The sequence below is a fragment of the Hypanus sabinus genome, unplaced genomic scaffold (genome assembly GCF_030144855.1).
Source record: "Hypanus sabinus isolate sHypSab1 unplaced genomic scaffold, sHypSab1.hap1 scaffold_164, whole genome shotgun sequence".
Classification (NCBI taxonomy): Eukaryota; Metazoa; Chordata; class Chondrichthyes; order Myliobatiformes; family Dasyatidae; genus Hypanus; species Hypanus sabinus.
The window spans coordinates 586974-659062 of NW_026779721.1; the positions used below are offsets into that span (position 1 = coordinate 586974).

At 44.6% G+C, this 72089-nt stretch overlaps 2 protein-coding genes across 3 annotated transcripts; both read left to right on the forward strand.

The window, feature by feature from the left end:
* The first annotated feature begins 7541 nt into the window (after nt 1–7541).
* On the forward strand, nt 7542–35370 carry LOC132387209 (oocyte zinc finger protein XlCOF7.1-like). Its single transcript, XM_059959551.1, has 4 exons — nt 7542–7634; nt 12221–13417; nt 22693–22822; nt 34148–35370. The coding sequence occupies exons 2-4, from the start codon at nt 12667–12669 to the stop codon at nt 35148–35150; spliced, it is 1884 nt and encodes a 627-aa protein (XP_059815534.1). The 5' UTR covers nt 7542–7634; nt 12221–12666; the 3' UTR covers nt 35151–35370.
* Nucleotides 35371–44542: 9172 nt separating this feature from the next.
* Nucleotides 44543–49264, forward strand: LOC132387205 (zinc finger protein 229-like). 2 transcript variants are annotated; one of them, XM_059959547.1, is made up of 2 exons: nt 44543–44589; nt 47471–49264. In XM_059959547.1, the coding sequence occupies exon 2, from the start codon at nt 47878–47880 to the stop codon at nt 49249–49251; it is 1374 nt and encodes a 457-aa protein (XP_059815530.1). In that variant the 5' UTR covers nt 44543–44589; nt 47471–47877; the 3' UTR covers nt 49252–49264. The 2 variants fall into 2 exon arrangements, with proteins under 2 accessions (XP_059815530.1, XP_059815531.1); XM_059959548.1 differs by lacking the exon at nt 44543–44589 and adding an exon at nt 45359–45787.
* Nucleotides 49265–72089: the final 22825 nt, after the last annotated feature.

Consider the following 72089-nt stretch of genomic DNA (forward strand, 5'->3'; position numbering starts at 1 on the left):
ATCTGCAGTAACTGGGATCAGGTGACCGGTGGTGGGTCTCCCAGATCAATATCAGAATCGGGTTTAATAGCACCGGCATTTGTCATGAAATTCGTTGTCTCTGCGGCAGCAATAGAACCTGATTCATAACTATAGATTTTAACAATTATGATTTAATATAAGAATATAAATATTACATAGTTAAATTATATAAATAGTACAAAATGAAAAAAAACGATGTAATAAACTATTTTAATTGTGTGGAACTTTTTGACTGACCGGGTTGTTGCTTTGGAAGTAGTGGAGTGAAGCTTAACTGAACTGTACACATTTATGAGAAGCTCAGAGAAATAGAAAAGGCTAAATTCTCACATAAATGGGTCAGACACCCAGAAACATCGGCTACACTTCAGCAGATAAAAACAGTGGAATGAAACATGCTGAAAATATTGCAGAAAAAAACATACTGTCCACCACAACGAGAGGCCGTGAGAGATCCGGATCTCACTGCCTTGTCTGAACGGGGAAAGATGAAGCTACACGTATAGGTGGAGCAGTGACCCGCAGATGCTGCAGATCTGCGGTAAGACGTGAACAGGAAACGGGATCACGTGACCGCTTTGGTCTCCCACCGCAAGCAGACACTCCAGCTGCCCAATACTCTGTGGAAAGAGGCAAACTTGCCGCTCAGATCTCCTCTCACCTTAAATGTATTAGACATTTCAACCCCCAGGAAAAATATATCGTCTGTCCCGTCTATCTATTCCTCTCGTAATCTTGTAAACGTCCATCCAGTCTCACGCCAGCCTGCGCCGCTCTGGAGAAAACAACACAAGTTTGTCCAGCCTCTCGTTCTCGCTCATGCCCTCTAATCCAGGCAGTGTCCTGGTAAACCTCTTCTGCGCCCTGTCCAAAGCCCCGACATCCTTCCGAGAATGGGGGCGACCAGAACAGTATGAAACACTCCAGATGTGGTCTAACTAGTTCTATAAAACTGTGTTACGAACTGTAACGTTTTAGAAACGAACCAGCAGCAATAGAGTTCACACTGGAGTCTGGTTTTGATGTTAAAACCACTCTCTTTATTAATATCTATTTATAATATAGTAACTTAACGAAATAAAGGAAAGTTAGCAGTGTTATGTGAATATATGTGTAAATATAATTCCCAGACTATCGAGCCTGAGGGAACAAAGCTTAGAGTCTTACAGGGTGAAAATACCGTTACTTCAAAATACCGTTGACGAAGATCTTATCCGCTGAATCCGTCCACATACGATTAACGAAAGTGACCTGTCACAGGAATACCGTCTTCCCGGGGTTACCACACAACATACCCAGGCAAGGGTTAACACAAGACATTCCAAAACCCACTCCTATGGATTATACGAAGTGACAGCCACAAACATTCGTTGTGGTTACGTGTACCGATGATCAACCCACTCTTGTGGGCATAGGAGAGTTCCAAGCCTCAGCTGCGACTAACTGAAGCGATCAGCTTTTCCAGTCTCTCTCTCCCTTTAGACTGACCGACTGCCTGTCTGCAGATCGCTCTCTCTCTCTCTTCTGGTTCAGTCCACAGTCAGCGCTGTCAGCCTGTGACTGACGTCATAGCCCCGCCTCCTCACGCCGGCGCTCTTAAAGAAACAGTTACAGTACGACCGCAGGCTCGTAACAGCCGCAACACACTTCCCGACTTTTGAACTCAATGATTCAAGTAATAAAGACAACCATGCCATTTGCCTTCTTAACCACCCGATCAATCTGTGCAGTCTCTCTCAGGGAGCGATGAACTTGGAGTCTAAGATCCCTCTGATCATCAACACTGTTCAGGGATTTGCATTTAACAGTGTACTGTCTCATACATTCGACCTACCGAGCGGCCAAGATGATCATCACTAATCAAATCTCACTGAGATTTCTCAGGTCCTGTTGAATTTATTGCCAAGTGCACAAGTACGGGAAGGTACAGGTACAGAGAAACACTGACTTGTGGCAGCATCACAGGCAAGTACATTCAGATAACACACGGAACACAAGTTATACGATTCTCTGTCGGTAACAATCTATAAACATGTTTTATGTCATTAACAAAGTATAAAATGCATTGTGTAGTGATCAATATTGAAATGTGCATTTTGTGTCAATAACAGACTTGGAAATGTTGAATGTGCTCCCTGTCTCCATTCCTCCTGTAATCCACAATCAGCTCCTGTGTTTTTGTCACAATGAGGGAGAGGTTGTTTTCTTGACACCACCGTGTCGGAGTGATGACTTCTTCTTCATAAGTTGTCTCGTTGTTATTTGGGATTCGGCCAATCAATGTAGTGCCGTCAGCAAATTTAATTAGCAGATTGGAACCCGCCACTGCAGCCCCACAGTGCACTATGTACTGATTGCAAAGCTACGAAATTGCATGTGAATAGCCTCCCCTCCCCCAACTCCACTCTTTCTGCCTCACCAGCAGACTGGGGCATCTCACATCTCGCTGCCTCTGCCAGGACATTAAATTGTGAACAACTGTGGTCAGGGACTGATCTCTGGGGTACTCCAAACGCTACCTCCTTCCAGTCTGAAAACGACCCACTCATCCAGACACACACTACCGGCAGTTTATCGATCTCCAACGAAAAAGCCTAATCACCTACTCCCGATGTTCAATACCATTGCTGACTCTGAGTTTACCACCGTCAAATGCCGGGAGGGTCATAATAATCAGAAAGTCTCTAGTCACAGCCGTGTAAATACAATGTGATCTCAGTGGGTGTGTGGCGCATGCTCAGAACGCGAAGGAGACAGACAAACTGAGCCAAGTCACAGACTGATGAAGGGGAGGAATGATCCATTTTGACACAGAGAGGGAAGCAGAGAGTTTGATGTTGACCCTGATTCCGGAACTGTGGCCAGTTGGAAGATGAAATCTTGTTCCTCTAAATTGTTTTGAGATGTGACAGTGTTTTAATCAGAAGGCACCATGGAGACTAAAATTATTTCAGTTGAAATGTTGTCCTTCACCCACTGACGTGCTTTGTAAACTTTTAACAGTGTAGAAAATTAAAAGGATTTGTGTATGGGAATCTCGAACAGAACAGCACGTTAGTTCCGCTCTATCTGTCAGTTCACCAGCGCTTGAACACAAAGTACACTGCAGATGCTGTGGTCAAAGCAACACGTACAAGACGCTGGAGGAACTCAGCAGGTCGGGCAGCATCCGTGTAAATGAGCAGTCAACGTTTCGGGTCAAGACCGAGATCCACATCTTCACAGTGGGAAGCGGCCGTTCACCTGCTCCGTGTGTGCGAAGAGACTCATTCAGTTAACCCACCTTGTGATGCTCCGGTGAGTTCACAATAAATAGAGGCCACATTTCTGTCCGGAGTGAGCAAAGAGTTTTACTCAATCATCCCAGCTGCTGCAACACCAGCAGCTTCACATCAGGTAGGAAGTTCAAATCAGCTCCGTGTTAAATGTTTCACCATCACGGTGACTGAAGGCAGCTGCAGGTCCATGAGGGACTGTTGCTGTCAGATTCTGCCGTTCTTGCGGCTGCTCATCGCACCCAGGACTGAACCCTGGTCACTGAGCATTGGAGGAGTCGGTTCTGCTGATGTTAGACTTAAACTAGACTGGTGTTTACTATTGTGGAGCTGTGATATATAAATCACCTCTGTATCAAATTCCGTGTCTCACTGGAGAGGCCACTCGGCCCATCTTGTCCCTGCCCATGTTTCTGTTCCATATCAGTATATGAAAATATATCCCTGCCGTTCCCCTCTTGCTCACCCTGAGATGACAGGTTGCAACTAGTCACCACTGTATGGGATAGGAGATTTGTTACGTACCCCGTAACTGGGTATTTAAACAGCAGAGAAAGAAGAATCTGTTGGAGTCTGGTGGTACCAAACTAAAGGTGTTTATTAATAAAAATAAGCAAAACCATATCAATAATGCGAATATACATATAAAACCAGTCAGAAGTAATAAACCTAAAAGTGTAGGAATAATAACAAGCAATAATAAACAAGCTCTATCGATGTCTAGGGGTAAATGAATTGTCATAGAAAAGTATAAAGTTCAGTTCAGTTCATGAGTGCTGATGTAGTTATGGTTGTTGTATTGTAATCATGAGAGAGAGAGAGAGAGAGAGAGAGAGAGAGAGAGAGAGAGAGAGAGAGAGAGAGAGAGAGAGAGATTGAGAGAGAGAGAGAGAGAGAGAGAGAGAGGGAGAGGGAGAGGGAGAGGGAGAGAGAGAGAGATATGTAAAAGCTACAGCAGCCAAGCAGCCAAACCTTCCTTTGCTTTCTTAATCCGTTGCACCGTTGTGGTCATTCAGTTATGACCCCTCTGGTCTTCAGCCAGACCGTTCTTCTGTGGTGGACTCATCACTCTGGCATGAGGGGACACACACACAAGTCCCCACCGGCCCTGCTTTTACACTGATAGCCTTACTGACCGACCTCCTGGTTTGGCCTTCGAAGCCCCCCCTTTCTTGTGGGTTCCAACACTCAATCAGTGGCCACTGGTGTGTCTGAAGGGTGTCTCTCCAGACCTGTCTTTTATCCCTACTCACGGGGACTCAGCTATCCATCAATCCTGAATGACTGTGTCCACTAAATCAGGCCACTCTTTCAGTCCACTGAGGAATGTTTATGAGCAAAACAGTAGAAGATAAATAACCCTTGCAGAAGTCATAATACAGTAAATCAACAGTCTCTCTCCCTCTCTCTGATCTGTCGCCGATGTTCTTGCCTGTTTTTCGTCTCTTTCTCATGGTCAGCATAGCAACGTAATAGTTCGTGTTTCTCGGGGGTTGGGGGGATGGTTAACTCTTCACCCCATCGTCCATCAGATCATCACTCATAACAGATTTCCCTTGAATTTCATAGAATCATAGAGATCTACAACACATTACAGACCCTTTGGCCCACAATGTTGAACTTACTCTAGAAACTGTTTAGAATTACCCTGCCGCATCGCCCTCTATTTTCCTAAGCTCCATGTACCTATCCAAGAGTCTCTTAAAAGACCCTATTGTATCCGCCTCTATCACTGTTGCTGGCGGTGCATTCCACACACACACCACTCTCTGCTTAAAAGACTTAGCTCTGATATCTCCTCTGTACCTACTTCCAAGCAGCTTAACCCTATTCCCCCTCGTGTTAGCCGTTTCAGCCCTGGGAAAAAGCCTCTGGCTATCCACACGACCAATGCCTCTCATCATCTTATACACCTGCATGAATTTCCTGCATGATTTTCTCCGGGCTGAACAAGACGATGAGCTCACTGTGGTTGTGACGTTGTTCAGGGCTCCAGACGAAGTTGGTTGAACTCCTTCTTCCCTGCTCTTTTCAACGTTTTGGGTCATTTTCACCAATTTTAAAGGACTGTGCCTCAGACAGCTGGGTTGTTGCAATTGTTACATATCAGCAGCAATAGATCACTAACGGAGTCTGGTTTCGATGTTAAAACTACTATCTTCATTAGTATTGTGACGGGGTCCTGAATTACCCCTATGAACTGTGTTTTTGAAAAGAGAGAGGGAGATGTTCAACACCGGACACAGAGAGAGGGAGGGAGGGAAGGTGGAGAGAGAGAGATAGAGTGTTACGGTTTCTCTGCAAGCTTGTTTCCACTTTTACAAGGACACTGTCAGCTTCTGTGTTCTTACAGAGAGAGAAGGGAGGAACTGTTTGATGGACAGCTGGGGCTCAGCACGGTGAGATAAGTAGGAGGTCCGCTGATAGACCTCCAGACACATGGTGTTGGACACTGAATGAGCTTTGTTGTGTCCACAGAAAAAGTTGGGCTTTGGAAGATCGATCAGGAGCATCGATCAGTGGCTCTCGCAGTGTGAAAAGGCTGTGACTGGTGGGGAGTTATTCGTGTGTCCATCCCTCGCCTGGGTTAATAACTCCACCACAGAAGAACGGTATCGTTTGTAGTGTCACAGTCGGTGACTTCCAAAGGATTTCGGAGGACGAAGGGACTATCGACGGCGTCAGCTTACCTGAAGACTCAAAACTCTCCCTCTCTCTCTCTCCATCACTACCCGACTCAATCCCACAAACTGAACCGAACTTCACTCATCACCGTCAGACGGCATCCATTCACCCCGAGGCGTGAAGAAGCTTGGCTTTCCTATTTCCACACACACACACACACACACACACACACACACACATATATATATATATAATCATTAATAACCTGTTTGATATATCTGCATTTATATTGCTGTAGTTACTAATAAATAGCATTAGTTTATAGCAATACCCGACTACACGGTGTTTTCTGTTTCTGCTGGATCTTTGACCCGTCACGGGGTACGTAACAGTAGCTACTCCAAATATAAAAGATTAAATGAAATAAACAGAAGTTAACAGTGTTATGCGTATATATAGCTCCCAAACTATCAAGCTTGGGAAACAATGCTTAAAGTCTTCAGATGGTAAATTGGAAAAGTTCAGTAATCCACGGAGTAAGTCAGTGAGAGGAGAGATTTGTAAATCCACACGAAAATGTAGAGAGAAGGCAATTATGAAGAACTCCACACACATTCCACGCTGGGTAAACGAAATAACAGTCGCCGAAGATTAGAAATATCACCAGGTGACAGTCACAGGAACATCGTCTTCAAGTGGTTACCACAGAACACCCCGATTCCAGGTAAGGGACAACAAAAGTGATACCACAGGATACTCCAGCAAATCCACACATATGGATGATACGAAGTGACAGTCACACATCCGTTGTGCACTGCGTGCCGATGATCGGATCAACCGTACCTTTTGGGCATGGAAGAGTTTCAGCCTATAGCAGTCACACGCTGAATTTCCAACAACTTGTCTCCCTCTCCCGCTCCCGCTCCCGCTCCCGCTCCCTCAGGCTGCCGCAGCTTGTGTCTGACGTCACAGCCCCGCCTCACTCAGGCACTTAAAGCGACACTCACAGTAAACGAACCTGCGGTCTCGTAACACAATGCACCTCTAAAGTTTGACAGCAGACTAGCGAGTGAATCTTCGGTGATGCAGAGTCAGAAACAAAAGAGTTGCCAGCTTGAATCAGGGGCTCCAGAGAGAAATGGGGCCCAGAGGAGGAGGACGAATAAGACCAGCAGGATGTGGTTAAAAGTGAAAGATTAGAAGCATTTGGAAACTGGTTGATCGAAAAAAAAGGGGGTTAATTTCTGCAAAACACAGGTGGAAATCAACAGATCAGGCAGAAATTTTGGAGAGGAATAAATAGAAAACGTTTAGGCAGAGCCCCTTCCGCATCCCTGGCCTGTGTACTCCGCTGCTTAGTTGATCTCTGAATTGTTTTGTGTGTGTGCGTCTCTGTATTTCCAGCAACTGCAGAATCTCCTGTGTTTTATATCTGCATTTTACTTTGGCATTAGATACACGTTGATATTGAGTATATTGGTTATGGGAGCCGCTTTCTGCGTTAAAACAGCTGCAGATTTTTTCTATACCCAAGATAAAAAAAAATGAGATATGGACATTGAACCGGTGCTTGCAGAAATCTTTAATGGCACCGTGATTACCCATAGGGCCATGCTGAAGCGCCGATGAAATGCGCAGGCGTCAGGCTGAGGCCGTCCCTGAGTTTCACGCATGCGCGCAGTACACAGAAGCCTTTGAAAACGTCGGTTGCAGGTAAGAGCGATTAACCGTGTTTTTATCTTAAATACCGATTTCGGGATAATTCCTCTGAATTTCGGACACCGTGATCCGCAATCCCGGGACAGTCCTGCCCTCTTCCCTCTCTCTCAGCCCCACGATCCGTACACGGGCCCCGGGGAGCTTCCGGTTGATGAGGAAATGGGAACCGATGGATCTCTCAGACAGAGCTGAGCTCCAGCTATCTAAATGCAAGGATTAGGAACTCGGAGAAAGGGAACAAAATCTTTTACATCTCCAGTTGAGAAAATCGGCATTAGGACACTTTTCCGTAGATGCTGTCTGGCCTGCTGAGCTCCTCCAGTATTTTGTGTGTGTTGCTTCCTCTACCTCCTCTTGCTCTGGACTTTTCTACCGGTGAGAACATGTTTCATCCCATATTCTCTGGGTACGTAATGACATCAAACACCTTTGCCCTGGGCAACAAGTAGCTTTCACATCACAAATGTGCCAGACTCCAGTGAGACAGACTACTGCCCTTCCCGTCATATTCATTGGGATTTCATTCACTGAGTTCACCACCGTCAGTCATTGGGGGAGGGTTCAGGGGGAATATTTATGTGGAATACAGAAACTGGGGATGCCTGTTTCCATTTTGGTGATGTAAAACTTGCTGGAGAACTTGCAAGTGGGAAGAAGTGGAGTGATATTCGGAAATCTGACTTTTTAAAGCATAATTTAGCAAGCAAACCACATATGGACAATGTGAAAAAGTTTTGGTGAGAAAATCCTCCATTTCCTGTTACAGGCCTGCTGCATAGGTTGGGTGAGAGTGCAGATGAACTCGATCAAACCCAGACGAGATCAAAGCTCCTATTGACAGTGATTTGCTAGCCGTGATAATGAATACCTCTCTATATAAAATTCACTGTGCCCATCTTGTCACTGGGTTAAAAATGCACAGCACAAGATTTATCTGCACACTGGTTATTACAAATTAGAGGGGAGATTATTACAAATTAGAGGGGTATTGGAGGAAAGAAGGGGAGACCTCCAGTGTCCCTGATGCCCTCACCTACAAGATGTGCATCCAGCTGCAGCTTGTAACCCTGCACTTCAATGAGCTGCTTGAAATGGGTGAATTCCATATCATCCAGCAGTTGGAGGGGGGTGATAGATATGACATGAAGAGAGGTGAGCTACTCCCAAGGTGCAGGACACAGGAAACTGGGTGAGAGTCAGGAAGGGGAATGAGGTTAAATAGGCATCGCAGAGTACTCTTGTGGCCATTTCACACAACAACAAGTGGACCACTTTAGAAACTGTTGGGGGGAATTACCTGGCAGAGGAAAGTCAAAAGGCTGATAGGGGATTTGTTAGTTAGAGGAACAGAACAAGAGGGGATGAATATCCTAGTGGTAATATCCTCATGCCATCTTTTAGCCATCCTGATTGATTTCTTATGTGTTCTCTTGCATTTCTTATACTCCATAAGAAAGTGACTGCCTATCCCTGTTATGCAATTCCATTTTGTGCTTTACCAGGGTCTCAATATCTCGTGCAATTCAAGTTTCCCTACAGTTTCTATCTTTACCTTTTATTCTGACATACCCGCTTACTACTTTCAAAATTTTGCTTTGAAGGCCTCCCATTTACCAAGCACATCTTTGCCATAAAGCAGCCTGTCCCAATCCACAGTTGCCAGATCCTAGTGTTGATTCCAGGTGTTGATCCATGCCCTGAACACATCCACCTTTCCTACGCTGCTCCTTGTATTGAAATATACAGGGCTCAGCATATTCACTGTACCATGCTCAGCTTTTTCATTCCTGACTTTGTCTGAGGCCTGAACAACATCTTTCTCCACAACCCCACCACCATCTGTGCTGTTATTCAGGCTCCCATTCCCCCTGCAACTTTAGGTTAACCCTCTTTAACCCCACCTCCCACCATGCAGATCTATCACCCCTTTGGCTTTCCTCACCCAGATCAATAAAAAGGAGGTGCATACCAGGTACAGGCAGATAGGAGCAAATGGGGTACTTATGAAATACAGGAAATTCAAGTGAACACTTATGAAAGAAATAAAAGAAGGCATGAGGTTTCCCCAGCAGACAAGTTGAAGGAGAATCCTCAGGGATTCTGCAGATATGTTAAGAGCAAAAATATTGCAAGGGAAAAAATTAATTCTCTGGAAGATCAGAATGGTAATCCATATGAAGGGATAACATAGACTTGGGGAGATTTTTTTTGCATCCGTATTTACTCAAGAGATGAACACAGAGTCTATAGAAGTGAGGCAAAGCCGCATCAACTTCATGGACCCTGTACAGATTACAGAGGTGGAGGCGTTTGAGGCAAATTAGTGTGGATCAATCCCCAGGGCCTGACAAGTTGTTTACTAGGACCCTGCGGAAGACAAGTGCAGAAATTATCGGGGCCTTAGCACAGATATTTAATTCACCCTCAGTGACAGGTGAGGTACTGGAGGATTGGAGGACAGACAATGTTGTTCTGATGTTCAAGAAAGGCTGCAAAAATAAACTAGGAAATTATACGTTGGTGAGCTTGACATCAGAACTGGGAAAGTTATTGGAATGTGTGTGCAGGAACCAGGTATATACTGTAAGTATTTGGATAGGTGTGGACTGATAAAGGATAGACAGCATGGCTCTCGCCAATCTTATAGTCTCTTGCAGATGTTCTCAGGAAAGTGGATGAAGGCAAGGCAGTATATGTTGTCGACATGAACGTTAGCAAGGCACTTGACAAAGTCTTATATGGGAGGTTGATCAAGAAGATTCAGTCACTCAGCATTCAAGATGAGACAGTAAATTGGATGAGACACTGTCTTTGGCAGAAGCCAGAGTGTGGTAGCAGATCGTTGCCTCTCTGACTGGAAGCCTGTGACTAGTGGTTGCCACAGGGATCAGTGCTGGATCTGTTGTTGTTTGTCATCTATATCAGTAATCTGGATGATAGTGTGGTTAACTGGATCAGCAAATTTATGGGTGACACCAAGACTGGTGGTGTAGCGGACAGTGAGGAAGACTATCATGGCTTGCAGTGCGATCTGGACCAGGTGGCAAAATGGTTTGAGAAATGGAAAATGGAGTTTAATTCAGACCAGTGTGAGTTGTTGCACTTTGGTCTGACCTACCAAGGGAGGTCTTTCACAGTGACTGGTCGGGCACGGAGGAGTGTTGTAGAAGAAACGGACCTGGGAATACCTTAATTCACTGAAAGTTGTGTCACAGTTAGATAGAGATGGAAAAAAAGATTTCAGCCCAATGGCCTTCATGAACCAAAGTACTGATAACAATAGATGGATGTTATCTTGATTTCTAGAAGACATTGGTGAGGCCTAATTTGGAGTATTGTGTGCAGTTTTGGTCAACTACCTACAGTAATGATATAAAAGAGGTTCAGAGAGTTCAGAGAAAATTCACAAGGATGTTGCCAGGTCTGGAGAACTTGGGTTGTAAGGAGAGATTGAACAGGTCAGGACTTTATTCCTTGGAATATAGAAGATTGAGGGGAGATTTGATGGAGGTATACCCCAACTATGAGGGTTATAGATAGGGTAAATGCAAGCTGGCTTTTTCCGCTGAGATTGGGTGGGACTACAACCAGATGCCATGGATTAAGGGTGAAAGGTGAAATGTTAAGGGGAACATGAGGGGAACTTCTTCACACAGACGGTTATCCGGCTGTGGAATGAGCAGCCAGCACAAGTGGTGCATGCGAGCTCGATTTCAACATTTAAGAGGTTTCTGTTGGTACCTGGATGGTAGAGGTGTGCGAGTGGGCTGTTTTAATAGTTCAGCACAGACCAGTTGGCCCAAAGGGCCTGTTCTGTGTTGTAATTTTCTATGACTGTTACAAAAACCTGAAATAATGTTACTATTCACTTTAATTCTTTTTAACAGCTGTATGGACCAACGATTCATCTGGGCAGGAAATTTTTACATGGCTCTAGAGCTGTGGCACTTTAAATTAACAGTGCATAAAAGAAAATCCTAGCTGCACATCAACAAAGGCTATTTGTGTGAGAGTGTTTCAGTTACTGTGGAGCCAAGAACCCATGCAGCTCAGGGGGAACAGGGAATAATACCAATGGAGAGAGTCAAACTGAGCCAAGTCACAGATTGGAGATGGCAGAAACATGGAAACAAAAACCTACAGCACAATGCAGTTTCTTTGGTCACAAAACTGTGCCAAAGATGCCCTTCCCTGAGAAATTACCAAGGGTTACCCATAGGCCTCTAATTTTCTGAGCTCCATATATCTGTCCAGGGGTCTCTTAAAAGACCCTATTGTATTCGCTTCCACCACTGTCACCAGCAGCCCAATCCACGCACTCACCACGCTCTGCATTAAAAAAAATCTTACCCCGATACCTCCTCTGTACCCATTCTTATAGAGACAGAAAGAACATCAGAGAATTTGATAGTTATTACAGATACCAGCTTTGTGCCCAGTTAGAAGATGATTTCTCTCTCCAACTTGGGTTGAACTTCACTGTAACAGTGTGATGTCAGATCACACCTTGGCAACTCAAGTGATCTGATTTGAAATAATGACGTATTCCCACTGATGGAATTTGTAAATCTTTTTTTCAGGTTAAAAATGACAAGGAATTTCTCTACGGGAATCTCGAACACAACACGCCAGATTTGCTGTCTTTGTCCAGATATTTAAGAAGCGGAGCAAGGGAATCACTCGATCATCCTTCCTGCTCAGACTGTGGGGAGGGATTCACTCGATCATCCTTCCTGCTCAGACTGTGGGGAGGGATTCACTCAATTGTCCGACCGACTGGCACGCCTGTCATTTTACAAAGGGGGAGCCCATTCCCCTGCTCAGACAGTGGGAATGGATTCAGTCGGTCTTCTCAACTAAAGGTACATCAGCAAGTTCACACTGGGCAAGGCCACTCACCTGTTCTGTGATTGAGAAGCGATTCAGTTGGTCAACCCACACGTGGACACACCAGTCAGTTCACACTGGGCAGAGGCTGGTCATCCACTGAATTTGTGGGGAAGGATTCACTCGGTCATCTGTCCTAATGGCTCACCAGAGAGTTCACACTGGGAAGCGGCCATTCACCTGCTCGGACTGTGGGAAGGGATTCACATACTCATCTAAACTGAAGGTACATCAGCGAGTTCACACTGGGTATAAGCCATTCACCTGCTCAGAATGTGGGAAAGGATTCGCTCAGTCATCCGAACTACGGAGTCATGAACGAGTTCACACTGGGGAGAAGCCGTTCAGCTGCTCAGTCTGTGGGAAGAGTTTCACTTTGTCATCTCTCCTACTGAGGCACCAGTCAGTTCACACTGGGGAGAGGCCATTCACCTGCTCAGACTGTGGGAAGGGATTCACTCGATCATTCTCCCTACAGAGACACCAGTCAGTTCACACTGGGGAGAAGCCATTCAGCTGCTCAGACTGTGGGAAGGTATTCACTGAGTCATCCCACCTACTGGTACACCAGTCAGTTCACACTGGAGAGAGGCCATTCACCTGCTCAATCTGTGGGAAGGGATTCATTCAGTCATCTCATCTACAGATACACCAGCGAGTTCACACTGGGGAGAGGCCGTTCACCTGCTCAGTCTGTGGGAAGGGATTCACCCGGTCATCCCACCTACAAGCACACCAGTCAGTTCACACTGGGGAGAAGCCATTCACCTGCTCTGTCTGTGGGAAGGGATTCACTCGGTCATCCACCCTACAGAGTCACCTGCAAGTTCACCCTGGAGAGAGGCCATTCACCTGCTCAGACATTGGGAAAAGATTCAGCCAAATCCAATGAATGTGCATCGTTGAGTTCACACTGGGGAGAAAGTTTCGATAAGCTGCATGCTGGATAATTGTCCATCTCTGTTGCTGAATGCAATTTCAAGAGTGACTGTTGGTGCTGAACTCTGCAATTATTGCTGCTGCTCACCACACCCAGTTCTGCACCCTGGTCACTGGACATGGGAGGAGTTTCTTCTGCTGCACATTCACCTTTAATGGGACTGGTGTTTAGTACTCTGGATCTGAGAGAAATAAATCCGTTAATTTTAAACTCTGTCTTTGGTAATTAATTGAACTTATAACACACCTAGTATACAGTAGAGAGTCAACGTAGGCCAGCTTACCCTGCCAGTGATTCATTTCTATGACAGTCCTAATAAATCTTCCCCTGTTGTTCATCTCTCACTCTCCCTGTGGTGATGGGTTCCAAACAGTCACAACTCTGTGGGTGAAGAGGTTTCCCTTGAATTTTCTGCAGACTGAAGAAGTGGAGCTGACTGCAGCTCTGTCTGAGATGTTCTTCACCCCTCCAATCTCTGGGCTGAGGAAGAATGACATTGTTAGTTAACCTCCTTTATCACGATTCATTTCCACATTATTGGTCACTTTCCCTGCTTCTGAAGTGTTGTTGAAAGCACCACTGTCCTCTAAAATTGACAATAGACAATAGGTGCAGAATTAGACCATTCAGCCCCTCGAGTCTGCACCGCCATTCTGAGGTCATGGCTGATCATTCACTATCAATACCCAGTCCCTGCCTTGTCCCCATATCCCTTGATTCCCCTATCCATCAATACCTATCTAGCTCCTTCTTGAAAGCATCCAGAGAATTGGCCTCCACCGTCTTCCGAGGCAGTGCATTCCACACCTCCACGACTCTCTGGGAGAAGAAGCTCTTCCTCAACTCTGTTTTAAATAACTGACCTCTTATTCTCAATCCATGCCCTCTGGTACTGGACTCTCCCAACATCTGGAACATATTTCCTGCCTCAATCCTATCAAATCCTTTAATTATCTTAAACGTTTCAATCAGATCCCCTCTCAATCTCCTCAGTTCCAGTGTGTACAAGCCAAATCACTCCAATCTCTCTGCGTAAGACAGCCCTGCCATCCCAGGAATCAACGCTGCACTTCCTTAATTGCCAGAATGTCCTTCCTTAAACCTGGAGACCAAAACTGTACACAATATTCCAGGTGTGGTCTCACCAGGGCCCTGTACAAATGCAAAAGGACATCCTTGCTCTTGTACTCAATTCCCCTTGTAATAAAGGCCAACATTCAATTTGCCCTCTTCACTGCCTGTTGCACTTGCTCATTCACCTTCATTGACAGATCAACTAGGACTCCTAGGTCACTTTGCATTTCTCCCTTACCTAACTCTACACCGTTCAGACAATACTCTGCCCTCTTGTTCCTGCTTCCAAAATGGATAACTTAAGATTTATTCACATTGGATGACATCTGCCAAGTATCTGCCCACTCACCCAGCCTATCCAAGTCTCCCTGTATTCTCCTAATGTCCTCTTCGCATGTCACACTGCCACCCAGTTTAGTATCATCAGCAAACTTGCTGATATAGTTTTCAATGCCCTCATCTAAATTCTTGACATAAATCGTAAGGAGCTGTGGTCCCAATACAGAGCCCTGTGGTACCCCACTAGTCACCTCCAGCCAGTCCGAGAAACACCCATTCACTGCTACCCTTTGCTTTCTATCTGCCATCCAGTTTTCTATCCATGTTGAAACCCTGCCCCCAATGCCATGAGCTCTGATTTTACTCACCAATCTCCTATGTGGCACCTTATCGAATGCCTTCTGAAAATCTAGGTACACTACATCCACTGGCTTACCCTCGTCCAACATCCTTGTTACACCCTCAAAAAACTCCAACAGATTAGTCAAGCATGATTTGCCCGTTTTCTCCTTCCCTTCTTGAAAAGAGATTGAAAGCAGAATGGGAAACCATTAGTTGGATGTTCAACGAAGCTGGGTCAGAAACCAGAGGTGGGTCTGCACAGGCAGAGTTTGAGGCTCTAGACGATGGTCCAGGTAAGAACGTGTGATGAGGAGAAGGGAATCAGCAGTGGGGCATGGTAACAATTGACAGAGTAGCAACATTTGGAATCTGATGACAGAGAAAATATTTTGTTTGTCTGACTGATGACACAAACAACGCCTGTGGTGAGGTGCTCCACTGGTCGAGGAATATGTGTGTGTTGGGAATGGTTTTATCTATTGAGAGAGTTGTTTCTGCTTGTTTATCCTGTAATATTATATCCGGATGGTTATTGTGGATTGTCCTATCTGAAATAATGTATTGATTATCATATAATCTGTAAGATTTTGACTCTAAAACTGTATCAGGCTTCAATTTATGCTGCCTTTATGAAGTGATGGAGGACATTCATGTGTTTGTATTTCTAAGCAATATTTTTGTGAATGATATCTGCCACTTGTTTGTACCTTTGTAAGTAATCAGATTGAGTTAAACTCTTGCAGGATCCTGGAGTGCGTTGGACTGTGTCTGGTTTCTCTTGGCATTTTCTGCACTTACTGCCTTGTTTGTTCGTATTTCAAGTATTTCTCATTTTTTTTTCTCTCTTTCTTTTGTTAACAACATTGTCCTGTATTTCTGCAAGGAACCCCTCTGTTTCTGGGAAGAAGTCGCCAACTCTCAGTCAGGCGCTCGATGCTTCCTTGTCACCATCTAGTCTGCTCAGATTGTTGGGATGTCTCCCATGGAGGGTCATTCTCTTTCCGTTTGTTAATGTTTTCTTCCATAGTGATGACTCATTTTTCTGAGTTGGCCTCTCATTGAAGTTTTCTGGTCTGTATTTCTATTCACGATTGCATGTACACACATGGAGTGCTGTATCCTGTTCATTTTTGATGAAAATATATACTTAGAGGTTTTATCTGACTACTGTGTGATTTATTTTTATCATGTTCATTATTTCTCTTTCTCCTTATCTCCAAGGTAATGTTAATCGAAGTGCATTTGAGTGTAAATAGTCTTTTCTAATGTTTTCTAAAGTTCTTATTAAACTTTGTAAATTTATTGATTGAAATGAGACCAAGATATTTTTATCCAAAAAAGTCATTGTCAGTATTGGTGTAAGTGTTTATTGCCTTTGTTAAATTTGGAAACTATTGAAATCTGTTTGGCAGGTTGTTTTAAGCCTTGAACTAAATTTTGTCAAAAGTTTTCCCTATTCCGCATACTTTCTATTTACTTTGCGTGTTGCTATTCCAGATACGTGTGTATCTAGAGTCACGATGAAGGGTCTTGGCCCAAATTGTATTTTTGAGGTGGTGGAATACAGACTGGACAGAGGCTGAACAAGATGTTTAATATATATCATTGAGGTGATGGAATACAGACTGGACAGCGGTTGAACAAGATGGTTGATATATATCATTGAGTTGGTGGAATACAGGCTGGACAGAGGCTGAACAAGATGTTTAATATATATGATTGAAGTGGTGGGAAACAGGATGGACAGAGATTGAACAAGATGTTTGATATATATCATTGAGGTGGTGGGATACAGACTGGAGAGAGATTGAACAAGATGGTTGATATATATCATTGAGGTGGTGGGATACAGACTGGACAGAGATTGAACAAGATGGTTGATATATATCATTGAGGTGGTGGGATACAGACTGGACAGTGGTTGAACAAGATGGTTGGTATATATGATTGAGGTGGTGGGATACAGATTATTCCAGATGGGCAGGGAATTGAGTTGACTATTATTTACATCCTTCATATACATGAGTAATAATCCTTACGTCTCCGTCTAAATATGTGTAAAGGGGGTTTCTTCTTTTTCTTTGTTACTGGTATGTTAATCAAAATGGCCTCTTTGTTTGTTAAAAGTAGGAATGCTTCTTTGTTGCAAGAGTGCTGGAAGCTTGTTTGGGTTCAAATTTACTGATACGGAGAATTGTATTCCTTTGTAAACCAATTGGGATTAATGTAGTTCTTTCTTCTGAGTCTGTAAGCTATTGTTGGCGGGCATTTTGGGGGACTTGTCACGAGGGAGTGAGGGAGAGAGGACGTGATGCTGCAAACTGGGTGAGGAACGGACCCCAAGCAGTGGGGGGGGGAGGGGGTTCTGAGGCCAGGAGGTATCCCGAGGAGAGCAGATGAAGATAGGTGTGCTTGGTTGACCACTTCGGGTGGTCCTGAGCTGCGAGTCGAGGAGTTCGGAGGGGATGAAATGGTGGCCAGAAGACTTCAGTAATAGAGCTCCAACAGTCGTGCATGAAGTGGTTTGGACTTTGATAAGTTTGGCGTCTTTTCTTTATTTTCTTTTCCTTCATATATACAGTATCGTTATTAATCACTTAGTTATAGTAACCTTTATAAATTGTACTCACTTAATCACATATGGTGTACTCTCTGTTTTTGGGCGAGGCGGGGACATCACACAGCATCCACACCGGCTGATTACCCAGTTTGGCGGGCCGAAGGCTGCTACCCCTGGACGAGAACGAGCTGAGCGAGCCTGAGGTGACCCACGGGGTTACATATGCAACGTACAAATAATAGTAATTTATAGTAAATAGTATGTACAGCAATATAACATTGAAATACTGTGGTGTCAGCATGAATTAATCAATCTGATGGCCCGGTGGAAGAAGCTGTTCCAGAGCCTGCTGGTCCTGGCTTTTATGCTGCGGTACCATTTCTCAGATGGTAGCAGCTAGAACAGTTTTTGTTTGGGGGTGACTCGGGTCCCCAGTGGCCTAAGGTGAAAGGGGTGCTGTTGTGCCTTTTCCACCACACAGCTGGTATGTACACACCACGTGAGATCCTCAGTGATGCTTACGCCAAGGAACTTAAAGCTATATACCCCGCTAAACCTAGATCCATTGATGTCAATAGGGGGTAGCCTGTCTCCTGTCATCCACAACCAGCTCCTTTCTTTTTGTGACATTAAGGGAGAGATTGTTTTGTTCACACCACTGTGTCAGGGTGATGACTTCTTCCTTGTTGACAGCCTCGTTGTTATTTGAGATCAGGTCAGTCAGTGTAGAGTCATCAGCAAATTTAATTAACAGATTTGTGGGTGGCAACACAGTCATTGGTGTACAGAGAGTAAAGGAGAGGGCGAAGGTGGACAGCCCTAAGTGGCACCTGTGTTGACGGTCGGAGTGGCAGAAGAGATGGAGCCCACTCTTACCACCTGCCGGTGACCTGACAGGAAGCCCAGGATCCAGCTACACAAGTCAGGGTGAAGGCCGAGGTCCCTGAGCTTCTTGTCGATACTTCACGCCTTCGTATGGCTACGGCTCTGCCCATGACTGCAAGGAACTGCAGAGAACTTTGGAGAGCAGAGAACATCAGAGAAACAAGCCTCCACTCCATGGCCTCTTCCTACACTTACCCTCCCTTGGAGAACCAGGCCATGTAGTCAAAGAACCTCATTACCTGGACATTTTTGCTGCAAAACCCTCTCCTCCATCGGGGAAGAGCCTTAAAGCGCATAACACACGGCTCAAGGACGGTTTCCTGTCTGTGTTTATAAGCCAAATGAATGATAAAATGGACGACCTCACAATGTAACTCGAAGTGACCCTGCACCATATGTCTATCTGCACTGCACTTTCTCTGCAGCCATAATGCTTTGTTAGAGTTATTGTTCTGTTGTATATCAGCTCAATGTACTGTTGCAATGTATCGATCTGTGTGGATGGTACGTCAGGCAAGATTTTCACTGCAGCTCAGTACGTGATCATAATAAACAAATTCCCCATTTTAATTGTGTGGAAATATTAGACAGACTGAGCTTCTGCTCTGGAACTTCAGAGCGAAACCTAACTGAACTGTGTTCATTTCGGAGGAATGCAAATGATTGAAAAAGGCTTCAATCTCGCATTAAGATCTGAGGCAACGGGGACCACGTGACCGGTGTTGGGTCTCCCATACCAATTATCAGAATCAGAATATGTCCTGAAATTTGTTGTCTCTGCAGCAACAGTACAACCTAATTCATCACTATAGATTTTAACAACTGCGAATTGCAATAAGAATATACATAGTAAATTGTTAAATTATAGAAGCAGTGCAACAATATGAAAAATAATTAATGTAATGAACTGTTTCAATTCTGTGGAAATATTTGACTGACTTGGTTGTTGAACTTAATTGAACTGTGCACATCTATGAGAAGGTCAGGTGCATTGTGAAAGTTAAATTCTCACATAAGTAGGTAATATACCCGGAATATTGTGTGTAGTCTGGCAGGGCACAACAGTGGAATAAAACATACTTCCATGTTGCAGAAAAAAAACATACTGTCCACCCACAACGAGAGGACGTGACTAATCCGGATCTCACTAACTTGTCTGAACGGGTGAAACATGAAGTTACACGGACACGTAGAGCGGTGACCCGCAAATGCTGCAGATCTGCTGAAAAACGTGAACAGGAAACTGGATCACGTGACGGGTGGAGGGACTCCCTCCTGAACCGGTGACTCTGCTCCTCGCCCCTCACACGCTGCCCGACCCATCCGCCGCATTGCCCACATTATTTTATATTTACACCAGATACGTGTCTACTTTTCCACACCATATCTACCCCGATCCCTTTCCCTCCACCCCCAGGTCACAGTGTCACGGGCTCAGTTCCCATCCAGGTCCGAAACATAATTCAAGCCCAAACACGTTTCATTTAAATCAGTTCTGTGTTTATAAACACTAATTTCTATTCACATTCCTCCGGCTTCAGTGGACAGGAACACTGAAACATCAAGTGAGAAACAGCAGGAGGTGGCTATTCGGCCCCTCTAACCATCAACAAGATGGCGGCTGCTCTCCCATCTTAACCACATGTTTCTGTCCGATCCTCATTTCCTCGATCCCTTCGGTCTCCACACATCTGCCGATCTCTGTTTTACGCGAGGATGATCACCGAGTCTTCACCGCCCTCTGTGGTGGGGATTCATAGACATTCACCACACTTGGAGTGGAGACATTTCCCCTCATCTCAGTCCCGGACAGACCACTCCTTTTTTCAGAGACTGGGATCCCTGGTTCAACCGGTAATGATGTTGTGAATTTCAATGTGTTCACTTCTCAGTTCTCGATTCTCTAAATGAAAGGGTTACCACATTTGATCTGTCTTCATGTGATAACCCCGCCACTCCAGGGATCAGTCTGGTGAATCTTCATTGCACTCTCTATAACAAATACTCTCTAAACTCTTTGTTAATCCTCTATGGAATTCATTTCTATCATCTGCAGCCCCGTGTTGCCCCAACCACTCACCTCCCACCCCTGTCACTATTTCCTTCCCACCTCCCCCTCACCTGTATCCACCTCTCACTCCCCAGCTCTTGCCCCATCCCCACACCTCACCTCTTTTCTCTGACTATTTCCCGTCCGCTCTCAGTCCAGAGGGAGGGTCTCGGCCCGAAATGTTGACGGTCCATTTCCCTCCACAGATGCTGCACTGAGTTTCTCCGGCAGTTTGTTCTTTGGTCTGTATAACCCGTGTTAGTGTGGGGAGCGGGATTTTACACCATATTCCAGGTACAATCTCAACAAAGCCCAAACAATTGTCACTTTGCCCGGACCATTGGCCCCGCTTGCAGGGCAACGGTCTGCCGGTGTTTGCCCCCAATGTGGTGAATCCCTCTGCTCGACACCACCGAGGGCCCAGGTATTTCCACAGATCAGCCCCTCCTGTCCCCACCGGGACAAACATCCTGTCCGCCCCCTCTCTCACAACATCTTCATCCTTTCAATAAAATCCCTCCCCGGGAAACCGGCATCAAACCGACGGGCCGAGCGGTCTCCTCCTACCGCTCAGCGATACATCAGACTCCGGTCGCAGGAGACGCTTCACAAACGCCCCAACTGCCCTCGGAGGGAAATGGAAATCAATCAGAAAGCGGACATTTACTTTGAGGTTTTCTCCGCTCTGAGGAGGAGGTCGGCGCCTGAGCGGGAGACGAACTCAGCGGCGTAACGCCCACTCGGCTTGCCCACCTCCGGGACTGGTTGTAACCCGTGATTGACATCACTTCGCACCAATGGGAGTAGCGCAGCTCCTGAATCCGCTGCTGACAGCGGTGGGGGAGAGGCTGGTCACGTGATTATTAGCCCAGCCGTTCAATCGATAAAGCTCGAGCACAGCAGCGCGTGGGTGACGTAAGACACCGCGCACGTGAGGGCAGATCCCGGTGTGGGGAGTCCATGTGTGACGTCAGGCAAGTGGGGGGTGTCTGACGTCACCTGTGGCGGAGCGCTCGTATTTAAACGCACCAAAATGGGCGTTTCTTATTATTTCGGTGGGACAACAACATTAATCACGGGTTTCATCACTGGATCCAGTGTTGTGGGATGTAAAGTCCCCTGTTATGTGTCCGGCTGTGTCGTGTTGTTGGTGGAGTGGGCAGCGTGGTGTTTGTCTCGATTCGGGTCACAACACCAGAATTGCCAGCGGGGTCCACACACAATGTATTAGTCAACAGAAAACCTCTCGTCCCTGCAGCCTTTGTCTCCTGCAAAACTCAACACCCTGACAGTGTGGACCATAGATGCCCCTTCCTCTCAGAGTCAGGGAATCATTCAGACAGCTGATCGCTGAGAGGAATTATATTTATTGGTCATTAAAGTTCACACAGATTCGTTTGGACGGATTTGATGTGGAGTTCGGGGTGTCACAGTGAAAGGGCCGGACGGCCGAACTCTCTCCGTTGTCCAAACATCCTTCCAGGTGAGGCGACACTTCACCTGTGAATCTTCCGGGGTCGCCCGTTGTGTCCGCTGCTCCCGATGCGGCCGCCTCGACAGTGATGACACCGGCTCCTCCGCAGTTGTGCGGGGTACGAGTATTTTTTTTTTATCGGGGGTCGTTATTATTGTTCCCTATTGTCCGGAGGGGTGGTTTTTGAGGTTTGATGATTGGGATCCTGCTCTTCTTGATCCGGGGGGTGGGGTAGAAGTTTGATTTTTCTCTGTGAACGACTTTCTTGCTCTCTCTTTGTTTCGTGGTTCTATGGAGAAACAAAAACGCAGTGTTATTTATGGACACCTGCTTTAATAATAAACTAACCTTTGAACTATCCGCTCCGAGCGGGAGTTCCCGGTGTCCAAACATTTTCATTCCGATTCCCATTCCCGTTGCTACCCGGCCTGCTGTGTTCGGCCAGCATTTTGTTTGTGTTGCTTTGGATTTCCAGCATCTGCAGACTTTGTCGCGTTTGTGATTTACCTCTCCGTTGTCCGTCCCGCCTCCGGCCACTTGTGGCGCTGCATGGATGTTCAGCTGTGCGGGTCTCCGGCCGTCGGCGACGATGTGCAGACATCCGGCCACTGGTGGCGCTGTGGAGGAACGCTGCTGAACGCATGCGCGGTGCCGAGAGCCGCTGTTTGGCGGTTCTCCGATTCGAGCAGGGGTGAGTAGGGAATGATCCCGGTGTTGTGCACCTCGGGGGCCGGTTGCATTGGGAAAGGGCCGGGCCCGAGCTCTGCTGGACGGCTGGAGCAGGGGTGCAGTGACAATTTTTTAGCTGCCAGAGCTGTAAGGGGGTGGGGGTCGGTCGGTTTGATCGATAAGTTCGTGGCCTAAGTTAGAAGGCCTGAAGTTATACAGCGCTTGGTACCTGCACGTGTAGTTCAACTCTTTGAGTGATTATGCAGAAAGTTTGAAGTTAATAACTTTTGTGGTATTTCTGTTTCAGATAATTGAAAATTGCTAAGTTTTGTAAAATTGAATCCTTCCACCTTAGGCCACGAACTTATTAATCACCTCTAGTTTGTGACACCCAATTTGTGTACCTGCTCATTTCATGTACTGGGCAACTTCTTTGCCCCATTCGTGTAATGAGCAGGTACACAAATTGGGTGTCACATATATAGGGCTTCTTGTAACGTCAAGCAATAAACCAGATGAAAGGAATATATGAATTTCAGAGCACAGAAGTATAGTGATAGCTAAGACATTAACAAGATTACAGCCTCTCACTACATTTCAGTGTATAACTGGTACAATTAAACATATAATAATTAATTTAATAATATGACAAAGTATTACACAGTTGCACTTAACTGATTATCATAGAATATAATTATCAAGCAAGTAAAATATCTTTGCTTCGAAGACACAGTGTTGTAAGTGAGAAAAATGTACTTTAGGATTAGCGAGTAATCCACGGACCCCCACAGATGTAGCCTTACTAATACGACTGAGTCAGAGCAGACGGCTGCAGCACTTAGCAGTGTTCCTCAGAGGTATAAAAATAACAACAATAAAGCAATTCATGTTTTACACTTTTAGCCCCTAAATTGGAACCAAGTAATCAAGTATGAAAAAAGAAACTCTGATGAACTATTGCTAAAGCCACGAACATTGCTGAATATTAGTCTCAAAAGCTGTAGGTTGGCAACTGTGCCTCCTACTGTTTCTCTCGGAGAAGTGGTTGGACTGGAAGTGTACCTGTGAGTGTCGATACTCACAATATCCTCACACGACGGGTGTTACATGGTTAGACCGATACAGACACTGTTTAGTCTTTAAATATATAAAAAGTTAAATAAGCTTGAATCTTTATTATTATCACATCTATACGAATGGAAAAGATTGTATTTTGAAAGACATAAATGTTAACAGGGGAGGAGAGCAACCATTTGGGAGGTTTGGAAATGTGTTTTGTCTCGTCATTGCCTCACTAAATTATTCTTCTTCCTATCATCACAATGAGAAAAAGAGCCTCTTTCCAATCAGCTACAGTTGGTGGAGCGAGGCCAAGGGGTTGATCTGCTATTAATCATAGTTCAAATGACGTAAAACTAGTTTAAAGCCTAGAAATGTCTTTTTTTCCATTTGGCTTGGAAAACAAATCTAAATTTATCCAGGTGTAGAAGAGGATTTTGGATGATTAGCTTGTGTATTTGATCAAAATCAGATGGAAGATAAGCAAGCAGTGAATTTTTCTTTCATTGTTTTCAACTTTTAAACTTGGGTTTCCATCATGTTCATTCCTTGCTGAATATAGCTCCTTCCTGGTATCCAATGGTACCCATTGGAAAGAGCAGAAGAATGCTCACATTTATGTACAGGGATTTCCCAGCTTCCTGGGACAATGGGTCGAGGGAGAAGGAATTCCACAAATACCTAAATAAAAAACTGTCACAGCTCCAGGATTTCACCAAAAATGATCAAATATCCTAATGTTATTAGTGGTATTTTTCCCCACCAGCCAACACTTTCCAACCCCAGCTTCTGTAAAATTCCCTCTGTTTAATATGCAGCTGCTGTTAAATTCCGTACTTGTTTATTTTGACTTTTTTACAGAGGTGTCGGAGCGGCTCTCCAGTGAGCTCTGGTAGCACTGCACCCCTGAATGAATGAGACAGTACAGTGTTAAATGCAAAACCCTGAGCAGTGTCGATGATCAGAGGGATCTTAGACTCCAAGTTCATCACTCCTTGAAAGAGACTGCACAGATTGATCGGGTCGATAAGAAGGCAAATGGCGTGGTTGTCTTTATTAGTTGAAACACTGAGTTCAAAAGTCATGAAGTTGTGCTGCAGATTTGTAAAACTTGTTAGCCCACATCTGGAGAGTTTCATACAGTTCTGGTCGCCCCCATTCTCGGAAGGATGTTGGGGCTTTGGAGAGGGCGCAGAAGAGGTTTACCAGGACCCTGCCTGGAGCTATAGCAAGGGGTTGCAGAAACGTGTTTTTTTCTCCAGAGTGGCACAGGCTGGGGTGAGACTGGATGGACGTTTATAATATTACAAGAGGAATACAGAGTGGACAGAGGGTATGTTTTTCCTGAGGGTTGAAATGTCTGACACATTTAAGCTGAGAGGAGATGTGAGGGGCAAGTTTGTTTATTTCCACAGAATGCTGGGAAGCTGGAGACTGTGCCTGGGATGTTAGACCTCACCGGTCACGTGATCCCATTTGCCCCTCCCATTTAACCACAGATGTAACGATCTCTTTGTGCATGTTCACAATCTCCAGATGGGCGGTCACTCGTCCTCCAACTTGCCCGAACTCGTCTCGCTTCCTGAGGCTCCTCACATTTGTCCTGGAGCTTTATGGCTGTTGTGTCTTCTCCCGGATTGGGGTGGGTGAGGAAGCAGAACGACCCAGGTTGTGGGGATCTTTGATTTCACTGCCTGCTTTACCGAGGGGCTGGGAAGTCTCGGGGGAGAATGGTTTCTGTGATGTGCTGATCTGTATCCAAAGGTCTCTGCCGTTCCTCGCAGTCACGGATGGAGCAGTTACCATGCAAAGCGTGAAGTGTCCGGATGGGAAACTTTCTATGGTGTGTTGATAAAAATCTGGTGCGGGTCAAAGTATATCTGGCAAAGTTCTTGTTATTTTTGCTAATTCTGTCATTTTAGAATCTTTTGGACAATAGTATGTACTATTCATTCAGTACCTATGTGTTGCTGGAGGACCATCAGTGATCGTCCTTGATCCCTTCTCCCACCTGGTTCCATCTGCTCATCTTGTTCAACCTCTGTCCAGTCTCCTCACAACCCCAACCCCACTTCAGTGATATACATCAACCATCTGGGTCATCCTCAGTCCGCCTTGTATCCCACCTCCTCAATATTATATATCAACAAACTTTCTTCCAACCCTTGTCTTCATCGTGAAATGTTCTTTTGTCCCTTTGGCCTCGCTGATCATTTCCAGAATCAGTTATTGTTAGCTGGAATGCCGGAGGGTCATCAGGTCCCAGTTCTGTTGTGCATTGGTGTGGAGGTGCTAGTTTATGAACAGTGATGGGCTGACACACTGCAGCATTTTACTGGCAGCAAAGAGTACTGGGAGAGTTGGTGCTTGGGCTCTAGTCCTGTGATCAGCATTCCAGGCAAATGGAACTGTTGGTGTTTTGGCTTTGACTTTGGTTTGAGCTTCTACAGATGAGGCTGGATGGATGTCCTTCTTCGAGCAGCTGGACATTGGTTGTATGGAAATCCCAGATTGCACTACCCAGTGAGAGATGGGAGGACAATGTGTGAGACTCTCAGGGTCGGTGAGTGGCAGATTAAGCTGTGTGACTCTGTGAGGTTGGGTCCTGGGATATCATAGTTTTTCATCCAGGTAAAATGGACCTGGGGATCGAGCTGCTTGGGCTTGTGAGGTGTTGAGTGAGTATTTCTGGTCTTGGTTCAGATGTTTGTTTCTGGAGTTCCTTTGGAAGCTATGACTGCCAGTCTGAGGAGAGGATGATTCCCACTTCCATCCTCAGAGGGAGAGGCTGTGAGTAAATGAGCTGTTCCGTGTTTACAACAGGATATAGACCCTGAGTTTGGTGTTCAAACTGTGTTTGGAAATTCCCCCGCACCCCCCCCCCCCCCCCCCCCCGCCTCACTGTCACACAGTGGAAATCAGGCAGCTGTGCTGGAGATCTACACTAAAAACTGAAAATATTTGAAGTCATTCTGATGAAGTGTTATTAATTGAATTGTATTGTAAGCTATTCCTAAACCTGCTGAGTGTTTCTGGTATTTATGACAGAAATTAATATATTCATGATTGCTAAGTACCTTCAGGCTAACAGGAGGAAGACAGGAATATGGTGTTGGAATGAAAATCAGCCGTGGCTGAATGGTGGGCAGACCATATGGATCGAATCACCTAATTCTCTTCCTGTGTCTTATGTCTTACCATGACTGAATGATGGCTCCTTCTTATCCCATGTTGTCTGTGTCATGTGAGGGACAATAAAAGATTGTTCACTGAGATCATTATATTTGCCTTCAATGTTTAAATTTCAGTGAGTTTTGTTTCTAGTAACATTAAGCAGAAATGTTTGGTCCTCCTTTTCATTGTGAACGTGCTTCATTATCTTTCACGTTAAAGTTAGACCTGCAGTGAGAGATTTATTGGAAGAAAAACCACGACTGAAGTCGAGGGAACAGCAACAAGTGAACCAGCCCGAGGATTGAGAGCACCGACTGGAGAGAACCCATCTGACTCGGAGATTCCAGTGATTCAGGAGAAAGTTTGGTGTGTCTCATTTACTCAAACACTGGTCCTTTAGACATTACATACCTGCACAAAGGAAGGTAGGAAATAGTTGGGAGTGAGACAGAATGTGCCCAGAAGAACCAGTTATGCTTCTATCAGACCCAGTTGTGAAGAAGCCCCCCCCCCCCCAATATTCCCTTTAAATGTTTCGCCCTTCACCCTTAACCCATGTCTTCTGTTCTTTTTCTCCCCTAGCCTCAGTGGAAAAAGCCTGTTTGCTTTCACTCCATCTATACCCATCATAATTTTATATACCTCTATCAAGTCCCTGCTCATTCTTCTACTCTCCAAGGAATGAAGTCCAAAACTATTGATCCTTTCTCTGTAACTCATGTCCTCAACTCCCGGCAACATCCTTGTAAACCTTCTCTGCACTCTTTCAACCTTATTAATATCCTTCCTGTAATTAAGTGACTAAAACTGCACACAATACTCCAAATTCACCCTCACCAATGCCTTATACCGCCTTACCATAACATTCCAACTCGTATACTCAAAACTTTGATTTATGAAGGCCAATGTACCAAAAGCTTTCTTTACTACCCTATCTACCCATGACGCCACTTTTAGGGAATTTTGTATCTGTATTCAAAGATCCATCTGTTCTACTGCACTCCTCAGTGCCCTACCATTTACCTTGTATGTTCTACCTTAATTTTTCCTTCCAAAGTGCAATACCTCACACTTGCCTGTATTAAACTCCTTCTGCCATGTTTCAGCCCATTTTTCTAGCTGGTCCAGATCCCTCTGCAAGCTTTGAAAACCTTCCTCACTGTCTACTACACCTCCAATTTATGTATCATCAGCAAATTTGCTGATCCAATTTACCAAATTATTATCCAGATCATTGACAAATAACAATGGACCCAGCACTGATCCCTGTGGCACACCACTAGTCACAGGCCTCCACTCAGAGAAGCAATCCTCCACTACCACTCTCTGGCTTCTTCCATTGAGCCAATTTCTAATCCAGTTTACTACCTCTCCATGTATACCTAGCAACTGAATCTTCCTAAATAACCTCCCATGCAGGACCTTGTCAAAGGCCTTACTGAAGTCCATACAGACAACATCCACTGCCTTGCCTTCATCCATTTTCCTGTAACCTCCTTGAAACACTCTTGTTAATCATGCCCTACCATACGCAAAGCCATGTTGACTCACCCTAATAAGTCCCTTTCTATCTAAATACTTGTAGATCCTATCGCTTAGCACCCCTTCCAATAATTTACCCATGACCGACGTCAAAGTTACCCTATAATTTCCTGAATTACTTTTTGAGTCTTTTTTACCCAACAGAACAACATGAGCTATCCTTGAATTCTCTAGCACCTCACCCGCAGATAACAACATTTAAATATACCTGCCAGGGCCCCTGCAATTTCAACACTAGTCTCCTTCAAAGTCCGAGGGAATACCCTGTCAGGTCCAAGAGATTTATCTACTCTGACTTGCCTCTAGATAGCAAGCACCTCCTCTTCTTCTTTCTGTATAGATTCCATGAACTTAATTCTTGTTTGCCTTACTTCCATTGACTTCATGCCAATTTCCTTAGTAAATACAGGAGCAAAAAAATACATTTAAGATCCCCCCAATTTCTTTTGGTTCCATTCATAGGTGACCACTCTGATCTTCAAGAGGACCAATTTTGACAGTCTCCGTCAGTGCTGGAGGCTGTTTCGTCAGGGTGTGGGCAAGGAGCCCTCGGCTCTTTGGCTTGAACACAGGGCAAACCCTGAAGGTGGTATGGGGAACCACCAGTCCTGTCTGTCGCCAAAAGAAATTTGGAACTTTGGCCAGAAATGCAATGCCGTCTCTTCCTTTATCCTCTCCAATCACCATGACTGGGAATTTCTGTCCCTCGAGGGGTGCAAAATATTAGTTTTCCTCAGTTGAGCACCACGTAGGGTCATAACACAGAGTCACATGAGAGCTGGCCCCTGGCAGAAGGGGTTCAAATGTGGTGGAGTCCAGATAAAGTGCCCACCACTGGGTGGTCAGAGGAAGCTATCAGTTGTTCGCAGTAACAGCATGATATCCTTGTCCGTGCATAGAATCTCGACGTCCAACAGACAGAGCAAGTCTCTCGCTACGAGATTACACCCCCGTCTGGTGGTGACAGTAAATGAAACCTCACACTGCTTCCCCTGGAATTCCACCTGCTGTGGCTGGGTATGTGAATACGTACGTTCCGTGCCTTCGAACCCAGACAGTGATTGTAGCGTCTGATAGCTGGAATCCCTTTTCCGATCCTATTTCCTGATCGAGACTGGTTGTGGTTGCCCCATATCAATCATAAACGGAATTGAAATTCCAGCACCTGTCAATATTACACTGGGCTCTTCCTGAGGGATGATACTCAGAGTAGGAGGCATCCTTGCTTGTCCATTTCTAAACGGGTTGTTGTCCCCATTTTTCCCCTTGGTAGGTTTTTGATCCCATTTCTGATCCCCAGATGTAGCCCGCTCGCATCCTTCCTGCTGAACATGTTCATTTTAAATATTAGTTCCCTTTGGGGTTGATCGGGATTCAAAAGCCGGGTCCCAATAATATGTCAAAGCTCGTCGCATTCTATTTCAGTCATTGTCAGGCCAGTCCATATTATTTGTTTTAATCCTGTTTGCTAACTTAGTTGGTAAGCATTGGAGCAGTAGGGCATTGAACAGGGGGGACAGATTCCCATCATTAAATGTTTGGTCTCCTGTGAAAGTGCCGTAGCAGGCCACAAATCACTCCCAATAGTCTGGTCCTGATTTCCCCAGGGTTATGTTTGCATCCAGGTACTTTAGTGATGCTACAGTTTGCTGGAGAGCCCTTTCCAATGCTTGAATGATCTGGTCTGTCTGTTCATTCTCATTATGGTTTTCTGCCTGTAACTCCTGATAGGTTTGGTATCTCAATTCTGCCTTCCATTTCCGCCCCTCATCAGCTGACAGAATCATGCAGCAGAGAGCGAATAAATCTTACAGAGTCGCATTAAACATTTGTGTAGTACTCTGGACACACTGAGCAAACTGTGCTGGATTTTCTTTTCTATCTGGGGCCTGATTCATGATCATTATCGTTTCTTGAGGCTTCCAGGGTGCAGACACAGGAATCACCATAAGACAAAGGAGCAGCAGTCGACCATTCAGTCCATCGAGTCTGCTCCTCCATTTCAACATGAGCTGATCCAATCTCCCCTTGAGTCCCATTCCACCGCCTTCTCAGCATAACCTTTGATGCCCTGACTACTCAGATGCCTATCAATCTCTGCCTTAAATACACCCAATGACTTGGCCTGCACTGCCGCTGGTGGCAACAAATTCCACAGATTCACCACCCTCTGGCTGAAAAAATGTTTTCGCATCTCCGTACTGCATGGGCGCCCTGCAATCCTCAAGTCATGTCCTCTCGTACTGGACTCCCCCACCATGGGAAACAACTTTGCCACATCCACTCTGTCCATGTCTTTCAACATTCAAAATATTTCTGTGATGTCCCCCCGCATTCTTCTAAACACCAAGGAGTACAGTCCAAGAGTGGTCAAACGTTCCTCATATGTTAACCCTCTCATTCCTGGAATAATTCCAGTGGATCTTCTCTGAACCCTCTCCAATGTCAGCACATCCTTTCTTAAATAAGGAGCCCAAAACTGCACACAAGTGACATCTTACCAGAGCCTTATAGAGCCTCAACATCACATCCCTGCTCCTATACTCTATATTCCTCTAGAAATGAATGCCAACATTGCATTTGCCTTTTTCACCACCAACTCAGTGTGGAGGTTAATCTTAAGGATATCCTTCACAAGGACTCCCAAGTGCTGTTGCATCTCAGAACTCTGAATTTTCTCCCCATTTAAATAATAGTCTGCCCATTTATTTCTTCTACCAAAGTGCATGACCATACACTTTCTGACAATGTAATTCAATTGCCACTTCTTTGCCCATTCCCCCAATCTATCCAAGCCTCTCTGCAGACTCTCTGTTTCCTCAGTACTACGAGCCCCTCCACCTATCTTTGTATCATCAGCAAACTTAGCCACAAAGCCATCTATTCCATAATCCAAATCGTTGATACACAACGTAAAAAGAAACGGACCCCTGTGGAACACCACTGGTAACCGGCAGCCAACCAGCATGGGATGCCTTTATAAAACAACACACACAAAATGCTGGTGGAACACAGCAGGCCAAGCAGCATCTATAAGGAGAAGCACTGTCCACGATTTGGGCCGAGACCCTTCGTCAGGACTCAATGGGGATGCCTTTATTTCCACATTCTGTTTCCCGCCAATCAACCAACGCTCTATCCACATATGTAATTTTCCCGTAATTCCATGGACTCTTATCTTGTTTAGCAGCCTCGTGTGGCACCTTGTCAAAGGCCTTCTGAAAATCCAAATACACAACATCCACTGCATCTCCCTTGTCTAGCCTACTTGTGATTCCCTCAAAAAATTACACTAGGTTTGTCAGGCAGGATTTTCCTTTAAGGAAACCATGCTGAGTTCAGCCTATCTTGTCATATGCCTCCAGGTACTCCGTAACCTCATCCTTGACAATCGACTCCAACAACTTCCGAACCACCGCTGTCAAGATAACAGGTCAATAATTTCCTTTTTCTCCCTTGCCCCTTTCTTAAGCAGCAGTGTGACATTTGCAGTCTTCAAGTCCTCCGGAACCATGCCAGAGTCTATCGACTTTTGAAAGATCATTGCTAATGCCTCCGCAATCTCCACTGCTACCTCCTACAAAACACGAGGGTGCATTCCATTTGGTCCAGGAGATTTATCTACCCTTAGACTATTCAGCTTCCTGAGTACTTCCTCTGTCGTAATTGTGACTGCGCACATTTCTCTTCCCTGACACCCTTGAATGTCCGGTATATTTCTGATGTCTTCCTCAGTGAAGACTGATGCATAATACTCGTTTAGTTCCTCCGCCATCTCCTTATATCCCATTACAATTTGCCAGCATCATTTTTTATCAGTCCTATATCTATTCACAAAGCCTTTTACTCTTTATATACTTGAGAAAGCTTTTAGTATCATCTTTGATATTATTTTCTCGCTTCCTTTCATAGTTCATCTTTTCCCTCTAAATGACCTTCTTAGTTTCCTTCTGTAAGCTTTTAAAAACTTCACAATCCCCTGTCTTCCCACTAATTTTTGCTTCCTTCTATGCCCTCTGCTTTACTTTAACTTTGGCTTTGACTTCACTTGTCAGCCATGGTTGCATCCTTTTTCCATTCGAAAATTTCTTCTTCTTTGGAATATATCTGTCCTGCACCTTCCTCACTTCTCACATAACTCCAGCCACTGCTGCTCTGCCGTCCTTCCTGCTAGTGTCCCTTTCCAGTCAACCTTGGCCAGTTCCTCTCTCATGCCACTGTAATTTCCTTTTCTCCACTGAAATACCGACACATCGGATTTCAGCTTCTCTTTCTCAAATTTCACAGGAACTCAGTCATGTTGTGATCACTGCCTCCTAAGGGTTCCTTCACTTCCATCTCTCTAATTACCTCTGTTTCATCACACAATACCCAATCCAGTACAGCTGATCCCCTAGTGGGCTCAACAATAAGCTGTTCTAAAAATCAGTCTCAGAGACATTCTACAAATTCTCTCTCTTGAGATCCAGTGCTGATCTGATTTTCCCAATCCACTCGCAAGTTAATATCCCCCAAAATTGGAATTCCTTGGAATGTAGAAGATTGAGGGGAGATTTGACAGAGACGTAACAAAATCATGAGGGTTATAGATGGGGTAAATGCAAGCTGGCTTTTTCCACTGAGATTGGGTGGGACTACAACCAGAGGCCATGGGTTTAGGGTGAAAGGTGAAATGTTAAGGAGACATGAGGGGAAACTTCTTCCACTGACGGTCATCCGGGTGTGGAATGAGCAGAAAACCCAGCTGGTCCATGCGAGCTCAGTTTCAACTTCTAAGAGGGTTGTATAGGCACCTGGATGGCAGGGGTACAGGAGCAGACAGTTTAAATAGTTCAACACAAACCAGATGGGCCAAAGGGCCTGATTCTGTGTTGTGCTTTTCTATGACTGTGACAAGAACCTGAAATAATATGATTATTCTTTTAATTCCTTTTAACAGCTGTGCGGACCAACCATTCATCTGGGCAGGAAACGTTTACATGGCTTCAAAACTGTGGCACTTCACATTGACAATAGATAAAAGAAAATCCCAGCTGCACGTCAACAAAGGGTATTTGTGTGAGAGTGTTCAGTTACTTTGCGGACAGGCACTCTTGCAGCTCAGTGGGAACAGAGAATAATACCAATGGAGAGAATCAAACTGAGCCAGGTCACAGATTGGTGACGGCAGAAATGCCCCATTCTTATAGACACAGGAAGATCATCAGAGAGTTTGATGGTCATTCCAGATACCTGCACTGTGCCCAGTCAGAAGATGACTTCTCTCTGCAACTTGGGTTGAACCTCACTGTAACAGTGTGATGCCAGATCACACCTTGACACCTCAAGTAATCTCGTCTGACATATTGTCCTTCACCCATTGATGTACTATAAATCTTTTTCAGGTTAAAAACAACAAGGAAATTATCTACGGGGAGGTCAAACACAACACGCTGTTTTGTTGTCTATGTCCAGATATTTAAGAAGTGGAACAAGGGATTCACTCGATCATCATTCCTACTCAGACTGTGGGGAGTGATTCACTCGATCATTATTCCTATTCAGACTGTGGGAGAGATTCATCGATCATCTGACCGACTGACATGCTGTCAATTTACACGGGGGGAATCCATTTATCTGCTCAGTCATCCACTCTAATGGCTCACCAGCGAGTTCACACTGGGGTGTGGCCATTCACCTGCTCAGACTGTGGGAAGGGATTCACGTTGTCAGCTCACCTACTGAGTCATCAGTCAGTTCACACGGGTGAGAGGCCATTCACCTGCTTAGACTGTGGGAAGGCATTCACACAGTTTGCTACCCTACAAGCACACTGGTCAGTTCACACTGGGGAGAGGCCGTTCACCTGCTCAGACTGTGGGAAAGGATTCACTTCGTCATATAAACTTAAGGTACATCAGCGAGTTCGCACTGGGGAGAAGCCATTCTCCTGCTTAGACTGTGGGAAGGGATTTGCGTTGACATCTCACCTACTGAGACATCAGTTAGTACACACTGGTGAGAGGCCGTTCACCTGCTCAGACTGTGGGAAAGGATTCACTTCATCATATAAACTTAAGGTACATCAGCGAGTTCACATGGGGGAGAGGCCGTTCACCTGCTCAGACTGTGGGAAAGGATTCACTCAGTCATCCAACCTACAAGCACATCAGCGAGTTCACACTGGGGAGAGGCCATTCACCTGCTCAGACTGTGGGAAAGGATTTACTCAGTCATCCCACCTACAAGCACATCAGCGAGTTCACACTGGAGAGAGGCCGTTCACCTGCTCATTGTGTGGGAAGGGATTCGCGTTGTCCTCTCACCTACTGAGACATCAGTTAGTACACACTGGTGAGAGGCCGTTCACCTGCTCAGAATGTGGGAAAAGATTCACTTTGTCATCTCAACTTAAGGTACATCAGCGAGTTCACACTGTGGAGAGGCCATTCACCTGCTCAGACTATGGAAAAGGATTCACTCAGTCATCCCACCTGCGAGCACACTACTCAGTTCACACCGGGGAGACTCTAGACACCTGCTCGGACTTTGGGAAGAGATTCTCTCAGTCAAATCAACCAAATGTGCATCATTGAGTTCACACTGGAGAGACCGTTCACTGGATGTGTGTCCATCACCGTTGCTGAATGCAATTTCGAGACTGACTGTCGGTGCTGAACTCTGCAATCATTGCTGCTGCTCACCACACCCAGTTCTGCACCCTGGTCAATGGGCATGGGAGGAGTTTCTTCTGCTGCACATTCACCTTTAATAGGACTGGAGTTTAATATTCTGCATCTGTGACAAATAAATCAGTTCTATTTTAAGCTCTGTCTCTGGTACTTAGTGAAATTATAACACACGTAGTGCACAGTAGAGAGTCAACTCAGGCCGCCTGGACTTTGCTGAGATTCAATTCCACGACAGTCCTTTTAAATCATCCCCTGTTATTCACCTCTCACTCTCCCTGTGGTGATGGGTTCCAAATAGTCACCACTCTGTGGGTGAAGAGGTTTCCCTTGAATTCTCTGTGGACCGAAGAAGTTGAGCTGACTGCAGTTCTGTCACACAGGCGAGATGTTCTTCGCCCCTCAAATCTCTGGATGAGGAAGAATGACATTGGTAGTTAACCTCAATAATCACGACTCATTTCCATTTTATGGGTCATTTTTCCTACTTACAAAGGGTTGTTGAAAACACCAGTGTCGTTGAAAGACTGGAATTAGAATCGGAAACCATCAGTTGGATGTTCAAAGAATCATGGTCAGAAGCCAGAGGCAGGTCTGCACAGGGTAGAGTTTGTGGCTCTGGAAGATGGTTGGGGTAAGAACGTATTATGAGAAGGGAATCAGCAGCAGGAAGTGGAAACAAATAACAAAATAGGAACATTTTGAAGCTGATTGACAGAAAATAATTCGGTTGTCTGACTGATGACAGAAACAATGCCTGCTGTGAGGTGCTCCATTGGTCGAGGGAGATGTGGGTGTTGGGAATGGTTATATCTATTGAGGGAGTTAGTCCTGCTTGTTCATCCTGCAATATAATTTCTGGATGGTTATTATATAATCATATAATAATTACAACACGGAAACAGGCCATCTCGGCCCTTCTAGTCTGTGCTGAAAGCTTACTCTCACCTAATCCCACCGACCTGCACTCAGCCCATATACCTATCCATTTTTTAAAAAATATTGAACCTGCTTCTACCACTTCTACTGGTAGCTCCCCCACACAGCTACCACTCTCTGAGTAAAGAAGTTCCCACTTGTGTTACCTCTAAACTTTTGCCCCCTCTCAAATCATGTCCTCTTGTTTGAATCTCCCCGACTCTCAATGGAAAAAGTCTATCCGCATCAACTTCATCTATCTCCATCATACTTTTAAATACCTCTATCAAGTCCCCACTCAAACTTCTACGCTCCAAAGAATAAAGACCTAACTTGTTCAACTTTTCTCTGTAACTTAGGTGCTGCAACCCACGTAACATTCTGGTAAATTTTCTCTGTACACTATTATATTGACACCTTTCCTATAATTCGGTGAACAGAACTGTACACAGTACTCTGAATTCGGCTTGAACAATGCCTTGTATATTTTTAACATTACATCCCAACTGCTATACTCAATGCTCTGATTTATAAAGGCCAGCATACCAAAATCTTTCTTCACAACCCTATCCACATGAGATTCCACCTTCAGCGGACTATTCACCATCATTCTATTATCTATGCCCCAAGATCACTCTGTTCTACTGCATTCTTCAATGTCTTACTGTTTACTATGTATGTCCTATTTTGATTAGACCTACCAAAATGTTGCACCTCACACATCAGCATTAACCTCCATCTGACATCTTTCTGTCCACTCTTCTAACTGGCTTAATTCTCTCTGCAAGCTTTAAAAACCTGCTTCATTATCCACAACGCCACCTATCTTAGTATCATCTGCATACTTTCTAATCCAATTTACCGCCCCATCATCCAGATCATTAATGTATATAACAAACAACATTAGACCCAGTACAGATCCCAGAGGCACACCACTAGTCACCGGCCTCTAACCGGACAAACAGTTATCCACCATTACTCTCCCATCTAGCCACTGATAAATCCATTTTACTACTTCAAAATTAATACCTAACGATTGAACCTTCCTAACTAACCTTCCATGTGGAATCATGTCAAAGGCCTTACTGAAGTCCATATAGACAACATCCACTGCTTTATCCTTGTCAACTTTCCTAGTAACCACTTCAAAAAGTTCAATATGTTTTATCAAACATGACCTTCCACACACAAATCCATGTTGACTGTTCCTAAACAGACCCTGTCTAATCAGATAGTTATATATACCATATCTAAGAATATTTTCCATTAATTTACCCACCACTGATGTCAAATTACAGGCCCATCATTGCTAGGTTTACTCTGAGATACTTTTTAAACAATAGAACAACAATACGCCAATTCTCTGGCACCATCCCCCTTTCAAATGACATTAGGAATATTTTTGTCAGAGTCCCTGCTATTTCTACACTAACTTCCCTCAAGGTTCTAGGAAATATCCTATCAGGACCGGAGACTTGTCCACTTTTATATTCTTTAAAAGCTTTAGTACTTCCTCTTCGTTAATCATCTTAGTTTCCATAACTACCCTACTTGTTTCCCTTACCTTACACAATTCAATATAATTCTCCTAAGTGAATACTGATGAAAATAAAATTTTCAAAACCTCCCCCACTCCTTTTGGCTACACACATAGCTGTCCACTCTGATTCTCTCAGGGACCAATTTTATCCCTCATTATCCTTTTGCTATTAACTTAACTGTAGAAACCCTCTGGATTCATTTTCACCTTACTTGCCAAAGCAGCCTCATATCCTCTTTTAGCTTTTCTAATTTATTTTTACATTTTTACATTCTTTATATTAGATTCTTTTTACATTCTTCATATTCCCCGAGCACCACAATTGCTCCATGCTGCCTATATTTATTATAGATCTCTCTCATTTTCCAAACCAAGTGTAAAGGGGGTTTCTTCTTTGTTCTTTGTTACTGTTGGGAAAGGGTTTCTTTTTGTTAACTAGCAGGAATGCTCATTTACTGATACCGAGAATGGTATTCCTTTGTAAACCAAATGGGGATTAATGTTCTTTCTTCTGAGTCTGTAAGCTTTTGTTGACGGGCTTTTGGGCAGATCGGCGCGAGGGGGTCGAGAGAGAGGACGCAATGCTCTAAGCTGGGCGAGGATCGGACCCCAAAGGGGGGTCCGAGGCCGGGAGATTCTTCGAGGAGGGGTGGGATGAAGCTAGATGTGCTTGGTTGACCACTCGGAGGGTCCTGAGCTGTTTGGAGAGTCGAGGAGTTCGGAGGGTCCTGAGCTGCAAGTCGAGGAGTTCGGAGGGGATCGAATAATCGCATATGGTGTACTGTCTGTTTTTGGGTGAGGCGGGGACATCACACAGCATCCACACCAGCTGATTACCCAGTTTGGCGGGGCCGAAGGCTGCACCCCCTAGACGAGATCGAGCTGAGCGAGCCTGAGGCGACCCAGTGGGTTACATTGTGGAGTGCTCGTCCGGGGTTGATTTCTGTGGAAGCTGTGTGATCACCCTCTTTAAATTGTGTCTGCGGCGAAGAGCTGGTGTGCCTTTGTGGGTGTGTGATTGCTGGTTATCGCTGCGTGTGTGTTGCTGTTGGTAGCCTCGAGGTCGTTGTTCGAGGTCCGACTAGTGCTGACGAAATGGTGATGGGACCATGGGTTGTCCGTACTGTTTGGAGAGTGAGGAGTGACAGGTTGGGATGTTTCAGCAGTGGTGGGCTCCGCCCGGTTATTGGAATAATGTCCAGCCCTAAAGGGGCGGAAGCGTGGGCGGAGCGGACCCCTCAGTTGTCGGGTGAGTGGCAGTGCTTGGCTGAGGAAAAGCGACAGGGACGGGCTGGTGACTTTGTTAGAACTGTCAGGCGCAATTACCTCGAAGTGACCGCTGCCATTTCTGGGTAAGTGTGGGAAAATGCGTGTGGTTCGACTGGAAGTCAAATGCCGCAGCTGGGGGGCTTATTATATCTGTGGCAGGAGATTGGTGGGAAGTTTTTAGGGTATCCCTTTTTGCCTAGGGGGGCAGATAAATTGCTTGTGGTGCCAAGCGGATCTGTCAAGGGGATCAGTTGTTCCGTTGATTCGAGAGGTGTTGGGAAACTTAGAGGAGGCCCAGTGGGGGAACGGCTTGGGGTCTCTGGGGGAGCACGTTCCCAGCAATGTACCAAGGAACTCCCGAAAGGAGCAGACTCTATTCCTGAAGGCTTAGAGGGGCCATGCGCACAGCTGTTGTTACGGATGGATGGAAGTCAAGTTAAAGCCATCCTCGGCACCGGAGCGCCGGTTAAGTTGCTGTACAGTTTGTTTCATAACCGTTATTGGAAGCATTTACCCTTGGCGACATTGAGGACACTGGAGATTCGGGGTACCAGTGCCTGTGATTATCCAGACGACGGTTGTTGGTCAGTGAAAATGGAGTTCTTAGAGGCAAATGTGGAGGAGACTGAGGTTCATGAATCGTTAATGCTGATGTGTCCGGACACTGTTCAGACGGGCAGCGTTTCAGTTTTGGAGAGAACCAATATCCTGCTGGTGCGCTTGGGGGCCTGCCCGGAGGAGGCGGGTAAGCGCTGTTTGGAGGCATTGTCGATGCACCCAGAGTTTCGAGCTGCTTGTGCGGACGTGTGCAGCAGCATTGGGCCGATACCGAATTCAAACAAGAGCCAGTGGTGGTACGGCCTGGGGGAAGTATCTGAGGGTGAGACCCTCTTAGTGGACGCTGCGAAATACCACGAGGGAGGGGAGTTGACTGCTGAAGACACCTCGGAGAGAGAGAGGTTGCGGCGACTGGCCCCTGAAGCCGTGGAAGATGTAGGCAGCGTGTGTGTGGATTGTATTGCGTTGAAGAGGCGCACTGTCAGTGACCAGAATATGGCCCTGAGGGCCAGAGAGGCGATGGCCTGTCTGAGTGGTGTGAAGTGGTATAAGGTGCTGGATCTGAGGAGTGGATGTTGCCAGATCCCGATGAGTGGGGCCGACAAGGAGAAGACGGCCGTTATAAATTCCCTAGGAGTCTTCGGGTCCGAAAAGATGCCACAGGGTATATCTGGAGCCCTTGCAACCTTCCTGCGGGGCAGGTGGAAGACCATAGGGAATATGGAGGCGTTTGGAGTTTTGGTGTATGTGGATGATCTCTTGGTATTTGGATTTGCCTCAGGAGAATATGAAGTGAGGTCGTTGCAGGAGCAGCTGAGAACTACCGAGTTAAAGTGTTTTCGGGACACGTGCCAGGGCTGGCGAAGGTCGCAGCTCGTGAGAGACTGTCTCTACGGAATCAAGTTTGAAATGAAGACGGAGAGACTGCAGAAAGTGATCTGGAACCATTTGGAAGACTTACAAGTTGGCGAGAATGAGGAAAGTTGTCTGACTGAGGGTAATAGCAAACTGAGAACCCGGAGAGGGGAGTTTGCGGAGGTGAAGAAATTACAGACGAATCTCAGAAGAGAGAAGCGGAAGCTTGAAGGGAACCTGAAGATGACCATCGACAGTTCAAATGAAGTGCAAAACCTGAAAGTTGATCTGGAAGAAGTCATGTGGAAGAAAAAGCTGGAGAGAAGTGCAGTGAATACTGAATAGGAGGCTGAAGAGACTGCGGGAGCAGTGCAGGCCACGTGTTTCCGTTTGGAGAAGATCAAACAGCAGCTACCGATCACAGGAATGAGGAAGAATACAGATTCGATGGATGATGTGCTGGATGTGTGGTACATGCTGCCTTTTGCTGACTTTCCCTCGATTGAGGAAGAGACCTTTGGCCCTTCTCCCATTGAGTCAGGTGTAGCGGGGAGGGTTAGCTGTGTGCAGTGTGGGGCATGAGTGAGAGGTTGAGAGAGGAGTTGGTAATGGGCCCAAGGTATCCCCAGTTGTGTCCGAGCCTGAAGGGTTTAGGTGAGGGGGTACGGAGGCCTCAGAAGGGTTAGGGAACTCCCAGATAGTTGGCCTAAGTAGCGCCTGAGGAGCAGGGCGTGAGGGTTACTGTGTGGGGAGGAGATGTCACTGTTTGTGCTTGGATTACAGTGTGTTGGCAGGAAAGGTGGCGAGTTATTTAGTAGTCATGAGGACATGACTTATTTGGTGGAGGGAGAGTGTAAAGGGGGTTCTTTTTTCTTTGTTACTGTTGGGAAAGGGTTTCTTTTTGTTAACTAGCAGGAATGCTAATTTACTGATACCGAGAATGGTATTCCTTTGTAAACCAAATGGGGATTAATGTTCTTTCTTCTGAGTCTGTAAGCTTTTGTTGACGGGCTTTTGGGCAGATCGGCGCGAGGGGATCGAGAGAGAGGACGCAATGCTCTAAGCTGGGCGAGGATCGGACCCCAAAGGGGGGTCCGAGGCCGGGAGATTCTTCGAGGAGGGGGGGGGATGAAGCTAGATGTGCTTGGTTGACCACTCGGAGGGTCCTGAGCTGTTTGGAGAGTCCAAGGAGTTCGGAGGGTCCTGAGCTGCGAGTCGAGGAGTTCGGAGGGGATCGAATGGTGGCCAGAAGACTTCAGTAATTGAGCTCCAACGGTTGTGCACGAAGTGGTTTGGACTTTGATAAGTTTGGCGCCTTTTCTTTAATTTTCTCTTCATATATACTGTATCGTTATTAATCACTTAGTTATAGTAACCTTTATAAATTGTACTCATTTAATCGCATATGGTGTACTGTCTGTTTTTGGGTGAGGCGGGGACATCACACAGCATCCACACCAGCTGATTACCCAGTTTGGCGGGGCCGAAGGCTGCTCTCCCTAGACGAGAACGAGCTGAGCAAGCCTGAGGCGACCCAGGGGGTTACACAAGTTTCCAATATCCCTTGAAAACCTTGGCCCTCTCGAACTTTTAACCTTTCCTTTCAACTTAATAGGAACATAAAGATTCTGCACCCTCAAAATTTCACCTTTAAATGACCTCCATTTCTCTATTATATCCTTCCCATTAACAAATTGTCCCAATCCACTCCTAAATCTTTTTGCATCTCCTGAAAGTTAGCCTTTCTCCAATCAAAAATCTCAACCCTGGTTCCAGTCCTATCCTTCTCCATAATTATTTTGGAACAAATGGTATTGTGATCACTGGACACTATGTGGTCCCCAACACATACCTCCGTCACCTGAGCTATCTCATTCCCAGCAGGAGATCCAACACTGCCACTTCTCTAGTTGGTATCTCTATGTATTGCTGCAAAAAACTATCCTGCACACATTTTACAAACTCAAATCCATGCAGCCGTTTTACAGAATGGGCTTCCCAGTCTATGTGTGGAAAATTAAAATCTGCCACAGTCACAACCTTGTGCTTACTACAAATAACTACTATCTCCTTACAAATTTGCTCATCCAATTCTCGCTCCCCATTAGGTGGTCTATAATACACCCCTATATGTGTTACTACACCTTTCCCATTCCTTAATTCCAACCAAATAGTCCCCCTGGACGAGCCCTCTAATCTATCCAGTGAAAACACCGCCCTGATATTTTCTTGGACAAGCAATGCAACGCCTACCCCTCTTGCCCCTCCGATTCTATCACACCTGAAGCAACGAAATCTAGGAATATTTAGTTGCCAATCACACCCCTTCTGCAAACATGTTTCACTAATAGCTACAACATCATATTTCCAGGTATCAATCCATGCTCTAACCTCATCCACCTTTCTTACAAAGCTCCTAGCATTAAAATAAATGCATTTAAGAAACTCTCCACCTCTTCCTCTCTGCTTATCCCTAACGGTGCACACAACTTTATTATCTTTTTGTTTTCCTTCTCCCCTACATCTTCGGTATGAACCTTCCTACATCAGGGAGGAAGTTCAAATCATATCTGTGTTAAATGTTTAACCATCACAGTAACTGAAGGCAGCTGCAGGTTCACGAGGGACTGTTACTGTCAAATTCTGCAGTTTTTGCGGCTGCTCATCGCACCCAGGACTGAACCCTGGTCATTGAGCCTTGGAGGAGTCTGTACTGCTGATGTTAGCCTTAAACTAGACTGGTGTTTAATATTGTGGATCTGTGAAAGATAAATCAGTTTTGTATCAAATCCCGTGTTTCAGGTACTTACTGTCTCCACTGCACTCAGTATGGACGCTACAAAGTCCAGTCAGCCCATCTGGTTCCTGCCCATGTTTCTGTTCCATATCCGGATATCAAAATCTACCCCTGCCGTTCCCCTCTCACACTCCCTGAGGTGTCAGGTTGCAACTAGTCACCACTCCATGGAATAGGAGATTTCCGTTGAATTTCACAGAATCATAGAAATCTATTTTCCTAAGCTCCATGTACCTATCTCAGAGTCTCTTAAAAGACCCTATTGTTTCCGCCTCTACCACCATTGCTGACAGTGCATTCCACACACACACACACCACTGTTTGCTTAAAAAAAAAACCTTAGCTCTGATATCTCCTCTGTACCTACTTCCAAGCAGTTTAAACCTATTCCCCCTCGTGTTAGCCGTTTCAGCCCTGGGAAAAAGCCTCTGGCTATCCAAACGACCAATGCCTCTCATCATCTTATACACCCGCATGATTTTCTCCAGTCTGAATAAGACGATGAGCTCACTGTGGTTTTGACATTCCCTCCCCCCTTTCCTCCCCATCTCTCCTCTCCCTCCCCCTCCCTCCTCTACCCCTTCCCCTCTCCCTCCCTCCCTCCCCCTATGTGTTTCACGTCACTGACCCGCCTCACTCAGGCACTCAACGTGACACTCACAGTAAACGAACCTGCGGTCTCGTAACACAATGCACCTCTGAAGTCTGACAGCAGACTAGCGAGTGAATCTTCGATGGTGCAGAGTCAAAACCCAGAGAGTTGCCAGATTGAGTCAGGCTTTGGGGCTGCAAAGAGAGTTGGGGTCTAGTGTTTACGAGGAGGAGGAAACAGACCAGCTGGATGTGGCTACAAAAGAAAGATTAGAAGCTTTTGGAAACTGGTTTATCGAAAAAAAAAGGTGGTTAATTTCTGCAAAATACTGGTGGAAATCAACAGTCAGGCAGCAATTGTGAAGAGGAATAAAAAGTCAACGTTTACACCGAGCCCTTTCAGCATGCCTAGCCTGTGTACTCCGCTGCTTAGTTGCTGCTTGAACTGCAGAGTTCCTCCAGCATTTTGTGTGTGTGCGTCTCTGTATTCCAAGCAACTGCAGAATCTCCTGTGTTGTATAACTGCATTTTACTTTGGCATTAGATACGCGTTGATATTGAGTATATTGCTTATGGGAGCCGCTTTCTGCGTTAAAACAGCTGCAGATTTTTCGATACACACGAAAAAAATAAGTTATGGACCTTGAACCGGTACCTGCACAAATCTTTAATGGCACCGTGATTACCCATAGGGCCATGAGATGAAAATTTCGCCGTCGTTGAGGCACCGATGAAATGCGCAGGCGTCAGGCTGAGGACGTCCCCGAGTGTCACGCATGCGCGCAGTACATTGAAGGCCTTGAAAATGTCGGATGGAGGTAAGAGTGATTCTCCGTGTTTTTCTCTGAAACCCGACTTCAGAACGATTCCTGTGAAATCCGGACATCACAGTCCGCAATGCCGGGACAGTCCTGCTCTCTTCCCTCTCTCTCAGCCTCACGAACCGTACACGGGCCCCGGGGAGCTTCCGGCCGCTGAGTGAATGGGAACCGATGGATCTCTCAGACAGAGCTGAGCTCCAGCTATCTAAATGCAAGGATTAGGAACTCGGAGAAAGGGAGCAAAATCTTTTACATCAGCAGTTGAGAAATTCGCCTTTGTTCTACCTCCGATCACTGACAGGAGAAAATCTGCAGATGCTGGAAATCCAAGCAACACACACAAAATGCCGGAGGAACTCAGCATTAGTACTCTTTTCCGTAGATGCTGCCCGGCCTGCTGAGTTCCTCCAGCATTTTGTGTATGTTGCTTGTTCCACCTCCTCTTGTTCTGGACTTTTCTACCCGTGACGACATGTTTTGTCCCATTCTCTCTGGAAGATAATGATATCAAAAACCTTTGCCCTGGGCAACAAGTAGCTTTCACCTCACAAATGTGAAAGACTCCAATGAGACAGACTACTGCCCTTCCCTTCATATTCATTGGGATTTCATTCACTGAGTTCACCACCGTCAGTCATTGGGGGAGACTTCAGGGGAAATATTTATGTACAATACAGAAACTGGTGATACCTGTGTGTATTGTGGTGATGCAAAAGTTGTTGGAGAGTTTACAAGAGGGAAGAATTGGAGTGATATTTGGAAATCTGACTTTTTAAAGTGTAATGTAGCAAGCAAACCACTTATGGACAAAGTGCAAAAGCACTGGAGAGAAAATCCTTCATTACCCGTTACAGGCCTGTGACATGGTGTGAGAGGGCAGATGAACTGAATCGAGCCCAGAGGAGATCACAGTTCTTACAGACAGTGATTTGCTGGCTGTTAAAATGAATACCTCTCTATATAAAATTCACAGTGCACATGTCGTCACTGGGTAAAAGAATGCACAGTACAAGATTTATGTGCACACTGGTGATTACAAATTAGAGGGGACATTGGTGTGGAGAACTCCAGTGTCCCTGACACCCTCACCTACAAGATGTGCATCCAGCTGCACTTTGAGGAGTTGGAGCTGAAAATGGATGAATTTTGGATCATCCACCAGTTGGAGGGGGTGATAGATATGACATGAAGAGAGGTGAGTTACACCTAAGGTGCAGGACACAGGAAACTGGTTGAGAGACATGAAGGGGAATGAAGTTAAATAGCCATCGCAGAGTACTCTTGTTGCCATCTCACACAACAGCCAGGTGGGCCGCTTTAGAAACTGTTGGGGAGGGAGGGATTACCTGGCAGAGGAAAGTCAAACAGGTGATAGGGGATTCGTTAGGAGAACAGAACAGAGGGGATGAAAGGTCAGTTTTGATGGTGTCAAAAGGACCTGACAAGTGTGGTTTGGGACAGGCCGTTTTCTGGCAAAGGAGTACTTGGTAAGTGGGAAGCCTTCAGAAGTGACATTTTTGAGAGTGTAGAGTTTGTATGCTGAAAGGTAACTGGTGCAGGGAACCTTGGTTTTCAAGAGATATTGAGGCCCCCGATATTTTGTTCCTCTAAATACCTCAGACTGTTGGGTGCTACCAAGACTCATTAATGACAACAGTACCATAATTCCACCCCCGAGCTCATCGGACTTATTTTTAGTCGTCTTCTGTTGGTTTCTAAAAGCTTCCAATAGTTTTTGCTCTTTTGAATGCCCTCTCTTTGGCTTTTATGTTGGCTTTGGGTTCTCATTTCAGCCACAGTTGTGTCTTCCTGCCTATACAATGCTTCCACTTCTTTGGGGTGTATCGATCACTCAGCTCCTGAATTCTCCCAGAAACTCCAGCCATTGTTGCTCCGTTGTCTCTCCTATCTTTCCCTTCCAAACAAGTTTGGCCAGCTTCTCTGTCACAGAAACATGGAGAAGTTCAGTATGGAAACAGGCTATTTGCCCAATCCAGTCAATGCCAAACAAACATTTAAACTGTCTAATGCAACTAACTGCACCGGGACCATTGCCCGCCGAACCCCTACCATCCAGGCTCCCATCCAAACTTCTTTTAAATGGTGAAACAGAACTCATATTCACCACTTGTACTGGCATCTCACTGCACGCTCTCACAACCATTTCAGTAAAGAGCTTTTCCAAATGTTCCCATTAAATTTTCACTTCCCCACTTACCCATGACCTATGGTTGTCATCGCACCCATCCTCAGTGGAAAAAGCTGCTTACCTGTACCCTATCTATACTGTCATAATGTTGTCTATTCCCAATAAATCCTCAAAGAAATGTATAATATCTTTGTTTATGTTTAGAACCTTTTTCAGATGTATAGGATGATGAGGGACACTGATCGTGTGAATAGCCAGAGGTTTTTACCCCAGGGCTCAAATGGCTAGTGTGAGGGGGTATAGTTTCAAGGTGCTTGAAAGTTGATATGGAGGGGATGTCAGGGGTAACTTTATTTACACAGAGAGTTGTGGGTGCATGGAATGGATTGTAGGCTATTTGCGTGAGAGTGTTTCAGTTACTGTGGGGCCAGGAACCCATGCAGCTCAGTGGGAACACAGAATAATACCAATGGAGAGAGTCAAACTGAGCCAGGTCACAGATTGGAGATGGCAGAAATGCCCCATTCTTATAGAGACAGGAAGAGCATCAGAGAGTTTGATGGTCTTCCAGATACCAGCACTCTGCCCAGTCAGGAGGTGATTTCTCTCTCCGACTTGGGTTAAAATTCACTGTAACAGTGTGATGCCAGATCACACCTTGACACTCAAGTAATCTCATCTGAAATGTTGTCCTATATCCATTGATGGATTTTGTAAATCTTTTTACAGGTTAAAAATGGCAAGGAATTTGAGTATGGGAATCTCGAACACAACACACCAGTTTTGCTGTCTCTGTCCAGATATTTAAGAAGTGGAGCAAGGGTTTCAGTCAATCATCCTTCCTGCTCAGACTGTCGGGAGGGATTCACTCGATCATCTGACCAACTGGCATGCCCGTTAGTTTACATGGGGGGAGCCCATTCTCCTGCTCAGACAGTGGGAATGAATTCACTCGGTCATCTCAACTGAAGGTACATCAGCAAGTTCACACTGGGCAAGGCCATTCACCTGTCCTGTGAGTGAGAAGGGATTCAGTTGGTCTTCCCACCTGTGGACACACCAGTCAGTTCACACCGGGCAGAGGCTGGTCAACTGCTGAATTTGTGGGGAAGGATTCACTCGGGTCAACTGACCTAATGGCTCACCAGCGAGTTCACACTCGGGAGCGGCTGTTCCCCTGCTCGGACTGTGGGAAACGATTCACTCAGTCATCTCAGTTACTGAGACACCAGTCAGTTCACACTGGGGCCAGGCCATTCACCTGCTCAGACTGTGGGAAAGGATTCATTTCATCATATCAGTTACTGAGACACCAGTCAGTTCACACCGGAGTGTGGCTGTTCACCTGCTCAGACTGTGGGAAGCGATTCACTGAATTACCTCGACTGAAGATACATCAGCGAGTTCACACCGGAGAGAGGCCATTCAACTGCTCAGACTGTGGGAAGGGATTCGCTCAGTCATCTCAACTGAAGGTACACCAAAGAATTCACACTGGGGAGAAGCCGTTCACCTGTTCGGACTGTGGCAAGGCATTCACTTCATCAGCTCAATTACTGAGACACCAGTCAGTTCACACTGGGGAGAGGCCATTCACCTGCTCAGACTGTGGGAAAGGATTCACTTCGTCATATAAGTTACTGAAACACCAGTCAGTTCACACTGGAGAGTGGCCGTTCACCTGCTCATACTGCGGGAAGGGATTCTCCGAATTAACTCAACTTAAGATACATCAGCGAGTTCACACTGGAGCGAGGCCATTCACCTGCTCAGACTGTGGGAAGGGATTTGCTTCGTCATCCCATCTGAAGATACATCAGCGAGTTCACACTGGAGAGAGGCCGTTCACTTGCTCAGACTGTGGGAAAGGATTCACTCAGACATCTCAACTGAAGGCACACCAGGGAGTTCACACCGGAGAGTGGGCAATCACCTGCTCGGACTGTGGGAAGGGATTCACTTGCTCATCCCATCTGAAGGTACATCAGCGAGTTCACACTGGAGAGAAGCCATTCACCTGCTCAGACTGTGGGAAAGGATTCGGCCAGTCATCTCAACTGAAGGCACACCAGGGAGTTCACACCGGAGAGTGGGCAATCACCTGCTCAGACTGTGGGAAGGGATTCACTTCGTCATCCCATCTGAAGATACATCAGCGAGTTCACACTGGAGAGAAGCCGTTCACCTGCTCAGACTGTGGGAAAGGATTCACTCAGTTATCTCAACTGAAGGCACACCAGGGAGTTCACACCGGAGAGTGGCCAATCACCTGCTCAGACTGCAGGAAGGGATTCGCTTCGTCATCCCATCTGAAGATACATCAGCGAGTTCACACTGGTGAGAGGCCGTTCACCTGCTCTGACTGTGGGAAGGGATTCGCTTCGTCATCCCATCTGAAGATACATCAGCGAGTTCACACTGGTGAGAGGCCGTTCACCTGCTCAGACTGTGGGAAAGGATTCACTCAGTCATCCATCCTAAAGGCACACCAGCGACTTCACACTGGGTAGAGACCGATCTGCTCAGACTTTAGGAAAAGATTCTTTCAGCCAAATCAACCAGTGTGCATCACTGAGTTCACACTCAGTGTGAGAGGCCATTCACCGGCTGTGAATGTAGGAAGCGATTCACTCAGTCATCTAATCTTATGTAGCTCTCAGTTCTGCTGGCAGCTTAACAGAGGGGGTTATAGCCTGCCCACCCCAGTCTGGCCAAACTGAAGAATCTCGTTTGGGTGGAGACTGAGTGATGTGTCCCCTTTCTGTGAACTGTCTCTTTAAAATGCAAAGAGAACCGAGACTGACTTTGGACACGCTGTTGGATTTCTACAGAAGTGCTGGGTTGCTATGGTGACCAGCTAATGTTTATGTTCTGTGTGGTTAAGCAAGGTCAGAATGATCCTCTACCGACACAGAACAAGCAAGCGACTTCTTACAGAGAGAGGGGGTGGAGCTACGTGATGGACAGATGGTGTTCAGCACAACGGTATTTAAACACACGTAACTGCTTTTCTCGCAGGACACGCAGACGCTCAAAGGCTAGTGATGAAAGTTTCTGCTAGTTGGACATTCTTGTACCCACAAGGGTGGGATCTGAGGATCGATAAAGAAGAATCGATCTGTGGCTGTTAGTGCGTGTAAGAGCGACCCTGTGGGATCTACCGGTGAGTCTAACCCTTGCCTGGGTTGGGAGACTTTCTCTTGAAGAAGGTGCTCTTGAGTTGGTCACGTCTGGCTGACTTGGAAGATTTGATGGGCATTGGAAAAGGTCGACAACACCTGTTTACTTGGATTACATCTCCCTCTCCCTCTCCCTCTCCTTCCCTCCCTCCCTCCCCCTCCAATCTTATGAACTAAATTGAATCTACCACATCATCGTAAGACTGGCGGTGCAGACTCGAGGGGCCGAATGGTCTACTTCTGCACCTATTTCCTATTGTCTATTGACTATATCGTTTACCACCTAGGTTTTGGATTTTATATACAGGTGGCTCCCGTTTTTCGGACGTTCGCTTTACAACAGCTCACTGTTATGAAAGACCTACGTTAGTACCTGTTTTTTCTAACCAAAGAGGATTTTCGCTTTTACGATAAAGATGATGCCTGCTTTATATGTGAGTTTATCCCGAGAAAGACTACCGTGACCGTGAAGCCTTGTGCGGCAGTTGTGTATGCATGCGTGCAAGTGCCGATTTTTTTTCTCTCCAAATCAATTTCAGTTCACTATCTTCTGGATTTTCAGTGAAACTACACCGTACATACAATATTTCTACTTTATATAGTGTGTATACTTATCATATCATTCCTACTTTTGCTATAGGTTAGTGTTATTTTAGGTTTTATGTGCTATTTGGTATGATTTGGTGGGTTATTCTTTGGGCCTGGGAACATCACAATCTTTTCCCATTTAAATTAATGGTGATTGCTTCTTCGCTTCATGACATTTCGGCTTACAAATGGTTTCATAGGAACGCTCTAGCTTTAGATACAGGGGAAACCTGTATTCACACCTGTATATGCATAACATTTCTAACCCTTGGATTATCTGGTTTAAGTTCACTATTATTAGTAGTTACCACTAAAATAGTGTTTGTTCACTGCAAAACCCTACTCCCAAGTGTGTTCAATTGTTGCTGGTAGTTTTATAGGTTTGCGTCTGTGTGACACCTGAAGTAACAAATGGTACATAATATGTGATTACACTATTAAGATTTATAATTCTTACTTTGAATAAAGGGTCAGTAAAGAAAACAAAAAAAAAGGAAAAAGGGCCCGCTCTCTCCATTCACGTCTTCTCATCTCTCCCCAGCAAAAGGCCATGAAAATCTCTCTTCCAGACTCACAAGAAAGAACATTTCTGTCATTGGATAGCTCTGCACTCCAAAACCCTGTTATCTCTAGTGGTAACCTAAACATTGCTGCTGCAGAGAAACCATTACCTCAGCAGTGAAACATTACAGAGAGGCCATTACATCAGCAATGAATCCTTACAGTGTGTTACACTTGTGACACACTACCGGGTTCAAACTGGGGAGAAAGTTTCCCAGCTGCATGCTGGATATTAGTCCATCACCGTTGCTGAATGCAATTTTGGGAGTGACTGTCGGTGCTGACCTCTGCAATTATTGCTGCTGCTCACCACACCCAGTTCTGCACCATGGTCACTGGGCATTGGAGGAGATTTTTCTGCTGCACATTCACCTTTAATGGAACTGCAGTTTAATATTCTGGATCTGAGACAAATAAACCAGTTCTATTTTAAACTCCGTCTTCCACCTACTAAATCTGCCTCAGCTATTCAATCGTTTCTCTCTAATTATGATATCTCTGATATATGGTGTTTCCTTCATCCTACTGAGAGAGATTATTCTTTTTTTTCACATGTTCACCATACCTTTACTAGAATTGACTACTTCTTACTCGACAATCAACTCATTCCATTTGTCTATTCTTGTGATTATCAGAGTATACTGATTTCTGACCATGCCCGAATTACTCTGTCCCTAAATTTTCCTGGCCTTCCTCAGAGGAATAAACACTGGCGGTTTGATTGGACTTTACTATCGGATGATGATTTTCTAAAATTTATCAAGGATCAGATAACCTTTTATTTTAACACCAATACATCACCTGAAGTGTCTTCCCAGATTGTCTGGGATGCCATGAAAGCGTATCTGAGGGGTCAAATAATCTCCTATACAGCAAATCTTAATAGAAAGTCCTGTGCAGATCGATTAGACCTCATCAATCAGATTAAAGAGTTGAATCAACTCTATGCGCAAACTAAGAATCTTGAACTATACAAGAAGTGTGTAGAACTTCAAACTAAATTTAATCTTCTGTCCACTCAATCTGTCGAACGCCAACTTCTTGAAAGTAAGAGTCATTTTTATATTCATGGTGACAAATCTGGTAAATTTCTAGCCAATCAGCTGAGGCATTCCAAAGCCAAGCAACATATTACAAAGATCCGGAAGGAGAATGGAGACCTTACATCGGATCACTTAGAAATCAATGATGTATTTAAAAAATTCTATTCTCGACTTTATTCCTCTGAATCATTAAATGACAATATCTCTATCGATCATTTTTTAAATAATCTGAATATTCCTTCACTTTCATCTGATTTTAAAGCCAAACTCAATGCGCCTATGTCATTAGAAGAAATATCTACTGCAATTTCTGCACTGTCTTCAGGGAAATCTCCTGGACCTGATGGGTTCCCTGTAGAATTTTATAAATCATTCTCTTCACTTCTCTCCCCTCAGTTACTTTCAGTATTACCTGACTCGTTTAACTGCAGCAAATTGCCACCCTCTTTCAATGAGGCTTCTATTATTCTTTTATTTAAAAAGGGTAAAGACACAACAGAGTGTTCCTCGTCTAGGCCGATTTCATTGCTTAATGTTGATGTTAAAATCTTGGCCAAAGTTTTGGCATAGATTAGAAACTGTTATTCCCTCTATTGTTTCTGATGATCAAACTGGTTTTTATTAAAAACTGTCTTCCTTTTTTTTAACATTCGGCGTTTATTTAACATTTTATATTCACCTCCAACTGGGATTCCTGAATGTGTTATTTCCCTTGATGCGGAGAAAGCATTTGATCGTATAGAGTGGAACTACCTTTTTGCAGTTTTAGAAAAAATTTGACTTTGGTCAAAGTTTTATCTCTTGGATCAAATTGCTGTATTTGTGTCCGACTGCCTCTGTTTTAACTAATTCTCAGAAATCCCAGTTATTTAACCTCAAACGTGGCACCCGTCAGGGATGGATGCCCTTTAAGTCCTTTTCTCTTTGAATTGGCTATAGAACCTTTGGCGATAGCTTTTCGAAATTGTCCTGAACTGACCGGGATTTGGAGAGGGGGTGTTGAGCATAAAGTTTCTCTCTATGCTGATGACTTATTACTTTTTCTTTCAAATCCGTCTACATCCTTACCTCCAATGTTTTCACTTCTTGACCAGTTTAGCCAGTTCTCTGGATATAAACTTAATTTACATAAGAGCGAACTTTCCCCAATTAATAAAGAAGCACAAGAATTAACATTTCGTGATCTCCCCTTTAAAGTAGTCCACAATCAATTTACTTATCTTGGGATTATATTCACAAGGAAGTTTAAAGATCTCTTTCGTGAAAATTTTGCCAATCTTTCAAATACTATTAAACAGAGTCTGTTACATTGGTCACCTCTGTCTATGTCTTTGGTAGGTCGTATTAATGTTGTTAAAATGTATCTTCTCCCTAAACTTTTATATTTATTTCAATCAATCCCAATTTTTATTCCTAAATCCTTATTTGATTCCTTAGACTTTGTTATTTTGTCATATCTGTGGAAGAATAAGCGCTCTAGAATTAACAAAGTTTATCTCCAAAAGTCTAAAAAAAGAAGGTGGCATGGCTTTACCTAACTTTCGTTTATATTATTGGGCAGCCAATATATGCTGTGCTACCTTTTGGTCTTTTTTCCATGGCCAACCCGAGTGCCCTAATCGGGTGGCAATGGAGTTGAGCTCCACGAAAGAATTATCTATCTCTGCACTTCTCGGCACCGTACTCCCTAGTAGTTTGTCCAGATTAATAGTTAATCCTCTTGTCAGACACACTTTGCGTATATGGGCTCAGTTTAGGAAACTTTATGGGTTCCATGGTATTTCCTTTTCTACCCCTATCTTACATAATCACCTTTTTTTTTACCTACTACGTATGACTCAGCCTTCCATGATTGGTATAGGAAGGGCATTAGACATTCTGAAGATCTTTTTATTGATAATCGCTTTGCCTCTTTTCAACAGCTCTCTGCTAAGTTTAATCTGCCTAATGCTCATTTTTTTAGATATCTCCAAATTAGACACTTTATTACTCCTTTAATCCCTAACTTCCCTGAAATGCCTGAGAAAAATGTTATGGACTTATTTCTTTCCATTAATCCTCTAGGTAAAGTTTTAATATCATTTATTCGTGATAAATTAGCAGCCCTACGACGTGCCCCTGTGGATAAACTTAAAATGGCATGGGAGGATGATTTAAATACCTCTTTATCCGATGAGACTTGGGACTCGATTCTCAAATCGGTTAACTCAACCTCCCTGTGTGCTCGCCATTGCCTTTTATAGTTTAACATTGTTCATAGAGCCCATATGTCTAAATCCAAATGATCTCGGTTTTACTCTAACATCAGTCCGCTTTGTGATAAATGCAAAAGGGGCGAGGCCTCTCTCATTCATATGTACTGGCTTTGTCCTAGCTTGGAGAAATTTTGGAAAGATGTCTTCATAACGTTATCGTATATTCTGAATCACCACCTAGAACCTAACCCTTTAATTGCTTTGTTTGGTTTCGGGGGTGAGACAGATTTACGTCTGAGTTTGACGAAGTGTCGAATATTATCTTTTGCCTCTCTCCTGGCTAGGCGTTTAATCTTCCTTAGATGGAGAGATGTTGCCCCGCCCACACATGCTCAATGGCTTAACGATATCATGGCCTGCTTAGACCTTGAAAAAATTCATTATTCAGTCCTTAATTCGGATTTGAAGTTCCATAAGGTCTGGGGACCTTTTATTGAGTACTTTCATAACCTTCCTCTTGACTAGGGTTTTTTTTTCGGTCCCTTGCTTTCAGCTCCTTTTTTTTGGTAGTAGGCATTAATACCTTCTGTTGCTCAGTGTATTCACAGTTCGGGGGTTTGATTGTCCTGATTTATATTCTCTATATTGTGTTGTGGTTGGTCTGGAGTTTTTTTTTTGTTGCGGGGCTTGGGAAGGACACTAATTTTACATGTCTTCAATTTGGCTGCTTTCTCAATTATCTTTCTTCGTATCATATTATTATTGTATGTTTATTTTTGCACTGTATCAATGTTCTTCATTTTGATCCGGGCTTTTTTTATCTGTAGCTATGTAGAAAATGTATAAAAAAACTAATTAAAAAAACTCTGTGTTTGGTACTTAGTGAATTTATAACACAACTGGTGTACTCAGGCCTGCTGAACCCGGCCAGTGAATCTGTTCCACATCCGTCCATCTAAATCCACCAACCCCCCCCCCCCCGTGTTGTTTCCCTTGAATTCTCTGCAGACTGAGGAAGTCGAGATGGCTGCAGTTCTAATCTCTGGGCTGATGAAGAATGACATTGTTCGTTAACCTCCTTAATCACAACTTATTTCCACATTATGACTCATTTTCCCTGCTTCTAAAGGGTTGTTGGAAACACCACTGTCCTCTAAAGACTTAAATTGGAATGGGAACCCATAAGTTGGGTGTTCAAAGGAGCAGGGTCAGAAACCAGAGGTGGATCTGCACAGGGCAGAGTTTGGGACTCTGGACGATGGATGGGCTAAGAACGTATGATGAGGAAAAAGGACTCAACAGTGGGGCGTGACAATGGATGACAGAGTAGCAACATGTGGACGCTAATTGGCAGACGAAATAACTTGGTTATCTGACTGACGAAAAATGCCTGTGGTGAGGGGCCCCATTGGTCGAGGCACATGTGTGTGTTGAGAATGGTTATACCTATTGAGGGAGTTATTCCTGCTTGTTTATTCTGTAATATTATATCTGAATGGTTATTTGAGATGATCCTATCTGAAACAATGTATTGATTATCATATAATTTGTGAGATTATGTCCTTAACTGAATCAGGCTTGAAGTCATGGTGCCTTAATGAAGTTACCGTGGTCATTCATCAGTTTGTGTTTTAAAGCAGGATTTTGGTGAATGATTTTTGCCACTTGATTTTACCTGCATAAGTAATCAGATTGAGTTCAACTGCTGCAGGATCCTGGAATGTGTTGGGTTGTGTCTGGTTTCTCTTGGCATTTTCTGCATTGAGACGCCCATAATTCTCGCCCACTCCCTCCGCGGTGCACCAACGGTCCAAGAGCACCCCCTTCTCGTGGGCTCGCTCGGTATACGTTTGATTCCACCCTTTCCTTAAATTTCTAAACTTTTGTCTACAGGCCTCAGGTACCAATTTGTAAGTCCGGAGAATGGCCTTTTTTACCTCAGCATAATTCTCCGCTTCTCCCTCCCCCAGGGACAAAGACGCATATGCTCGTTGGGCCTTCCCCTTTAACACACTTTGTAACAACGCCACCCACTGCTCTTTTGGCCACTTCTGATTTACTGCCACCTATTCAAAAAGCAAGAAATAGCTATTGACATCTGTCTCCTCGAACGGGGGCACCAATCTCAACTCCCTACTAACATTAAACCGCTCTGCTTGGTCTAACCCTTGATCTCTTCGTTCGTTCTTCATCTTCTCAATTTCCCGGTCATGTTGCCTCTGTTTCTCTTTCTAGGCCCGTTCCCTCTCTTTGTCTTCTGCTTCTAGCTTCCTTAAGTTAATTTCATGCTGCCTTTGCCTTTCCCTCTCAGCCGCTTCCAGCTCTTTTAACTTAATTTCACGTTCCAACTTCAACTTCTCCACCTCTAACTGAACCGTCCCACTTGATGGTATCTCTTCAGGGATATCTCCCAATACCTCAGCTTCAAACACCTTCTTCCCAATGTAATACTGGGTTATATCCCTTCGTACCTCCCGCTTTTTCAATGACGACCTCACTTCTGTGAGGTTCAACCCCTTCGCTAAATTTAACAAGTCTGATTTGGTGGCCGCCTCTAGCGCCCCCACCGTCGGGTTTTCCATAAATTCACCCACGTCCATCTTTGCTGGTTTCCCGTTTGGCTACCCGCGTAACCAGAATCAAGTTTTGGACTACAAGCCCGATTCACTGGCTTCCCAATTTGGTGCCAAATCCCGAGACGAGAAACCTCAAGTTGTTACGTATCCCGTAACTGGATAACTCACCAGCAAAGATAAAGAGATCCGTTGAAGGCTGATGTCACTATTTTCAAACGTTTTATTCGTAAAGGGACACAAAAGTAGGGTTAGTACATACATTCAGATAGTGCACATTGTCAACATTCAATCTAAAGCGCGGGTATAGTGATAATCATCATTAAGAAGTGAGCTCTGCTGGTGTCGAGGGGTTAATAGATTGTCCGTTGGAAATATAAATGTCACTCTGAAAGTCTGCAGGCCTCAGCCCTTTGAAAATCGCTGGGTTTTTGCGTAGGGCGACCGAGAGAGAGGGATTGGGGGAGCAGAGACCGAACTTGCCGAGTCTTGATGAATCTTCTGTGAAATCGGGGGAGCGTTGGTTTCCTTTCCCCGATGTCAGTTAAAAGCGGTTTTCTGTGATTCCAGCCACAAATTGCAATCCCGGAATCTAACGCACGTGGCTTCCTTCAGAATGGCATCCCGCTGCAGCGGGAACACTCTCTCGTGTCTTCTGGGTGCGTCTGAGGGGCTGTCCCCTTGAGACTCTCCTTTATACTTCCTCACGGGGTCGCAGGTGTCAATCAGGTTGGGATAATGCAATCTCTCTCTCAACCAGCCCACCTTGCCCGAGGGCTTTTCACGTGGTCTCCATGAGACAATAGTTGCTGGCATCTTATTCTGTATCCCTGTTGGGACGTGCAATTTTCCACCTTTCTCTCTCTCTCACTTCCTGGATCTACTGACACCCCCCCCCCTCACCTCACCGGGTGCTCTTGCGATTCTCACAAAGGAGGGGGTTGGGATCATAACACTGGACTCTCTTACGTTTGCTGAAACTGTCACATATTCCTCAATGTGAACCAGAGCGTGAATCTGTTCGAGTTATGTCCCACTTATAAATAATATAGAAATCATCTCGATTTTCTTCTGACAGTTTCGGACTCTTCTGCAATTTGTCATGCATTTTGATTGGGAAAATTGTAACTACGTTGTTCTGTGCAGCACTAAGAGAGTTTATGAGTAGGAATGCGAGGGAAACTCCAGTTTGACATTTGGAATCATCGAATGGTCCGCATTCCAGCAGGCGGTTGACTGATGAACTCTGGGAAATTGCTGTCACTGCTACGTCACGGCAGAGCCGGGAGTGTTACGCTCGTCAGGGACAAATCTGGCGGGAGAGCTTGTTCCGGTGTTGCAATACGCTCCTATGTTACACCCGTCAATGCAGAAGAACTAGATGAATGTAGGTGAATGGACAGCAGATGATGAATAGATTCACATTAAAATGTGAACACATCACCTGGACATGTTGGGATCATGGAACAGTGGAGAACAGGAACAAGCCCTGTGACTCACTACTCCTGCGCTGAACAAGATACCGAATGACACTGAATTCTGATGTCTTTACGTGACCCATCTCCCTTCATTCGCCGTATACGCATGTGCTTTGACTGAATATTTACCGTTATGGGAATCTAGAGGTTATATCGCAAAAGAAGGCACACCTTTACCATCAGCTCTCTTGTTGAAGTAAGTATTCGAGAAGACAAGAGCAAACACTGATGGATTAAAAAGGTGTAGGCTCAGTCAAAAACATCCCCGGAGGGAAGCTGGAGGGCTGGTGAGTTAACCAATCTAGAAACAAGTTGGGTGGCGAAATGGAATCCAGATATAGAGGTAGCAATCACAGACAGCAAACTCTACACATATAGACTGAGTCATGACGGCGCAACAGGATCAGGACTTAACAGAAGTACAAACAGGAGAGAATTCTGAAGATTATGGGAAATATCTATTGATACAGTCACTGATTTGGAAGTTAGTTGATAGTGGTAGGTTTGAGATGCGGAATTGTGAAAGAAACCAGATGATGTATTGTGAGCATCAAGGAGCAGATGGAGCTATAGGACAGCAGAAGAATCTGTGTAGGTGGCCAAAACTGCGAGGAGATGTACATTATCGTAAAAATTGTTTGATTTGTGTTAATTGATAACCCAGATAAATCGGCAATAGAAGCAGTTTTAAGACCCGCTCCGTAGAAGGACCATGTGTTAACTTGTAGGATTATTTTCTTGGATTTTCACCTCCATGCCCTGAAGGACTGATCTATATGCTCGAGATAGGGGATGCGTTCATCAAATCGATAGAGTCTTTCCCAACTAGATAATGAAAACCGTTAACGTTACAGCCAGGATTTTGTTTGGAGAGAGTTTTTTTTTTACCGTTGGGCATTGCCAAGGATTATAGAACCAGATCATGGTCCCCGCTACACTGCACAGGTGATACAAAATGTGATGGAACAAGTTGGTATACCTTATTGACTACAATACAGTGGAATTGCTGAATGAATGAGCGGGACTTTAAAGACATTGCTAGCGAAAATAAAAGTGTTAGAATATCCGTTTGGGCTAGATTTATCACAGTCAGAGTTTGGTGGCATTGGAAAGGACCAATGCAAGTAGCAATTAATTGATTCTATTAAGTCGACCCATTAAGTCGCCGCCCATAAAATGTGATGGAATAAACAGCAGAACAAAGCTTATTTCGATGTGCGAACAAACCCGCTGGAGTTGGAAATCGGACAGAAAGTTATAATGTCTTTCCATCAGCTAAGCCCCTTAACATCATCGCGATTTGTCGGGACATATGATATCGCTGACAGAGCCAGTCCACCAGTATATCGAATTCAGACTGTTCCAAACAAGTTGGACTCGTATCATATTAACGCACTCAAACCTCTTGGAGATAATCAATGTCATCTAGCAGCTCAGTTCCAGAAAGCATCTTGTGAAAGGGATGCTCTGGACCGAGATGAGGTCATTCTCTCAGATTCACGTTTCAGGCAATCGGCGGTAGTGCGGATGAAGAGCAGTTGTCCACTCAATGAGTTGGGCAACCACCTCCGGTTTGTACCCTGAGGAGAAGGATAGGTCACATTTTTGCACTCGGCCGAGTCAAAGCGGGGAAAATGGAAGAGATAAACACGTTTCTGACGTGGTCTTCTGCAAATAAAGTGGGGGTTAATGAATCTGGTATAAATGCATTTTAATAAGGCTTTGTTTAGCCATTGTAGGACTATTCATAATGTCAGAGGGTTTGGTATCCAGGGAAAATTCGCTGATGGATACAGAACTGAGGCCCACAAAAGGTAGAGGATAATTGTGGATGGAGCGTTTTCTCCCTGGGTGTTGGTGACAGGTGTCCTGCAGAAATCTGTTATGAGACCCCCGGATTTCTGTGCTTTTATGAACGATTTGGATGAGGAGATGGAAGGGTGGTTTACTATATTTGCAATGATGTGGAGATTGGTGCTTTATGGATAACCATATAAGAATCACAGCACGGTAACAGGCAGTCTCGGCACTCCTAGTCCGTGCCGAACTCTTAATCTCACCTAGTCCCACCTACCCGCACTCAACCCATAACCCTCCACTCCTTTGCTGTCCATAAACCTATCCAATTTTACCTTAAATGACACAACTGAACTGCCCTCTATTACTTCTACAGGAAGCTCATTCCACACAGCTATCACTCTCTGAGTAAAGAAATACCCCCTCGTGTTTCCCTTAAACTTCTGACCCCTAACTCTCAAATCATGTCCTCTCGTTTGAATCTCCCCTACTCAATGGAAGCAGCCTATTCACGTCAACTCTATCTCCGTCTCAAAATTTTATATACCTCGATCAAATCCCCCCTCAACCTTCTACGCTCCAATGAATAGAGGCCTAACTTGTTCAACCTTTCTCTGTAACTTAATTACTGAAACACAGGTAACATCCTAGTAAATCGTCTCTGCACTCTCTCTAATTTATTGATATATTTCCTATCATTCGGTGACCAGAACTGTACACAATATTCCAAATTTGGCCTTACCAATGCCTTGTACAATTTTAACTTTACATCCCAACTTCTGTACTCAATGCTCAGATTTATAAAAAACAGCGTTCCAAAAGTCTTCTTCACCACCCTATCTACATGAGACTCCACCTTCAGTGAACTATGCACTGTTATTCCTAGATCTCTCTGTTCCACTGCTTTCCTCAATGCCCTACCATTTACCTTGTATGTTCTATTTGGATTATTCCTGCCAAAATGTAGAACCTCACACTTCTCAGCATTAAACTCCATCTGCCAACGTTCAGCCCATTCTTCTAACCGGCATAAATCTCCCTGCAAGCTTTGATAACCCACCTCATTATCCACAACACCTCCTACCTTAGTATCATCGGCATACTTACCACCCTATCATCCAGATCATTTATGTATATTACAAACAACATTGGGCCCAAAGCGGATCCCTGAGGCACCCCGCTAGTCACTGGCCTCCATCCCAATAAACAATTATCAACCAGTACTCTCTGGCATCTCCCATCGAGCCACTGTTGAATCCATTGAATTACTCCAGCAATAATAACTAACGACTGAACCTTCATAACTAACCTTCCATGTGGAACTTTGTCAAAGGCCTTGCTGAAGTCCATATGGACTACATCCACTGCCTTACCCTCGTCAACATTCCTCGTAACTTCTTCAAAAAATTCAATAAGTTTTGTCAAACATGACCTTCCACGCACAAATCCATGCTGGCTACTCCTAATCAGATCGGGTCTACCCAGATAATCATAAATACTAACTCTAAGAATACTTTCCATTAATTTACCCACCACTGATGTCAAACTGACAGGTCTATAATTGCTAGACTTACTTCTAGATCCCTTTTTAAACAACGGAACCACATGAGCAATACGCCAATCCTCCGGCACAATCCACGTTTCTAATGTCATCTGAAAGATCTGCGTCAAAGCTCCTGCTACCTCTACACAAACTTCCCTCAAGGTCCTAGGGAATATCCTGTCAGGACCCGAAGATTTATCCACTTTTAAATTTCTTAAAAGCTCCAGTACTTCCACCTCTCTAATTGTTCCATAACTTCACTACTTGTTTCCCACAACTTAAACAATTTAATACCCTTCTTCTTAGTGAATACCGTAGAGAAGAAATCATTCAAAATCTCTCCCATCTTCCTCGGCTCCACACATAGATGACCACCCTGATTATCTAAGGGACCAATTTTATCCCTCAAAGTATAGAAAGTATAGAAGGTTGTCACAGATTCCAACAGGACGGTGACAGGACGCAAAGCAGCGCTGAGAATTTACAAACAGAGTTCAACTCGGAAACGTACGAAGTGATTCGCTTTGGACGGATGAATTTGAACGCTGAGGTGATAATTTCTCGAGTCAACTGAGGGTCGTACTTTAGTACGAGTTCCACAATGGAAACAGAGTGATGAGACTTTCTTCAATAAACCGAGGGCCGCTCATCGGTACGAGAACCACAATCGGCACGGAGCGGTGCACTGCCAGAACAGGGAGAATTGTGACTGACAGGTGATCTGTTCTGCACATACTTATAGTGACGTTCGAAAGACAATATACCTGACAGTAAATCAGAAGGAAAAAAACACAACTTCGTAGCAAATATTAGAACAGCCTGGGAACCTGTGGATTTTTCACAAGTTTTACTTGCTATTTTCGTTCAGACAGAGAACGGGTGGAGAAATAGTGTTGGAATTGTGGCAAGTTTGAGAAAATGTTTAAAGTATTTAAATGTTCAAATGTTTAAAATGTTTAAAACGCACGTCACGTCTTTTCGGTGGTCAAGTTATTCACCGGAAGGGGTCAGTTTCCGGTCAAACGGCTGGAAAACTTTGTTCTTCAAATTGTTCACAGTCCTTGCTAATCTCCGGAGGACACATTCCGTTTTTGATCACGGATCTCTGGAATACCGCTGTGGATCTTTTAAAGAGTGAGTTTTAAAGAATATAAGTGCAGTGTATTTTATTGTAACACATGTCAGCTGTCACTGTGATTTCCATCACCCAAACCGCCTGGATTGACTGGCATGAACGAAAGAAAATAATTAAGGAATATTCCTTTCAATAAAGAAGTGTTCTCCCTTCCACCTGCAAGACTAAACTCCTTCTCTCAATTTCAGAAGCGAATGAGCTCCGTTGAATGTTACAACATACATCAACTTGAATAGGAAGTCCTCTGTTAGACACAACACTGATGTAAAAGAAATGTCCTGTTTAAAGAGCTGAGGTCAGGTGTCATGGAAATTAAACTGGCAACATTCACATCATATTTAGTTTTAAAGTAAATAGATAGCAATATCCCTTGAAGAGTCATATTCATGACACGGGGAGTAAAAATAGTTTAATTGTGTTTGTACACTTGCTTGACACTAATGTCCCTGATGTGATAGCCACGCTAATTGCCTCAGTGGAATTGTTCTCTTCTCAATAAAAGTCTGCTAAACCGATTGCCAGTCCATTTGAGCAGCTGAAACGTTCCCTATAACTGAACGCTGCTTCGAACGGAATATGGGATATCCAGCGATTTACTACATCGCGGCAATTTACTATCCCACACTGGTAGCGGTTGGTGTACCCGGTAAGATGCCGGAGCTGGTCACTTTATGTATGGTGCCATTGTTACTCTGCTATTGCATCCGCACTGCTACTGAGCACAGATGCTACCATCGGCTGAAACGTGTTCCCGGAATGGAGGATTCAGGCATCCAATGCTTTTATTTTCATTTTCTTACTTTGATCGAAGTGATTATTCTTTTGTCAAGTACTTATGTGCTGATATTGACATCGTTTCATAATTTCACCTCGCTAGGCTTTCCGAAGTGATGTTGGTCTCTGCTTTTCTAGATCCGAGTCTCTGTCAGTGTAGACTCTTCGATCTTATAACAACGTGGCAGCTTATTTAAATGACGGTCCCGTCTATTTTAGACACGTAAGTCTGGTCTTACATAAGTCAGTAAATGAGAAATTGTGTTTTGTGTCTTTTGAATCCACTTTGTCACCGCAACAAACAATCCCTTCAACTGTTTCGCCCCTAATAATGGAAATGGTTGGTTTACGATCTTCCGTTCACCGGACCGTGAGTCGTGGAACTCGGATGCCTCGCTCTAAACTGTGGGAAGGTCGCCAATCCACTGACACTCACATCCGTCATTGTCCTCCAGCCGGAGTGCAGCGACCGAGACCGCACACACTGGATTCCCGCTTTCCACTTCCAAACAGACCATCCCCATGGAGGCATTCAGAAAGTTATTGTGGACTTCAGGAAGGAGAGAGATGCCGATCCTCATAGAGGGATCAGAAGTGGAGAGGGTGAGCAATTTCAAGTTCATGGGTGTTAAGATCTCTGAAGACTTAACCTGCTCTCGACATATCGATGCAGTTTTAAAGAAGGCTTGACACCGGATATCCAGTACTTCATTATGAGATTAACGAATAAACTCAAAAAACTTCTGGAGAGTATTCTGACAGGCTGCATTACATCTGGTATGGGCAGGGACGTATTGCTATTCTATTGGATGGAGAGATGGAGAGAAGGGGAGCTCTATGATCATGCGGATGAGATCTGTGGATGGGGAGAACAAGTGATCACTCAGTACTCAGTAGGCGAACTTCAAGTACAAACTTTACATGCAGACGACAATTGCAGTCTGATTTTGAAAGGAACAGCGGCATCTAACCATTCTCCGGCGAAATTCAGTGTAGAGACTTAGATAGCAGTCTTTGTTATGTTGGAAAAACTGATGCTGGAGCTCTTCCCTAGTTGGGAACGGAAGGGTGTTTGATGTTAATCTTCATCCTCTCTTGAATCGTTCTTTGTACGTTGTTTCTCTGTCTCTCCAGACGCCACATTAGGGCTGAAAATTTGAATTTTCATTATAGTTGATTATTCGCTCGCAGTGCTTCACTTTCTCAGCCAGATCATGTGACCCTTCACTTACCTTTTGCACTCTAGGTCTCTCCAATAATATATCACCAATGCCGTTAAATCTGGGGCACCAAGTGAGAGATTGCTATTCACCGATCCGTCGGCTAATGGATCATGACATTCAGTCTGCCTTGTTAAATCGGTTCAGTAAGACTGAAAAAATAATAATGTTCTAAACTCCACAAGTGCTTCTCATTGATAACCTCCTTGTGAATTCCACTCGATCAAATTCGCAATATCTGACACAACAGCATATAGTTAGAGGGGCAAACAGACAAAAAGCAGACAGCAGAAGGCAGAAGACAGACGAATAGATAGATAGATAGATAGATAGATAGATAGATAGATAGATAGATAGATAGATAGATAGATAGATAGATAGATAGATAGATAGATAGATAGAAAAAGAACACACAGACTATTATGCCAGTGATGGAATATAATTCGAAGGACAGTGGAATGAGCTTTAGCACAGAACGCAGGACGAACCAGTGGTCCATACACAGGGACTCCGGAGACCGAACACCCAAGCCGGGTGATTTTTTGTCTAATGTAGAAGTGACATTATTATGAATATTGAAAATACAGTAGCATGGGTTGCAGAGTGGGAACTAAATCGCTGCGTCAAATGCCTACATCTGAAGAAACTCAACACCTTCCGCTAAAGAATGCTAAAACTTACAGTTTCAATAAAACTGTACCTTCATATTAGATGCAGCTGATAAGTAGACGTAGTTACACCCACTGAACCCCAGTATGTCTGTAACATGTTTTAAACTTCCTCATGAAGCACCTCTTCCTCCTCCGTTTCGAGAACTGAATGTTAGATTCTCTGCTGATATCTGAAATGTTTCCTGTTTGGCAACTTCCTGGTGAGGCACTTCTGCAGCGGTTTCAGTGCAATCACATCCAAACTTTAAGGTTCTCTAATTAAACCATAATTATACGTCACTGCATCATGACCTTTCCGGTTCGTGAGGGCAGGTATTCGGAATGTGTTGAAATGCACATTTCTCTACCCGTTCCCGCCCCTTATTCATGTTTGAAATCCATTTTCCTTGCCCATCTCTACATCAGCAAACAAGAACCCCGTCATTCTTTGTCAATATTCTCCAATATTTGGAGAAGGAAGTCGGAGATCAGAACGGGAGTGCGGCGGGAGCCATTTTGACTTTCTCTTATTCTCATCGGAGTTAAGATGGGCGGGGCTGCGCAGGCGTGTGACGTCGGCCGGAGAAGCTGGGAAGATTAGAAAAGGAAATATTCTTAAACAGCGGGCAGCATCGTTTACGGGCAGTGGAGTCTGCCGGGAGCAGAGTGAAGGTTTAAGGGCTTTGGCTCAACGGGCCTAGGCGGAAGCGGGCGAAGCAAGGCAGGTTTAGGTTTCAGTTTTTCCTGTTATTTGAGGAAAGGGGAACTATGAGTGTGACGGCAGCTTGTTCTTCTCTGTGTCGGATGTGGGAGGTCTTGGAGTCATCTAGCCTCCCTGATGTCCACATCTGCGCCAGGTGCGCCGAGCTGCAGCTCCTAAGGGACCGTATTAGGGAACTGGAGCTGCAGCTCGATGACCGTCATCTGGTCAGCAGGAGTGAGCAGTTGATAGAGAGGAGTTACAGGCAGGTGGTCACACAGCGGTAGCGGAAGGCAGTCAGGAGGGTCACGTTTAGGAGGGGGAGGGGAAGTGTCAGCTACTAGAGAGTACCCCAGTGGCTGTGCCCCTTGACAATAAATACTCGTGTTTGAGTACTGTTGGAGGGGACAGCCTGCCTCGGGGAAGCAACGGGGCACAGAGTCCGGCCCTGTAGCTCAGAAGTGCAAGGAAAGGAAGCGGAAGGCAGTAGCAATAGGGGACTCGATAGTTATGGTGTCTGAAAGGCGATTCTGTGGACGCAGTCAGGAGACCCACATGGTGGTTTGCCTCCCTGGAGCCAGGGACCGGGATGTTTCTGATCGCGTCCAGTATATCCTGAAGTGGGAGGGTGCGGAGACAGAGATCGTGGTATATACCGGTACCAATGACATATGTAGGAAAAGTGAAGAGATCCTGAAAGGAGAATATAGGGAGTTAGGAAGGCAGTTGAGAAGAAGGACCGCAAAGTTAGTAATCTCGGGATTACTGCCTGTGCCACGCGATATTGATAGTGAGAATGAAATGAGGTGGAGGATAAATGTGTGACTGAGTGATTGGAGCAGGGGGCAGGGATTCCAGTTTTTGGGTCAGTGTGACCTCTTTTGGGGCAGATGAGACCTCTACATAAAGGACGGGTTACACTTGAATCCTAGAGATACCAATATCAAGGCGGGAAGGTTTAATAGATCTGTTAGGGAGGGTTTAAACTAATATGGCAACGGGATGGGAACCGGAATGATGGAGCGGAGGGGAGAAAAAGAGAAATAGGTCTAATGTAGTGAGCAGTAAGGATGTCAGGAAGGACAGGCAGATAATGCCGCAGATTTGCAGCTATTGGGATGAGTTGCATTAAAATAGAGTTGCAGTGCAATCAATGTAAAAATACCAAATACTGGACTTAAGGTGTTCTACTTAAATGCACGCAGCATAAGGAATAAGGCGGATGATCTTGACGTACAGTTACAGATTGGCAGGTATGATACTGTGGCCATCTCTGAGACGTGGTTAAAGGATGCGTGTCTCTGGGAGCTGAACGACCAAGGATACACGGTGTATCGGAAGAACAGGCAGGTACGTAAAGGTGATAGCGTGGTAAGAAATGATATTTAATTATTACAAAGAGTTGACATAGGATCGGAAGGTGCAGAATCTTTATGGGTTGAGCTAAGAAATCGCATCGGTAAAAGGATCCTGATGGCAGTTATCTACAGGCCTCCCAACAGCTGCAGAGATGTGGACTACAAACTACAACAGGAAACAGAAAAGGCTTGCTAGCCCGGCAGTGCTATGATAATTGTCGGGGATTTTAACATGCGGGTGGATTGGGAAAATCAGATCTGCACTGGATCTCAAGAGAGAAAATTTATAGAATGTCTCCGAGATGGCTTGTCGTTGAGCCCACTAGGGGATCGGCTGTACTGGATTGGGTATTGTGTAATGAACCAGAGGTGATTAGATAAATGGAAGTGAAGGAACCCTTAGTAATTAAAGAGATGGAAGTGACCTTTAGCAGGCAGTGATCACAACATGACTGAGTTCACTGTGAAATTTGAGAAAGAGAATCCGAAATCCGATGTGTCAGTATTTCAGTGGAGTAAAGGAAATTACAGTGGCATGAGAGAGGAACTGGCCAAGGTTGACTGGAAAGTGACACCAGCGGGAAAGACGGCACAGCAGCAGTGGCTGGAGTTTATGCGAGAAGTGAGGAAGGTGCAAGACAGAAATATTCCAAAGAAGAAGGAATTTTGGAATGGAATAAGGATGCAACCGTGGCTGACAAAAGAAGTCAAAGCCGAAGTAAAAGCAAAGCAGAGGGGATACAAGGAAGCAAAAGTAGTGGGAAGACAGAGGATTGGGAAGTTTGTAAAGACTGACAAAAGGAAACAAAGATGGTCATTAAGAGGGAAAAGATGAATTATGAAAGGAAGGTAGCGAATAATATCAAAAAGGATACTAAAGGATTTTTCAAGTATATAAAGAGTAAAAGATAGGTGAGAGTAGATATAGGATCTATAAAAATGATGCTGGAGAAATTGTAATGGGAGATAAGGAGATGGTGGAGGAACTGAACGAGTATTATGCATCAGTCTTCACTGAGGAAGACAACAGAAATATACCGGACATTCAAGTATGTCAGGAGAGAGAAGTGTGCGCAGTCACAATTACGACAGAGAAAATACTCAGGAAGCTGAATATCTAAGGGTAGATAAATCTCCTGGACCAGAAGGAATGCACCCTCGTGTTCTGAAGGAGGTAGCAGTGGAGATTGCGGAGGCATTAGCAATGATCTTTCAAATCTTGACGTCGGTGGTTGGGAAGTTGTTGGTGTCGATTGTCAAGGATGAGGTTACGGAGTACCTGGAGGCATATGACAGGATAGGCAGAACTCAGCATGGTTTCCTTAAAGGAAAATCCTGCCTGACAAACCTAGTGCAATTTTATGAGGAAATGTACAAGGGAGATGTAGTGGATGTTGTGAATTTGGACTTTCAGAAGGCCTTTGACAAGGTGCTGCACATGAGGCTACTAAATAAGATAAGGGCCTATGGAATTACAGGAAAGTTACATACCTGGAAGAGCATTCGTTGATTGGCAGGAAACAGAGAGTGGGAATAAAGGGAATTAAGATTTCATTCTGTTTGTTGATAAAAGCTTCCCAATCCTGTAGCTTCCTACTATATTGTTTTGCAATATTGTACGCCTATTTTTTTATGTTGCCCCATTCTTCCTTTAATATAATTCGTCTTCGTGAAGTATCTGTCCTCTGCCTTCTGAAGTTCCCAGAAGCTCCATCATTGACGTACAGGTACAGGGATCTCTGAAGGTGCAAAAAAAGGTCGATTGAAGGAATGCTTGCAACGAAACACGTTTTATTTTAGTCAGGCACTCAACAGAAGGCGTGGAATGACTTTGTTAAGACATTAATCTTGGCAATTTAACACTCTGTACACTTCTGTTGCCACGCTGCAGAAAGGGTGCAATTGCCCTGAAGAGGAGATGCACCCGGAGCTTATGGGAGGACCTGAGTTAAAAGAAGAGACTGCATTCTCTGGAACATTTTCCCCTGCAGCGTATTAGATTGAGGGGGGAACTTAAAGAGGACAAAGCATCACGATGTGCATCGATGTGTGAATATCGACAAGGTTTTACGCACAAAGCTGTGCAAGACAAGATGGCATAAAGTTCAAGAGAGTGGAGAATGACTGAAAGGAGACATATATGCACAACATTTACTACATAGAAGGTCATGGGTATGTGGAAGGAGCAGAAAGCGAATGTGGCAGGGGTGAGTTCGGTTCCGGAGTTGAAATGACATACTGAAAGGATTATGAATAGGACTGGCTCAGAGCGGTATGGGTTAAATACTAGCAAATGTGGCGAACTCGTCTAGGCCTGAGCCAATTGGAATGAAGCGTACATTTCGATGTTATGCAACTCTGCGACTCCAAACAGAGCTCTGTATAACCAAAGGCGGCAGAGTTTTAAGAGGAGGAGTGTAAGGCGTCTCATACTTCCTCTGAAGGAATCAATCTGGTGCATACAGCCTAAGCGGATGGTGTAGGCAGCTTTTTATGGAGCATCTCAATGAACAATTGAATCACGATAAAGTCGGCGTTAAATTGGAGCAGTGATCTTTCAAGTTCCAGTTTGCGGGAATTCAACTAAACCTTGCTGTATCAATTATCATATGTCTGTTTCTGTGTTTACAAAATATCAGATTGTCCTTTTCGTCCATTATTGGATTGTTCTCTGTCCAGAGTCGAATCCGAGTTGAAACAGCCAAATATCACGTTGACACTGAACGAGATTCGAACATAGCAGTTCCCGTCTCTCTTCTCTCTCTCTCTCTCTCTCTCTCTCTCTCTCTCTCTCTGTCCCTCTCCCCCTCTTTCACTCTCTCTCCGCCTCACTCTCGCTCCTCTCGCTCCCTCAGTCTCTCCCCTCTCCATATCTCTCTTGCTCTCTTACTCTCTCTCATTCGCTCTCCCATTCTCTCTATCGCTCCCCCGCTCTCTATCTGTCGCGCTCTCTCTCCCTTTCTATCTCTCGCTTTGTCTGTTACCCTCGCTATCTCGCTTTCGCACACGCTCTCTGCCTCCTTCGCGATCTCATTTGTTCTCTCTCCCGCAATCCCTCTCTGGCTCGATCTACTTCCCTCTCTCTGTCGCTCTCTCTCCCTATCATTCGCTGTCAACCATAGCACCGCCATCTCTCTATCTCTATCTCGGCTAAAACAACAGTGAATTATACTGTATTGTCTTTTATAAAGGTTAAAATCTGTTACGATTATTGTTCAAGGTGGCAGAGAGAAAGACAACCCACGATTAAGGAAAGAAGAATAAGAGCGAAAAAGAGGGCGAATAAAAGGAAGGTTTATGACTGGAACAGGATTGTTTGATACGGACGAAAACATAGTGCAGGATCGGTCAGTATTATTTCAACCGGGAAGCATGGGCCACAGGTTTGCCCCAAGCTTCAATTTGATATGAGCGGTAGGTCAGATGTAAAGGGCGAGTAATGCCCTCGGGATCATCTGTAACTCTATTTTGTAACTCTAAGGCAACACACACAAAATGCTGGAGGAACATAGCAGACCAATTAACATGAATGGAAAAGAGTAAACAATCGACCTTTCGGGTCTTCACCCTTCATTAAGACACTGATTTTATGAGTGTTCTTTTGTATTTCTTGCATCTGTAGAATTTATTCGTAAAAATAAATGCAAGATAATTCTAGATTGAGTAAGTCAAGTACCGACCAATCCCATGCCTCCTAACTTGCTGCCTGAGTCTATTATTGGGACTCTTGTCGAATGTTTCACTCAATTCCATTTAAACAGCATGCATTGCACTTCCCTCATCAACTTGGGTTGTCACCTCCTCAGAAAGCCAGAGCAGCCGCTGGACTAAAGTGCTTAGTGAAAGATTCCTCAAGTCAGCGTTATCTGGAACGGATAATTCTGAATATACAACCAATATTCAGTTCGTATTTGATTTGAATGACAACCTGCATGCGTAAATTCTAAATCATCTGAACCATTGTTCAATGGATTATCATGTGCCGGTTGATAAGTTTACAAACAGTCAGACGGTTCTTTTAATCGATTATCTTTCAATATTTTTATTGTTTTTTAACAAAAAAATATAAAGGAGAAAATATATGACATATTAATCATAATATTTTTGAATCGAACTTATCATCTTATTACCCCATATCCATATAGATTAAATTGAATGATAATATTGAAAAGTATTAATTTACTACACCAAAAAAATCTAAACCCACTACCAAGAAAGCTGTTTGTTAAAGAAAGGAAAAGGAAAAAAAGCATCCTTATCATGTAGAAAAACGTATTATGAGCCAACATCTGTACTTGATAACAAATCAAAGATTCAGAAAGTAATTCAAAAAAGGTCCCCACAATGTTGGAAAGTCGTATTGATTCAGAGATTGAACAACGAAACTTCTCTAAATTTAACCATGACATAACATCGCTTAACCATTGAGCATGAGTAGGCGGAGCAGCATCCTTCTACCGAAGCAATAAAGCCCTTCTGGCTATGGAATATAAAGGCCAAAATATGCAAACCAAGATAATAGAACGAATCTTATGTTTTGGTTATATTACAATA

Bases quoted from the DNA above. Each gene is read 5' to 3' on its own strand.
- LOC132387209 (XM_059959551.1), top strand. From the start codon at position 12,667: ATGGCTCACCAGAGAGTTCACACTGGGAAGCGGCCATTCACCTGCTCG. The intron at 13,418-22,692 runs GAATGTGCATCG...ATGGATGTTCAG, and splicing joins AAGATTCAGCCAAATCCAAT to CTGTGCGGGTCTCCGGCCGT. The intron at 22,823-34,147 runs GTGAGTAGGGAA...ATCGATCATCTG, and splicing joins GTTCTCCGATTCGAGCAGGG to ACCGACTGACATGCTGTCAA.
- LOC132387205 (XM_059959547.1), top strand. From the start codon at position 47,878: ATGGCTCACCAGCGAGTTCACACTCGGGAGCGGCTGTTCCCCTGCTCG.